General features: G+C 43.3%; 1 protein-coding gene across 12 annotated transcripts; it reads left to right on the top strand.

Moving 5' to 3' along the window:
• The first annotated feature begins 724 nt into the window (after positions 1 to 724).
• On the top strand, positions 725 to 29,299 carry NSUN3 (NOP2/Sun RNA methyltransferase 3). 12 transcript variants are annotated; one of them, XM_073305467.1, is made up of 9 exons: positions 848 to 869; positions 8,891 to 9,127; positions 9,216 to 9,361; positions 9,721 to 9,760; positions 10,587 to 10,930; positions 12,213 to 12,367; positions 13,011 to 13,132; positions 27,329 to 27,417; positions 27,954 to 29,299. In XM_073305467.1, the coding sequence occupies exons 4-9, from the start codon at positions 9,756 to 9,758 to the stop codon at positions 28,151 to 28,153; spliced, it is 915 nt and encodes a 304-aa protein (XP_073161568.1). In that variant the 5' UTR covers positions 848 to 869; positions 8,891 to 9,127; positions 9,216 to 9,361; positions 9,721 to 9,755; the 3' UTR covers positions 28,154 to 29,299. The 12 variants fall into 12 exon arrangements, with proteins under 12 accessions (XP_073161508.1, XP_073161518.1, XP_073161498.1 ...); XM_073305476.1 differs by lacking the exon at positions 848 to 869 and adding an exon at positions 8,025 to 8,114 and having other exon boundaries at positions 9,007 to 9,127; XM_073305448.1 differs by lacking the exon at positions 848 to 869 and adding an exon at positions 8,026 to 8,114.
• The last annotated feature ends 31,649 nt before the right edge of the window (positions 29,300 to 60,948 follow it).

Below are 60,948 nucleotides of genomic sequence, written 5' to 3'. Positions count from 1 at the left end.
CAATCGCGACTGATGGATTGAGGTGGTGGAGAGGGAGCGTCTTTGCCTGTCGGGTGGGGAATTCCTCCTCATGTGACTTTGGAGGGAGAGGGGAAACTGCCCTGTGACAGGTTTCAGAGTAACAGCCGCGTTAGTCTGTAGTTGCAAAAAGAAAAGGAGTACTTGTGGCACCGTAGAGACTAACACATTTATTTGAGCATGAGCTTTCGAGAGCTACAGCTTCATCCGATGAAGTGAGCTGTAGCTCACGAAAGCTTATGCTCAAATAAATTGGTTAGTCTCTACGGTGCCCCCAGTCCTCCTTTTCTGTTTGCCCTGTGAAAATGAGCGTGGCAGATTTCGAGAGCAGGACTGAGCGTTGCTGTGAGGTGCCGCTTTCTGCGAGCAAGGGCAGCAGCTTGGCTCGGGCTGATGACACGCGACCGGGCAGCTGCGTGTGCAAGGGCGCCAGGAGGGGAGGCGGTCAGTGAGAGGGCCTGTCAATCCGCCTGGGCAGCTCGGTGCTCCCGCCTCAGCAGCGCACCGCAGCGGCCTTTCTCGTGGCCGGCCCAGCTCCAGCAGCAGCGAGGTGGCGCCGCAGCCCTTGAGCGAGCTCAGCTGAGCGCCCGGCCCGGCCCGGCCCGGCTGCGTCCTCTCTGTGGGGGCGGCGCTGTTTGGCGCTGAGCCCCGCCCGCTCTGCGACCCCCCCCCCCCCCCGCCAGGGCGCGCAGCAGCCGGCCACGCGGCCCCTCCCCCGAGCGCGGCCCACACGCCCGGCCCGGCGCCTCTTCCCCATGCGGCGGCGGCTGCTGCGCGCCCCAGCGCGGCTGCGCCGCCAGCTCGCTGCCTCCTGTGGGCCGCGGGGGGCCCCTTCCCTGGCCCAGGAGCGGGTGAGAGGCGGGGGCCGGGCCTCGGGAAGGCTGCTGCGCGGGGTGGGCCAGTGTGCGGTGGCAACAGCCAGCTCCGGAGATTGGGGAGGGACTCGGGCCCCCTTGCCCTTGGGAAAGAGCCCTTCCTCCTGCCCCACTGCGCCCCCAAGCTTGCGCTGGGGCCGGGCCGGCGGGGCCGCTGAGCGCCGGAGGGGGGTCGGCCTCCGCTCTGCAAAGAGTCCGGAGTGGAGCGCGGTGAGCGGGGGAGAAATGGCTCGACCCGAGCAACCCCCCCCCCCCCCCCCCGAGCTGTTAGTGGGCAGGCGGGGGGCGAGGGAGGAGAGCGGCAGCAGGGTTCAGCACCGCTTCTTCCTCTCCCCTTGGCTCGCCCCACCTCTCCCCTCTTCTCCAGGGCTGCTGCAGTGAGCGCTCCCTCCCAGGGTTGCCATCTCCACGGCTAGACTCGCGCGGAGTATGTTATTTTTTTTATTTTTAAAGCGCCAGTTCCTGAGGTTGTGACAACCTTGGTGTTCATTTCCATTTTTTTCCCCCTGGGCCTTCAAGATTAGGGCCCTACCAAATTCACGGCCATGAAAAATGCGTCGGGGACCATGAAGACTGGTCTTCCCTCTGTGAAATCTGGTCTTTTGTGTGCTTTTTACTCTATACTGTATAGATTTCATGGGAGACCAGCGTTTCTCAAATGGGGGTCCTCACCCAAAAGGGAGTTGGCGGGGCGGGGGGGGGGGATCACAAATTTATTTTACAGGGATCATGATATTGCCACCCTGACTTCTGCACTGACTTCAGAGCTGGGTGGCCGGAGAGTGGTGGCTGTTGGCGGGGCGCCCAGCTCTTGTCAATACCGTACCATGCCACATAGGTGCCAACTTCCCCTCTGCCCCGTGGGTGCTTGGCCCCACCCCTGCCCCCAGTTCCCTGCCCCGCCTCTTCTCCACCTCCTCCCAAAAGCGTGCCGCGTCCCTCCGGAAAGTCCTAAGCGCTGCCAAACAGCTGTTAGGTGGCAGCAGCAGGGGGGCGGGGGAGCGCTGGGGAGGAGTGGGGACGCAGCACGCTCTGGGGGGAAGAGGCGAGGAAGGGGGAGCTTGGCTGCCAGTGAGTGTGTAGCATCCACTAATTTTTCCCCATGGGTGATCCAGCCCTAGAGCACCCACGGAATCGGCGCCTATGCTATGCCACCCTTACTTCTGCACTGCTGCCTTCAGAACTTGGCAGCTGCCACTGTCAGGCCGCCAACTCAGGGCCCAGCTCTGAGGGCAGCAGTGTAGAAGTCAGGGTGGCAATAACATGCCATCCTTACTTCTGCGCTCTGGCTGACGCTGGGCTCAGAGCAGGCAGCCGCCGGTCTCCAGCTGGCCAGTTCTGAAGGCAGCAGCGCCGAAGTAAGGAAGTACTTTGAGCCCCCCTACAATAATACACCCTTGTCCCCCACCCCAACTCCTTTTTGGGTCAGGACCTCTGCAATTATGACACTGAAATTTCAGTTTTAAATATCTGAAATCATGAAATTTACTATTTTAAAAATTCGATGACTGTGTAATTGACCAAAACGGACCGTGATTTTGGTAGGGCCCTATTCTTGATTGTTTTCAGAGTAGCAGCCGTGTTAGTCTGTATTAGCAAAAAGAAAAGGAGTACTTGTGGCACCTTAGAGACGAACAAATTTATTTGGGCATAAGCTTTTGTGAGCTACAGCTCACTTTGTAGCTCACAAAAGCTTATGCTCAAATAAATTTGTTTGTCTCTAAGGTGCCACAAGTACTCCTTTTATTCTTGATTGTGGGATTAAGCTTTTATATTGTGATCTAAATGTGCGTAGGGGCCTTGGAAAGCAAAGAAAAAAAAGCCCCAACTTTGTTGTTTGAAATGGTGGTGGGTTTGGTAAGCCACTCTGATGAATTTTTAGAGTTTGACTCACGATTTTTGAATGCTGCATGTCGGCAGAGCTGGGTAACAGGGAGCTTTCTTTAACATCACATGATTTTTCTGAGTTTTCCTGTGTGCAGTAGAGAGAGGGCAAGGGCTCATCTACGTGGGAAAGTTATTGGCTTACCTGTACTGGTATGATTATATTTCTATAGTTCAGGAGTTCGCAAACTTAATTTCGCTGCCGACCCCCTTTTGACAACATGATTACTGCATGACCCAGGAGGTTGGGGGGTAGATCCCGGCCCTGCTGCGCCGGGTGAAGCTTGGGCTTCAGATTCAGCCCTGGGTCCCAGCAAGTCTAATGCTGGCCCTGGCAACCCCATTAAAATGGGGTCCCAACCCACAGTTTGAGAACCTCTACTATAGTTACAGACTCATAGACATTAAGGTCAAAAGGGACCATCATGATCATCTGGTCTGACCTCCTGCACAATGCAGGACACAGAACTTTACCCATCCACTCCTGTAATAGACCCCTGACCTCTGGCTAAGTTATCGGCGTCCTCAAATCATGGCTTAAAGACTACAGTTACACCGAATTCACAGTTAAGCAGTTCAAGTTATACAGCATCCACCATTTACCAGTGTAGCTCCCTGAGTGGATAGTCTTCTTGCAGAATAAGAATGTCCACACACAAAGTCATACTGGTATAATTATTATAGGTATGCTGGCAAATTTCCCTGTGTTGACAAAAGCCCTGACAAAGGAGGTGGAGGAAAAAGCTACTTGAAACTAGTGGTTCATGATTTTTTTAAGCCAGTCTTATGGTTTTGGAGGGCCCTGACTTTTGATTTTTTTATTACTGAAGGAGTTCTGTGCCAAAAAATAAAAATTATGCGCACAATATTTTTAAATTCTGCAAAGTTCTGAATATTTTATTTGTCAATACATAAATGTGGAGGCTCCAGCATGACAGTAGGGAGCACTGGCCAACTGGCTGCATTGAGATGGGAGATCACCCTGGAGCCCCCACCTCCCCCGGTACAGGGACTCAACAGTGAGGCTGCACCCAACCCGGACACAATGCAAGGGCTGGGCCTGCCCCTCTGTGCCAGGTGCACCAGGTGTGGGTGGGCAGGCTCAGCCCAGCAGGATCCAAGTGTGGAGGGACTTAGTGTGGGGGGATCCAAGTGTGGGGTGAGAGGTTTCTGTGTGGGGGGCAGTCTGGGTGTGGGTGGCTCAGTGGGGGATCTGGCTGCACAGGGGCTTGTTTGGGGGGTCCGGGTGCAGAGGCAATGGGACTCTGCAGGGGATCCAGGTGAAGGAGGTTGGGGCTCAGCAGGGGGGTCTGAGTGTGGGGAGATGGGGCTCAGTGGGGGCGTGTCTGGATGCTGGGGGAGTGGGGCTTGATTGGGTGGGGGTCCAGGTGAAGCTGGTTGGGGCTCAGTGGGCCAGAAAATAGAAAAAGTGGTCTTGACATTTTTTGGTGGTCTTCACTTCTGTGTGCTGTCAAAAATATTCCAACCAGCTCAGATATTGTGGGTCCCACTCCTGCATAGAGTACCCTTTGGACAGACCCACATTGACTTCAGGGGCTCTGCGTAGGCCCAGAGGTCCACCCACATGCAGGACTGGGGCCTTAACTTTTAACATCACAGAACTAGCAGATTAAGAAATGTAGGTGTATCCCAGCTCCTGTGTATCAGGCCACTTCTCTCTGCCTGCAATTTGGTCCTAAATTATTGCGTCTAAAATCTAAACCAACTGACTGCGTTACAGAGCTTTTGTAAACAGTAGCCAGTTTTTATAAATAACTGTGTTTTTATTTTCCTCCTTATATACTTCAGGGCTCCTATGCTTAGCTTTTTATTGGGTACTTACAAGTATATTTCTACCCTGAAAAGTGACATTCTAAAATGACGATGTGGAGGTCCATATGCAGTGTGCCACTCTGATTTTAAATAAGACTTACTTAATATGCAAGTAAATTTCCCCCCCCTACATACCAGCCCCACATATGTACTTTATGTTTTAAGGAAGAAAAATCTATAACAGTTTTCAGCAAAAATATAATTGCATCATTGCTGAAAACAAGTACAACCCTTTCTAGTGTAGATAAATAGCCTGACAGTCAAACTCTTTTCTTTTGTATTATCACCAGTGATAGAGATTCTGCTGGTGTAATTATGCTCTCAACTATACCTGTTAATTTCAGATTATATTTTCAGATACACATATGCAGCCCCGTTACACATCTCTGTAAAATAATAATAATCTGCACAAATTGGTTATGTTGGTTCCATAATTCTGTCAATTTTCCTGCTTAAAGGTGATCTACAAAGTGTGGGGGGGGGAGGGGAGGAAGGAGAAAGAATATGTTGGTGCTGGTTTTTATTTTTGTATCTTTATGAGATATGAAGAAGACCTGAAAAAAATGAATTTTTTTCTTCAGTTTATTTTCTTGGCTTTTTTATGCCTTAGAATTATCAAGTTTTGCTTTCTTGCTTTTTGCTGGAGGTCTCCTTGCTGAGCCACAGAACTGGAAAGAGAAGTTTTCATATCTGTTAATTGAAGGTGCAGGAGTATTGACTCTTTAGCCAAGAGATTTTTCCTCCTAATTATGTGTTAGATGTTTTTGTTAACGCACATGCTTAACGAATGCGCACAAACAAAAGCAACATTGTAAACAGGCTGTCTAAAAATCCCTTCTTCTCTCAATCGCTCAAGCTTCACTGCCATAGTAGGTTTGATTTACTAATCCAACTAGTTCTCCAGTCATCCGTAGTCTTCCAAGGGAAATGGAACACAAGACCTCAATTCTATTTAAAAAAAAAAAAAAAAACACCCCAATCCTTCCTCTTTTAAAAGCACTTTTCCTTCCAGCCTTTTAGTCCCCTCTTTATATAGTTTAAAGCAGGGATTGGCAACCTTTCAGAAGTGGTGTGCCGAGTCTTCATTTAGTAACTCTAATTTAAGGTTTCGCGTGCCAGTAATACATTTTAATGTTTATAGAAGGTCTCTTTCTATAAGTCTATAATATAGAACTAAACTATTGTTGTATGTAAAGTAAATAAGGATTTTAAAATGTTTAAGAAGCTTCATTTAAAATTAAATTAAAATGCAGAGATCCCCCGGACCTGTGGCCAGGACCCAGGCAGTGTGAGTGCCACTGAAAATCAGCTCGCATGCCACAGGTTGCCTACCCCTGGCCTAAAGAATACTTTGGGTGGAATTCTGCACCAGAATTCATGTCCCTGGCAGATTTCTTTGCTGCCCCGCATAAAAATGCTGGGGAAGCAAAGGGAAGCTGCAAGAGCGGTCACGCACCCCTCCACAGCAGTGTGGGCATGTAGTTTCACACACCCCCAGACCAGCCCGTGTGGAGGTAAATCACTACAGGGAAGCACTCATCTGCTAGTCCCGGCTGGGCTGGGTAGGACGGGACTTCCTCTTCCCCTGCAAGGAGTGGCTGAGGAAATGCAGGAAGCTCCGTATTTCCACCCCTCTCTCCCCCCCCGGCACTTCCTGCCCCAATCGCTCCTAAGCTGCAGGGGGAGGAGTCACTGTATGGGGATCTGCTCCCCCATGTGCCCAACCCCGATGCATCTGGACCCCCCCATACCCAGACCCCCCCACAACAAACCTCAACCCCTCACACCCAGAATCCCCCTACCAAGTCCCCCAGCCACATACCCCATTGAGCCTCACCCCTAGCTCCCAGACCCCCCCTGCACCTGAACTCCTCTCCCTCCCCCGGCTAAGCCCAAGCCCCTGCATCCAGCCCCTCAGCACTGCACCCAGACTATTCTCCGCTGAGCCCTCCGAACTTGAACCCCCACCCAGACAAGTCCCACCCTCCTGCACCTGGGTCATCCTGACAAGCACCCCACACCTGGACCCCCACCCCACTGAGCTCCAACCAGCTGCACCCAGACCTCCCCACTAAGCCCCCAGTATCCGGACCCCCCTACTGAGCCCATTCCCAACACCCAGACCTGCCCTGCTGAGCCCGAACTACCTTTACCTGGACCCCACAACTAGTCCCTGTGCATTAGGGTTGCCAGTTTTGGTTGGTTGTATTCCAGGAAGTTTCAACACATGACATAATCTTTAATTAAAGATTAATCTTTAATTCCTGCAGACACCGGGACAATCCTGGAGGGTTGGCACCTCTACTGTGAATCCAGATTCCCCCCACACCCAGATTGCCCCACACAGAATCCTCTTTCCCCACACCTGGATCCCCCCACACTAAGCCCCTCCACACTTGGCTCCTGCGTAGGCTGAGCCTGCCTGCCCCACACCTGGATGTGTGAGTGTCTGTCCCTCTCACTTGCTATCTTGGTGCATCTGGAGCAGGGGGACAGGGCCCGGGGTGCTTCTGGGGCAGGCCCGGCTCTTGCACTGTGTCAGGGTCAGGTGCAGCCTCACCACCAAGTCCGTGTCCTGGGGCGAGGGCTGCAGGGTGGCCTCCCACCTTCATGCAGCTGGTGGCCTGTCCTCCCCACTGCCATGCTGGAGTCTCCACATTTATTTTTTTATGAATAAAATACGCAGAATTTTTATATTTTTGGCACAGAATTCCTGAAAAAAGCAAAAAAAGAGCACAAACCCAGTGTTTTCCTTTGCAGAACTTCTTTAAATAGCTTAATCTGGTACAGAAGACCAAATAGCTACCTCAGTGGATTAATTCTGTAGAATGAGTCCCTAAATATTGCTAGGAATTTTCTTTGTGTATGTAAGTAAAACAAACAAAACGAACAGTTGAATTAATTCTACCATTCTTATTCACTCCTAGAAGAAAGCAGTTACTATAACTCTTCAAAGCAGGATTGGATTCCATATGACTTGCACAAGGATGCACTTTAACATCTGTCTTTTAGTTAGATACGTTGAGAGGGGTTCCTTGGCAGGGGTGCTAATTTTCTAGGGATATAATCTCCTTAATGATGGTTTGTTTATTTTGCTCCTGGTATGTTGGCGCCCCAGGATCCTTGTAATTTATTTGGCAATCACAGGGACAGAGCATCTTAAGCATACAGTTTGGATGATTTGTTCACAGGTCAGGAGAGATGGTATTCATACATCATATTTTACAGAGGGCTCCAAAATTCCTGTTGCCAGCCCTGAAAATATGTATACCATGCCCATCAATGGGGTACCTGAGCACCTTAATGTCATTATTAATCCAAACAGATGTATTTAAAATCTGATGTACTGCAATCTTAGGCTTATAGTTTTTCATGGTGACTTTTTCCCCCTCCCTCTAAGCTGAAATCAGAAGGGAAGCCTCAAAAGCAGATCTGCCAAGTTGTTCTGGATCACTTTGAGAAGCAATACATGAAGGAGCTGGGAGAGGCATGGAGCACAGTCAGGTTATTTTTTCTCTTTTTATGACCCCATAAAATAACTGCAAAGAACTATATAGAATTCATACAAACTGGAAATTGTGCTTCTGATTATTTTATGGAGAAACTAGGATACCAGCATGGAATGATAGATGAGCACTTGTCTTTAGTAATTCTAGTCAAGCATCTGGGAAATGAGGGAAAGTGCAGGAAAGATCACATCGCCTGATGTAGAGATACAGTTTAGGTGACATGACCCTTTTATTAACATATGGAATCTTATCTTTTCATTCTTGATGGGACATTATTCCACTTGCACAAATCCCCTCAAGGAATTGAAAATATAAAGGCTGGATGCCTTATCCATAACCATAACTCACTTAGTTTCCGCTTAGTTGTGGAAAGAAAAAGAGACGATAGTATGAGCTGAAAGCTAAGTATTAGTCATAGCCTTGAATTGCTTCATCAGTGAGTGTCATGATGACCTTCAAGACAGACTTACAAACTGGAAAACAGTTAAAATGAGGGACTATTTCATAACAAAATAGCTTTTATTATTTTTATCTTGAACATGTCTGAATAATGTCAAAAAAGCAAAACAATTGTGAATACAGCCAGTTTTAAGAGAAATAAGATAAACAATTCCTTCGTCTCTCTGTAACGTTCCATAACAAGTAAAGAGAAATAAATATATATTTTTTCCTTTTCTCCTCCTCCCTCCTGATTTCCTTTTTTCTTTCTGTTCTTTCTTCCTTCTCTTTCCTCCTCACAATACTTTGGGCCAAATTATGGTCTGGCTGAAGTCAATGGGATTTTTGCTTTGACTCCAGTAGCACCAGGATTTGGCCTACGGAAAACCCTTTATGTGTTCAAAGGAGGGGAGATGCATCAGCGAGTTTCATATTTTATATTTCGGTAGCAATTTACTGAAAAATGAGGAAACAATAATTATATCAGAGACGGTGACCAAAAAAAGATAAATGAACTTCAGAAATATTCACCGGTACAAAAGAGGAATCACTCCAATTACAGAACGAAAAGTAACTTGATTTATCATTAATTATATTTATTTCCCTGGGTACTTTTCTGAGCTCTGCTTTATTAAAATAACATTCTCTCACTATTCAGCTTCTTCTCCTGCTACATCCTGTGGTGAGATCATTATTCCTATGTTACAAACGGCAAAACGGAGTCACATAGAAATTACGTGACATCCCCAAGATATTTCAACAGAGCTTTCACAGATTACACAACTGAAGATCTGCCCCTTAGAGGTAGAGTTGGAGAACATTATTTTCTAAATTGGCAGGATGGCAAAACATAATTAGAATATAGTTCTCATTAGATAGTTTTCTAGTACCATGTGGACAGGGCCAAGCCACGATGGGATAGTGCTGCCCAATATTTTAGAGTAAGTCAGAGCTGCTTATCAGATGCTTTTTGTCTCTGTCCTCATTGGCTAGTCACATTGTTAAACCACATCCTTCCGAATTGTTTTCTAACAGTTTTCAAAGAAGATTGGGGAGCCTAATATATAAACAGATTTGCATTTGATTTATTTGCTAACTTTCCCTAGTATTAAAAGACCATCTGTAATGTTTATTTTTTGTTTTGTTTGCTTGTTTATTTTCAGAAAACTTCTTCAGAGAAGATTGTAATGGATGTTGGATGAAGTGTGTTGATTTTAGTGCCCATTTGATCTGCTCTTGGAGTCACTTTTTAGTTTTATGGATTCAGCTAGTCAGTATCAGTCAGATCAGTCCATTGTTTGACTTATGTCTCCCAAAATGTAAATGCTAACAAAGCCCTGTTGGTTTTATTTTTTTCAAAGAATGCAAAAAGGATTCCAAATCAGCAAACACTGTTATCCTTTTCAGTGAAAACCAAATGCATTAAACTCCCCTCCCTCCCCCAGCCCCCGATTTCAGACATGAAAATTTCGTTATTTGCAGAGACCATTTACTATGTGACAAGTTTTAGTATGGAGCAAAATACCTTTTATTTCTGAGAGCCACAGTATTATACATTGGTTATTAAAGAACACATGAAGGGTTGATTTAAAAAAGCAAGGTGAAAGATTAATTGGGAGCAGCATTAGGGTTTTTTGTTTCTGTCTTTTTTACAAATGAGTTCACAGCTTCTCTATGTTTGTACACTCCTGAGTTCCTGTATATAACAATAATGGAGGTAAACCAAGTATCCCTATTTATCCTTTCTCTTGACATGAGAACAAAGGGATATTTCATGAAATTGAAAAGTAACACATTTAAAACTATAGAAGGAAATTCTTCATTACATAATTCATAATTAACCTATGGAAATAGGCTCAAACCACCGGAACACACTTAAAATACCATAACTGTGGGCGAGCACAAAACCTAGCTGTGGTGTTTGCTCTAATTCCCTGAGATGAAGGGCTTGCTATGTTATGGAAACTTAACTGTAACCTGCCACTTATTAAATATAACTCTGCTTTGTTTTTCCTTTTTAAACCTCCAGGGAGGTGCTCACATCACCATTGTGCTGGCAATATGCTGTTCTGCTTAATAAATTCAGCTTTTCCTCTGAACTGAAGAACAACTTGCGTTTGAAGGGGTATCGTAGTCTCTTTCAGGAAACCTTACCCTATCTCCCAGGATCATTAAAATGTTACATCAGTAGAACTCCTGGAAGATTCCCTGCACAAAAACACCAGATTGGTAAACTCAAGGAATATTATCTGCTGAATGCTGCTTCACTTCTGCCGGTGCTGGCATTGGAAATAAAGGATGGGGAAAGGATTTTGGATATGTGTGCTGCTCCAGGCGGTAAATCAATAGCTATGCTGCAGTGTGCCTGGCCAGGTAATGTATTTTATTGTTGTGCCAATTAAAATACAGAAATCAGGTTCCAGGAGCAGTTATCAAAGTTATTAGAAGGCATGTTTGTGTATGTTGTGAGATTAAAATTTAGTTTAAAAGGGACGCTGTACTCAGTAGATTCAGATTGTTGAAATCAGAATATTGTGAAGTCAGTTTGTCCTAGTATTAGTAAGGACAAAAACTTGGACATGTGACTATGTAAATGGGCTTCATATTAATGCAGATTGAAAAACCAAATGGTGCTGCTTTTTCTTCCTGTCTAGAATGTACTCTGTGAATCGTGTACTGCTGCCAAGCATGTTCCTGTAACTGTAAATTAATCAGAGTTCTTAGTGCAGGAAAACAAGCTTTTTCCAAGTGTCAAATATTTTTACATCTTTGTGATAATACGGTATGTTAATTGCACAGGGTTGGCTGGACAAGAACATAAAGCAATCTCAGGGTGTGTAGATGGTGCATAAAAGGGATGGGCCCAAGTTCATTTAGCAGAGTGAGAATCTTTGGAGGAGGGAGTACTTGTGCCGGGGGTTGTTCTACACCTTAGCTGTAAGGTGATCAGATTGTTGGCAAAGGTAATTAATAAGCTTTAGGAGGACGATTTCAACCGAAAGAGAGTGCGTGTTATGGTATACATAGGTCATATCCACAGCCTGCTATGGTTCTTGTGGTGTCATGAGGGACTAAAGGCAAGGAAAATGAATGGGAGTATTGAGTATCTAAGGGCAAGAGCAGGAGGAAAATGAGATTCTGTTGCTTGGAGCAATGCCTGTATACAGCAAGGTTTAATCTAAATGGGTAATTGTCATGGCTATAGGACTAGAAATAAAAAAAGCAACTGTGTTTATGTCAGTATAAGTAGGTTACCAGCCTCTGGTAGGTGAGGAATTGAAATGCTTTGGGAACATAAGATGAGGACCAAGCTTGTGATGAATTAAAAAAATGACATGTATCCTCCTCATAGCAGTAGAAAGATCTCAGAAAAATACTCATACCACTGCTCTTTGAATATGGGTTACCGTTTTAAGTTTGTTTTACTGTGAAAGTTTTCCACTCTGTAGGTATTTATTACTAAATATTTATGGATCACCTTTTAGGAGCATGTTGAAAGTTTATAAAAATCCGTCAGTGTGGTAGAATGTGCAGTAATATAAGCACACACATTATAATCTCTGACAATCCCAGGGAAATACTGAAACATCCGTAATTGTAACTTCTAATATGGATAAAAATTTAAGAGCACTGATTCTAGTTAATTTGTGTTTAGGTCATCTTCGCTGTAATGAGTATGATAGTCTGAGATCAAGGTGGCTGAAGCAGACACTAGAATCCTTCATCCCAGAGCCCCTGATGAATTTAATTACTCTCTCTGAACTGGATGGGAGACAGATGGGAGATCTCTATCCTGAATTGTACGACAAGGTAGAACCATTATGTATTGACAGGCTGATGGAATTAAAATGATACTTTTATTGTTCTGTTCCTTCCTTTCCTACTGTAACCTGTAATCTGTAGCTGTTTGACCATGTCCCGTGAAATGCTCATGAAGGGAAGATGAAACTTTTTATTTTAATGTTAAAACTTATTCTCCATTTGATGGTCCTTCTGATTTGTCTGGGAGGAGTCTACTGAGTTGACCAGATGTTTTCTGCATACCTTAAACTTTGAACTGTTGAGACTTCGTGCATGTGTGTTTGAGCATATGTTACATGATGTTGCTTATTGACTCATCACATTGAATTATGAATAATGCACAGCAGTTAGTACTCTGTAACATTTAAATAGGTGAATAAGCAAGGGAGATCAAGGGTGGGAGCTATTCAGGTGATAATTATAATAATATTCATGGTGCAGTAAATAGGGTGTGGTTGGTCTCAGAAATGCACAAAAACAGTAAAATGTTTTAAACTGGTTGTTTTTTCACGCTTCTAAAATGCAAAAAATGATGCTGTAAATTTTCTACAGAAATTATATTCCAATACTTTCGAACAGGATGCATTGCACAGATAGTTAACTTCTTTACAGGTAATACTTTTGTTCATTCTTTTACTCATTGGCTGTACAGGTACTGCTGGATGCTCCGTGTTCAAATGACAGAAGTTGGTTATTCTCTTCTGATATTCAGCAGGCTACACTTAGACTCATCCAAAGGAAGGAGTTGTCTGCTCTACAGGTTCAGCTATTAAGGTGAGAAGTGGAAAGAAAAGCTGTTAAAGAAGCTTTCTTGTGATTAAATTAAATAATATTGTGGCAAGATTCGGTATGTGGAGCAACCAAATCCAAGTTTCATGTACAGTACTCCTCCTACTCTGTAAGTGCAGAATGTGCTACAGTCTGTAATATTGTTAAATTTTAAAGTTCAATAAGAGTTAATGTAGAATCATTTAAATGTAGAACTGCAATACAAACACCAGGGTCCAAATTATCAACTGACGTACAGTCCGTGCCATTCTATTGACTTCATTAAGAGTGCATCTTCATTTAATACTTGCCTCATTTGCAGAATGATTCAAAACACCCTGCTATGATACAGAAACAAAGACAGAGGGAGCACCTAAAAAGTTCATTGTGGCTTTAGAGGTATTTTTGATTCTGGCCGTATTCCCCGTTTTAAGCAGAGGTTTAAGTATGGTTTATAATTGTTTTTAAAAAACATTTTATAATGCCTGCTTACCCGGCAAGAATCCATGTCCACTTTCAGTGAAGTGGTCTGAATCCATGTCCAATCGTGGAAATTCTGATCAGGCATTTTTCTCTGTTACTTTTCAGCAGAATTATCACTTGAAGTTCACTTTTAGGCTAATTTGATGACAAACACGCCAGTCAGTGATGGTTACCACTAGAGTTGTCACACTAGATCTCTGATTGTTCTGCCTCTCTGTTTGTGTTGTTTGGACGGTTTCCAGGAGGAGCATAAGGGCACAGTGTTGTCCACGCTTACATACACGAACTCAGTAGGTTTACCCCGTGTGAGCGCATGTGTTTGTAGGCTTGAACCATAAGTTTTTAGCTTGTCTGCTGCTGCTGTGGAATTGTTATAGCTTTGCAGGGTTTGAGGCACATGCCTATAAATAAGAGGTTAAACAGCAATACAAATTGTAGTGTTTATGTAAAAATTTGCAATTTAATCGAAATCAGGCTTGCTATACATTTTACTTGAAAAGGAATTTCATTCCTCTACAAGGTTATATAGGCCAGCAGTATAGAAAACTGAAGCCCTTTCTTTATCCAGAGCATGAGAAACAGCAATGCAAGCTTCCCCACAATACCTGTGATACATGGGGTGGAGAGTAGCTCCCTTTGATGGACACCCAGCCAGCCAGTTAGCTGTAAAATCCCTCTTGGTCTGTTCTCTGCTTGCTTTACTTGTAAAGGGTTAACAAGCCCACAGGTAAAAGAAAAGTAGTGGGCACCTGACCAAAAGAGCCAATGGGAAGGTAGAACTTTTTAAAATTGGGAAAGAAACTTTCCCTTTGCTGTTCTCTGGGCTTCAGGGACATGGAGCAGTAATGCTGTAAGCAGCTTTAAGCCAGTTATGATTATAGATCAGAGGTGGGCAAACTACGGCCCGCGGGTCACATGTGGCCTGCGGGACCATCTTGCCCGGCCCCTGAACTCCTGGCCTGGGAGGCTTGCCCCCAGCCTCTCCCCCACTGTCCCCCCTCCCCTGCAGCCATGCCGCCCTGCGGTGCAATGCTCTGGGCAGGGGGGCTGCCGAGCCCAGCCTGACCGATGCGCTGTGCTGCATGGCGCGGCTGCCTGTCCTGGTGCTCCAGGCAGCGTGGCAAGGGGGCAGGGAGCAGCACGGGGGGGGGGTTGGATAGAGGGCAGGGGGTGGTCAGGGGCGTGGATAGGGGTTGGGGCACTCAGAGGGTGTGGAACGGGAGTTGAATGGGGGCAGGAGTCCCGGGGAGGCAGTCAAGAAGGAGAGGAGGGGTTGGATGGGGCGGCGGGGGGCCGTCAGGGGACAGGGAGTGGAGGGTGTGTATGGGGCAGGGGTCCAGGAGGGGGCAGTCAGGAAGGAGGGGGGGGTTGAATGGGGTGGTGGGGGGCAGTTAAGGCGGGGAGTCCGGGGGCTGTCAGGGGGCGAGAAGCGTGGGGGTCGGGTAGGGGGCAGGGGCTGGGCCATGCCTGTCTGTTTGGGGAGGCACAGCCTCCCCTAACCAGCCCTCCATACAATTTCAGAAACCTGATGTGGCCCACAGGCCAAAAATTTGCCCGCCCCTGTTATAGGTTATCAATTTATACCTGGAACCTACTTAGCTGGAGCCGCCGATATGTAAGGAAAATTAGGAAATGTCTAAAAAGATGCGATTAGGGTTATTTCTTATTGGCTTGTGGATTCCTCTGTGCTAACCCCAGATGCTTTTGTTTGGTTGTAACCTTTAAACTGAACCCCCAAGAAAGCTATTTTGGGTGCTTGACTTTTGGAATTGCTCTTTTAAAATCTAGCAAAAGCCAAAGTTCCAGATGTATTTTCTTTCTTTCTGTTTTTAATAAAATTCACCCTTTTTAGGAACAGGATTGGATTTTTGGTGTCCTAAGAGATTTGTGCATATGCTGTTTGATTAGCTGGTGGTAACAGCTAATTTCCTTTGTTGTCTTTCTCAGCTCTTCCCCGGAGGTGTGTGTGTGAAAGGGCTTGAAGGTACCCCACAGGGAGGAATTCCCAAATGCTCCTTCCTGAGTCCAAGGGATTTTTTTGCATTTGGGTGGTGACAGCGTTTACCAAGCCCAGGCCAGAGAAAAGCTGTAACCTTGGGAGTTTAATACAAACCCGGAGTGGCAAGTGTTAATTTTTAGAATCCTTGCGGGCCCCCACTTTCTGCACTCGGAGTGACAGAGTGGGGATTCAGCCTTGACAATACCTTTCAGATTTGGTTTGACTATATTTTGTTGAAAAAGGAATAGTCCTGAAAGTTTATTATTTTAGCAGCAATTTAGTTTTTGCCTCTAACCACATGAAAATTAATATTTTTTCCTATTGGTTTACTATTAATACAACTGTTGTCCTTGTATATGTGTGTTAGAAAATAATTTTTAAAAGATTAAACGAACAATTAAATAATGCAAGACAGTATAATAAAATGAACATGTTTTGGAGCTGGGTTAAAGAAGAATTATTTTTCTTTCCAAAAAATAGTTTCTGCAGCTGTGTATTGTTTTATAGCTATTGATCAAACACTAAACTTTTAAATGCGCACAATGATTCACTTCAGAAGTATCCAGCTGTCAAGGCAAATTGAGAGAGGAATAAAGTAACGGTTTTTTTTTAAAGAGTGTTTTTTTATGGAAGGCTCCATAGGAACAGTGTAAGATACTTTTGCATGACTTCCAGAGAAAAAAGGCCTTCCAGAAACCTATGATTGATAACAGAAATATGAGTGTCTTATTGCAGTAATGCATCATGTCACCCATTTCCTTTGAAGAAATCAATCACATTTGAAACACTGACCTCCTTCGGTTTTCTCTTTTCAATATTTGACATGTAAAATCTAATTTGTGAACTTCTAGCAAAAGGAAGCATACATCATTCACTGAAATTTTCCAAATTTGTATAAATCATTCTGGATTATAATCCTGATGTAGAAAACTCTTGACAGCAGGAACCTGGTTTTTAAAAGCAAGCCAAAAAAGTGCCTGTCACCCCCAATTATATTGAATACAGTTATCCCTAAATCCACAAGAGAAAAACATCACATCTGCTGAATGTGCAGTGAACTAGCTTCAAACAGTAGCAGCAACAAACATTTGGATTTGTGAGGACAATATATTTTTGATCTGTAACTTCCAGTAGAAAAATATTAATATATCTTTCCTTCCAATGGGCTCAATCAGACTGTAAATTCAACAACATATGCACTGTAATTTTTCACTTGTCTGGATTTTGGAATTTAGAGAGTAAATCATTTTTATTAGGCTCCTGTTGTCAGGGGCATGTCAAGGATTAAGAGCCTAATTCAGCAAGGTAGTTAAGCGTGTGCATAGTCTCAGTGAGTTCAGTAAATGGTTTAATAATGTTTTGGATTTCTATAGTATCTTTTATCTCAGGATGCTTTACAAACACTAATGAATTCTCACAACACCCCATCAAGAAAAAGGATGAAACAGTGTCAGGGAGAAGCTAAGTGACTTGTGCAAGGTGGGTCAGCAATTCAGTGGCAGCAATAATAAGAGAATACTGGTCTACTCATTGTCAATTACTTGTTCTGACAGCTTGTGTGTGACTAAGATTGTGGAACTGAGTTCAAATCCTGTCTCCATGGAGACTTTTCCATTGATCTTGAGCAAGTTGTTTAAAGTGTCTGCCTCAGTTTCCCAAATTGTAAAACAGGGATAAATACCTACCTGCTTCAGAGATTTTATTAGGATTAATTAGTTCTATGTAAAGGCTGAGCATTTACATTGTTTAGCGGTAATTATGAACTATAGAAGGAAAGAGAATAATAATAAAATGGATGAAATGCAAATGAAATAAATTAATACTGTGAGATCAAATTTGGCCCAAAATTTGTGATTTTTTTTTAAATCAACTTTCAAATTAAGGTATAGAAATGCAGAGCCAAACAATTGTAACTCCTCCTTGTAGTAACGACTTGTAATGACCATACAATTATGATTACTGTATAGTAGTGTTTGCAGGCCCAGATGAGAGAACTGATTTTTAAAGGCAAATATGATTTTCTCCCCCCCCCACCCCTTTTTGCTTTATGATGTCATTGCACAGCAGAGCTAAGGTTGTTTGGGCCAAAATTGATTGGTAATCCTTTTAAAAATGTAGCCAATGATCAGGATTTCAGTGCATTTTAACTATATTGGAAGTTTGAAGAGTCTGTCTTATTCAGATTGTTCGAAAAATGTTTTGACAGAGAATGCTAAATTTCTTAAAGGTCTTATTTTAATTTTAAGTCACTCATTGATTTATTTGTAAACTTCTGGAAAATTCATCTTGTATTCAGGATAAGAGCTGAAATTTTGGAGAGGACACGCTGTATTCTTTGTATGTAATGAAGTGTTTGAATTGCAGTGCACTATTCAACCTTAACTCTGGAACTGTGACAGGTACTCCATAATATGTATTTTTAGTATTACTGTTGTGCAACGGAAGTGCTGTAGTGCAGTATTGTGTATGTGCCTGTGTGTGTGTATAACTTCAATGTTAGTAGGAATGTTGGTAATCATATGGTATTTTAAATGGTTTCGGTTAGCCTCTCTTTTTGGAAGCCAGGAGGTTACCAAAACCACTTGTACTTCTTGTTTCTGTAAGTTTGCATACACATGCTTTCACTTAAAAGAGTGAATTCAGAAAAATAGGGAATTAATAGCATTAGGTAAATGCAGGTACAAATAGGTAAATGCTGCACAAGCTTCCTCACAAAGCTTCTGGTCTGTGTTACTCTTGCTGCTTCAGTCTTAGGCTTCTCCTGAGCAGAGATTGCTAAATAATGGCTTAGAGATCTAAACAAATGGGTGGACTAGGATGAGTTCATCATTTGCCCATGTGCCATAAGATAGGATTTTCAGCACCGTTCTCCAGGTGAATCTCTAGTACAGTAACCTAATATACCACCTAACCTGCACTGTCCCCTTGAGTCCAGCCTTTTGAAAATGTTCTTTCCTCTGAAAGAGAATGAGCAGACTACTGCTTTTCAAAACACAGCTATTATATGTTTATCTGCTTTCTCCAGCAGTTGAAAAATAGTGATGTGGTCTCACTGAAGAATTTATTCATTTTTAATGAAAAAGGGCATTTAATATGTAGTAAATGTTGTACATTACCAGATATATTTCCCCCCTCAAAATTTCTAGGTTATTTCCACGTTTCCATTGAGGTGGTGAATTTTCTTAACAAGATTGGAAATAAACTACAGTGCTGCTTTCCACTCATTGTCATTTTTTATCATGCTTTCTGTTCAGACAGAGGGGAGATGGATTTTCTGTCTCTATGTGAATAGGTAAAATACTTTATTTTACTAGAGCAGCATCCAGTAATGCAGAAAAGGTTGACTGTTTTAATTTCTGATCTTTTTTTCTGGGAGTTATAACTCACTCATTTAATTGCATTGGGCAGTACAAGGTACACAGATCACTAAACCCGGTCCTAACTAAGGTGAGTATTTCACCTGATGCTTTATTTAAACTTAAGAGAAAAACTGTTTTTTTTTTCACTTTCACATTTTTTGTAAGCCTCTTGTTTTTTAAAAAAAGTCTTGCTATTTGTTGCTGCCTTCTAGTGTTTTGTACAGAGATTGAACTCTTCTTTCATATGTTGCTAAAGAGGGTCACACGATTTCTCTGATTACATGTACAGTAGAACTTCAGAATTACGAACACCTTGGGAATGGAGGCTCTTCGTAACTCTGAAATATTGATAACTCTGAACAAAACATGGTTCTTTCCAAAGTTTACAACTGAACATTCACTTAATACAGGTTTGAAACTTTACCACGCAAAAGAAAAATGCTGCTTTTAACCATCTTAATTTAAATGAAACAAGCACAGAAATATGCTTGTCAAATATTTTTTTAAACTTTCCCTTTATTTTTTTAGTAGTTTGTTTTACACAGTACTGTACTGTATTTGCTCTTTTTTTTTTTGTCTCTGCTGCTGCCTGATTATGTACTTCTGGTTCCATTTTAGGTGTGTGATTGACCAGTCAGTTTGTAGCTCTGGTGTTCATTAACTCTGCGGTTCTACTGTATCCGTTTCACACCAGCCTTTCCTTACAGTTAGTTGTCCCTCTTTGATCAGATGATGGCTATGGTCCTCATGCAGTAAACCACTTAAGCATGTCCTTAATTTTAAGCAAATGAGTAGTCCTCTTGAAGTCATCTTTCACTCAGTTAACCAGATAAGGTCTTATCTCCAGTGGGGATTTGCTCTTATTTTAGCCATCAGCGAACTGTCATCAGTGTATCTGCACCAGCACAAACCCCAGTGTAGCCAGGGTAAAACTACTATAAGTGACAATTAACAGCAGTGAATTTACTCCAGAAAATAAATATATTTCACAAGGTCTGTATCTCAGTCGTTTGAGTAGCTCAAGAGAGTAGCAGTTGGATACAGGGCTCTTCACCTTTAGCCCTTCCATTCAAGTCCAGCTGAAGTCAGGAGTGACATCAAAGCTACTGTATTACTGTCTAAAGGCCGTTCAGTGATGTGTTTAAATAGGAATTGGTTAATTTCCTAATGAACAAGTGTGTGTTTGTCACAAAAATATCATAATTGGCATTAATTTGGCACTACTGTTAGTCTCAGCAGAGAGGCCAAGAACTGAACGCATCTGGAGGGTGAACAAAATGTATGGGGTACATCTACACAGCAATTAAAAGCTTGGGAACCCTCCCACCTTGCGGGGTTCTAGAGCCTGGGCTCCAGCTCAAGTCTGAATATCTACACCACAGTTAAACAGCCCCTGAGCTTGAGCCCCAGGAGCCTGAGTCAGCCGGCACGTGCCAGCCGCGGGGTTTTAATTGCTGTGTTGATATACCCATGGGTGTCAGCGGTGGTGTTTCAGTGCATGGATAGAGCACGTGGGCAGGATTGTACCGTGGAGTTTTCAGTCTCCTGGGGTGTCAGTTTGCTGCTTTTCACTTGTCCTAAGTTTAGTAGAAAAAGAGAAAAGAATGGAAGGTTAGCATCTTTGTTTTTCAGTATGAAAAGACTGAAAAATCTAGTTTATCCTTATAAACTGTAAGTTTCACTGTACTTGAAAACTGACTGCATAGCTAAGTGGATACATATGAATTTTTCTTATAGAAAATCCTGACATTGATCATTATAGAGAGGGATTTTCAAAAGCCGCTATGTGACTTAGAAGCATAAATATGAGTGTCTTATTGCAGTAATGCATCATGTCACCCATTTCCTTTAGAGCTGTGGACCCTGGAAGCCCAGGGTCCCCGAGCAAGCTGGCAGGAAATCAGACAAGTTTGTGACAGAGCCCTGCATGTGTTTCATTGGAATTTTGTTGAAACTGAACATTTTGTGTTTGACACATTGGCATTTTCTGAGGAAAATCTGTTTGTCAGAAAATTCCTGACCAGCTCTAACTCCCTTTGGGGCTTTTTAATATCCCACCTGTAGTGCTGCCTGGAATAATTAGGGCTGCAGGATGAAGTCCCTAGGAGATTTTGTGAGTCTTTTGTTCTCCCTTCCCTTGTTGAGGAAGTGCTGCTTGGGCTGTAAACGAACATGGTGTTTTTTAATTAGGGAACTAAGTTGTTGGCATAAAAAAGAACATTCATTCAGCTCAGGCATTTGAAAGTTTGCAAGAGAAGAAGCCATTTCCATTACGATTACATGACTAGAGTATTAAAGTTTTGTGACTGTGGCATATGTGGAATGCCTCCTGCTGGTAGGGGCTGTCTTGCTAAAAATAGCACTGCCACTTGTAATGATGGCAGCATGGAAACCCAGAGTGGGAACTTGCAAACCAGGTGTGACATTTAATATGGAAATAAAATATCTGAATGTTACACAGCTGATTGTTACAATTCTGATGGTTAAACCGGCATGCGAGCAAGAAGGAAACAGGTAGTCGGCCTCTATTACAGGGCTTCTGTATTTCTGGTGTTATAAATGACATACAGTAGCTCTCTGTTAGCAAGAGGATCATCTCCAGGCTTGCCTCAGAATAATAGGGGCCTGTTGTCTTTCAAAGTGTTCAGGCTGCTGGGGAAAACAAAACAGGTGAGATTTTCCTTTTTAAAAAAAATTACTTGATATAACTTCTTTTTTTATCTTAATTATTGTTTGGAACAGCATTGTCTCTATATGGCAGCAAAGCTCACTGTAATGAGGAGAGAGGAAAGCATCATGCTTGGGACACAGAGAGAATACTTGTACTGATGTCATGCCATCCCCATGCCTTGCTGTCATCACAATATATTGTGAATTAGGTATTGTAGACACACGGAATTTCCCTGGCCTTGACAGCTTGATTTTGGAAAAACTATGGGATATAACTGACATGACTCTGGGGAGGACTGGGCTCAGTTTGATTTTTAAAGAAATGGGGGAAGGGAATGCATGGTCTGATTCATCTCAAATGAGAAGGGGTGTGGATGAATTAAATGTGACTTCAGATTCTTTGCTGCATGAATGGTTTAGAAGCGATTCCTTGCTTTTTTTTTTCCTGATCAAAACCAGAAAAATCAATTTTCTGCTTAGTGACCAAAAGATGGCACTGTTGAAATGTTACATTTTTTGTAACTTGCCCTGAAACCCATATAATCTTTCTTTTAACACTGAAAATGGTTAAATTAGTGATATTAATACTGACCCTTCCAAAAAGATGTAGAACATATAATCATGCACAGAAAGAGCCATCTGGGGACGTGGGATTGGTAATACGAAATATTATATTGTTTTGATATCCACTTATATGTCTGTTTTATAAAAGGCTGGGTTTGTAATGCCATTTTTTAAAAAAAGGGATAAAATGGCAGCCTATCACATTGTTTAATTTACTTTTAGTGTGAAATGCCCACCTTTTGGCATTAGATAACGCCAAAGTTTTTGTGACATTTAAGTATTAGAGTCATTGAACGCATGTCTCTACAACAGATCTTTTTATTTTTTGAGATACTGAAGTAATCTTATTGCTCTGTTTTTCTTTATTTCTAATTTAATTTTTAAGTGTCAGTTTCCTCTCCTGTTACATTTAATGTGAATCTTGAGACTTCGACCAAAGAAAACATTAAGTATGTGTTAGAATACGATGTAGTTTTTCAAAATCACATCCATCAACCCTGCACTGGCAGGGGGTCAGATTAGATGACCTTAATAGGTCTTTTCCACCTCTGGCTGCTGTAATTCAATATGCATGTTAGTAAATCTGTCTCGAAAGAGATATTCAGTAAAAAATGAGTGACAATGAATTCTTTGTAAATGCATAATTTCTACCATAGAGGAATTTACACTCCTCTTAATTGCATGAGAGTTGTACCTGGGTTTGCTAAACATCCATCTGAAAAATGGTATACAGCTATGCCCTGACTATTACATATGTCTGTCTTGGAAATATTGTAATTTATTTATCCAGCAAGGTTGATATCACTATTTAAGCCATGCATAGTGTGGGCAAGCATCACACAAACTTCCACAGACATATCTGCCAGTCTCCCTCAAATCTAATTTGCCATGTCCCAGTCCTTTAGTGATTGAAAACATGATTAAATGGTTGTGAGTATTTGATATCACAGTGGGTCCCATAAATTGTACTATTACGATATCTTGTAAAGTAACATATGACACCCAGGGAAGGATTTATTTTTGCCTCTAAACATTTTATTTTCTTCCTCAGTGCCTCTCTTCCTTCCTTCTCGGCTTGTTCTCCTCCTGTTATAAAACCTAATGGCATCTTTTGCAGCTTCTCTTCCTATACACCTACAGATGTGCATTATTTACCTGAAAGTGGTAGCTACCTGGAAGAGGATATCTCTGAGTAGGCCTGGAAATTGTGAATGAAGCATGTTAAAGGATAAAATTGAGCCTCAGCAACTTACCATGCTACTTTCTTTAGCATCCTAAATATAGGTACATTTCCATGCTCAACGGCTTGTTAGCCTCTGAAGCCCCAAAAAGCTGGCTCTTCCGAAGTAGTGTAATTATTTTAGGCACCTACTTGGCAAACTAGGAAGCTGCCTTTGCAGGCTGCTGTGCAGGTCATCTTTTGATAGCAGTGATTTGTTAGTAGGCATTTAAATGTTAGTGCTATTAACAGTTTCTCTTGTCTATAGAACAAAAATGGGGATATTACGTGCAACAAAAGTACTACAGAGTCTCCTGTTAACAATTGCCCGTCCTTGTTAATAAGCAGTCACAGGTGTCTTTCTTACGACTTTTTAAACAAATAGTCTTACAGGAATGTATATTGGATTACTTTAAAGTTTAGGTCAAAATAAGGCTTAAAGTAGCAGTTGCTCCTGTACTGAACTAGGGCTTCAATATAAAGAAGTAAAGCTTCAATTCCAAGCCATTTCAATTATGTGCAAATTTATACTACTTTTAATCTGGTATGGTGAATACATGAACTTGGATTTAAATTTTTGAAAACACAATTAGTGTAACTAGTTTTATATTTTAATAGTTAAGTTTTTACTAAAGGTTGACTTATGATGTTTTAAGAAATATAATTAAAGGAAACTGCATTGCTGGGAGCAAATATGATCGCAGTCTGATTGTTTTAAAGCAATGTACTTTAATTTCATTTTCACCAAAGTATTTTTAGGGCCCTCCAGACATTGCTTCCATTTTAATCATACATTTTTAGAAATAAGTAGTAGATGTATAAGTGAACTATGCTATTATGTCTGTAGATTTGGAGCCCGTTTCTTAAAGGTGCAGAGCACCTCATGACAGGTGACAAGTGCCTTCGCTGCCTTATCTTTTTTTATTTTTATTTTTGATCAGCCATTGATTGTATCAGTAGATGAGGGCACTGAGCATCTGACAGGACTTGATTTTTAGTGACTGAGTTCTCTGTGAGCAGTGCTACCTCCTCTCAAAATACTGTGCTGTAGTGTCAGACATTAGCCTGAATTCTGAGGAGAGACTTTATCACAAAGTCTTTTGGATTAGAAGACAGTCCTACCAACTGAGCCTTAACTAACTCCTTTCAGAAAGATAAATTGCAAATGCTAGAATGAAAACAAAGCAGAACAGGCAGCCAACAGAGGCACTAAAGCACCTGGTCTAACTTGTCCTTAAGCAGGAAAGAATATTACTTAATTTACAGCACTCCCCTCAACGTGCTTATTTGTGGAGTCAAATGTGTGTTGCTGGCTACCTGCCCTGCTTTCCAGTGAGCTGTGCTCCACTCGTCCAGGTGCACTCTGGTGGCTTGGCTGGCCTAAACATTGCCCCATTTCTTTTACAGACAATAGGATGGTGAGAGAATGGAGACAGATGCAGAGAGAAGAGGAGGGTGAAGAGGCAAATGGGTGGGGTGAGAGAGAAAGGACAGAGAAGTCGCAATGTGTTTGGCGCCAGCACGGGCGCTTCACGTCCCTATTTTCCTGCTAAGAATGATGTGCAGAAATGGCAGGTTTGCTAGCACTGCATTAGATTAAACTACAGGAAGCCATGTGTTCGTTCTGGCAACAAATCTAAATAGGATTTGTGGGAGGAAGGGAGTGAATATTGCACTCTGAACAGAAAGGAGGGTTGGCAGGAATACTCAGCAACACCCACTCACTTGGGAAGCTGAACAGAACTTTACTGTAATAACAATCACTGAAAGAGTTGCTCTCTCTGGTGCCTCCTTCGCTTCCTTGAGCAGGGCTTTCCTTTCCTTGCAGAGCTCCTCTAACCCTTGACTTATCCTGAACCTGGTTTGGATTGGGCTTCTCTTTACTGAGGTTTCACCAATAAAGGGGGAAACTCCCCCAATCAAGTTGAAAGCCCGTTCTTTTCTTCAAGGTCCGGTTTCCTTTCTCCACCTGTTCTCATTCCGAAGTGGCATTACTTTTCTGCCAAGTGGGAGCTGCCCTGAACAGCTCCCCCCATTGGTCTAGAGTGAAATTATACCTCTCATTTTAACTTCCTCTTCAAACAAAGCATCTAGCTGAATAGTGTTTTAAGTATGCTCCTAGGATATAAATATCATTATGTTTTGTATGAAAAGCCAGGAAACCAAAAATATGACTTTATTCTTCCATGACACTACAAGAGCAGTATTTTAAAAGAGAAATGGTTGAAACCCTTTTTCCCCACGTTGTTATAACTGTTTCTTAGAGACATCATACATCGCTTACTCCCACTTTTTCAAAATATCTTCTGCGGATTAAATATATATTCTAATATGACCTATCCCATCAGATCTCAAAAGTGAAGCACGGTCTGGTTAAGCCTGTTTTGCAGGAGATCTCTGGAAGGAACTCCATGGTGTTACACAGGATTAGGTGGTGGCGGCGGCAGCGTTCTTCCTACTGGATCACGACTGAGTCAGTAGGCCAGCGTGGTCCTAGAAAGTGCTGTCTCTGCAGGTGCAGTCTTCCAGAGGAGCTATAAAACTGCGTCCTGACCACTCAAATGCATTAATATTTGCATAGCCCTCTGGAAATGTTGAGGACTTTGTTCCACGTTGACTAATTGCATTCAGCTGCCTTTTCAAATGAGAAGGGTATGCTTCAGTAAACTTGCGTTTAGTATTGCCAACTACTGAAGTGGGCACTTTTCACCCAGAGGTGGCCATATTCCAGTAGTGACTGAAGTGATCTGTTTACATATCCGTTTCTAAATCATTCTTAGGATCCTTTCGGGTGAAAATTGCTAGAAGAGAGATGGTTTTAGGACAACAGCTTTACCAACAAAAGTCACTCTCTTAAACATTTAAGGATGCTAGGTATGAAGAATGCTACAGGATTGGAAAAAATAGGTTGTATTGTAGCATGGCTTTTTTCCCCTTGCTCCCATAACATTTACTCTGTGGTAGTTGAATGTGCCTCACAGATCTCCTTTCAGCGTTTTAAGAAATTATTGTGTTGTATTTTCCTCCCCCTTAATAAGATGTCTGCTTTAATTGAAAGCAAACAGGGTCCCTATTTCTTTTTCTTGTGTTTGGAGGTTGAAGAAAAATAACAGATGCCATTTGTAACATTGAGATTGTATGTAATTGCTATGGTTTTATTTTTGTCAACAGAGCGATTGTGCATTTTAACGTTTAGCTTTCATGCAATTAGAGACATTTGATTAGACAAAGCATTTGCTGATTAAGGACCCAATCTTGCAGCTGTTAAATACATGGAAAAGCTTCTGGATCAGCCCCAAAATATGTTACTAAACAGAGTTATTGACCCATCATAGGGAGATTGTAAGATGATACAGTAGTAGGGTACCTTTCAAGTAAAGCAGGAAGTCTGATTTGCAGAAATGCATGCCAAACTGCAAGCCTAATAATTCTGTGCTGTTACTCCAGTTACATGTTCATTTTGGTGTCTGCATGTGCAAATGGCCAGCTAGGTATTTAGCTGGCCATTTGTATGTTCTGTCACCCAGTTTGTATGCACAATCACAACACTTGCAGTTGTGCATGCCCATTAGAAAATCAGGTCCAAAGAGTACTGGTTAAGCGTTGGTAAGATGATCATTCTGAAGTACGCTTGGAATCATATATTAAAATGCTACTTGTAAATTATTATATGCCTTTAAGAATATCATAGGGTACTTTGAAAATACACACTTAAATGAGAGAGCAGAACATAACACAGGTAATTATCTGATTATCAATGAAATGCTCAGTTATGACAATTTGATGAAGGTTTATTTCCTGTAGGTGTGGTGTTTTTGGGGTTTTTTTTGGTGGTCCCCTCCTCCCCCATTTGGTTATGTTTAATAACTCTGAGAGATCTAAATTTGGGTTTTTTTGGTTACTTACAGGTCTGCCATTAAAGCCTTGTGTCCTGGAGGATCTGTGGTCTATTCTACGTGCACTCTCTCGAAGGCAGAAAACAGTGATGTAATCAGTCATATCCTAAACTCCTGCAGTAATGTTCTGCCTGTAGATATAAGTGAACTGGCCAATGTCATTTCCGATGAGTTCACTCTGGTTGCTGGTGTCCAGCCACATGAACTTTTAGTACTTCCAGCAAGGGGGAAAGCATGGGGGCCTATGTATGTAGCTAAATTAAAAAAAACGTAGTCTAGGTGGCATTTGTAAGCCATATTGACAAATTCTTATTTATTTTTAATACACTGTACTCATGCATCTGTGCCAAATATTTGTCCAAGTAGCCTGGATTTAGAGTTGTGAACTGGTATACCAGATGCTGTCAAACGATCATTAAATTTGAGGTTTAATTTGTGACTAGGACAATATCCAGTATGGCCCAAGCCTGCAGTTATATCTGCTTGCACAAACCTCTGGCATCTGGACCCATGTGGAGCCCATTAATGTATAAGTCTACAGAGGCAAATGTATTCCAGATCATGAAGCTTCCATAATATCTTATTTATATATTGTTTCATCTTGAATATTCCAAAAGGACTTAACCTTCTATATAACGACATGGCAGAAATGCATCTGCTTTTGGGGTGAAGGGCAGCAGCCAACTCGCACAGACCTTGCTGTACGGTGAAGAAGAGAGGAAATTTTGGCTAGAGGCCATCAGACACAACATTCCCTATCCTCACAAAGTAATGCCTGAGGATTTTCGGTGCCTGCCTGAGGTGGACAGGACCTTCGCCATGGTCTTATGTGACTGACCTGCACAAAATAAACCTGCACAGAACTTAACTACTCTTTCACAAGAGGATGCAGAGTTCTTTCACCTCTGCTGGCTTTGAAGTGGTCCCAGGGAGTCAGTATGTCAAACCTGATGCTCTTGCATTCCTGCTAATGAAAAAAGAAACACAAGTTGTTTTGTTAAAAAAAAAAAAAAAAGTCCTAGAATACTTTCATAATGAAAATTTGTTGACAGGAAGACAGATATACAATGTAAGGATTTAGTCTACAGAGACATTTTGTACATCAGGGAAGCAGTCGAAGTACAATGCACACATTTTATATTGTTTTCTATAAAGGAAACTTTAACCTTTTGCTTATGAATAACTGTTTCAGGGGTCAGAGAACCCTGAAGAAAGGAAAAATTATCCCCAGTGTTTTCTTGCACTAGAATATGATGGAGAGTAAACAAGGGTAAACTGGATCTCTTGGGGCATGAAGGAAGCAGATGAGGGTGTCACATGTTACACTCCATAGGACAGGATGAGAGACCCTGGTCCAGTAGATGCTTATTCCTAGATTCCAAGGCCAGAAGGGGCCATTGTGCTCATCTAGTCTGACCTCCTGTATAACACAGGCCATAGAACTTCCCCAAGATAATTCCTAGAGCATAACTTTTTGAACAGCATCCAATCCTGATTTAAAATTGGTCAGTGATTGTCATAAATATAAAGGGAAGGGTAAACACCTTTAAAATCCCTCCTGGCCAGAGGAAAAATCCTCTCACCTGTAAAGGGTTAAGAAGCTAAAGGTAACCTTGCTGGCACCTGACCAAAATGACCAATGAGGAGACGAGATACTTTCAAAAGCTGGGAGGAGGGAGAAAAACAAAGTGTTTGGGTCTGTCTGTGTGATGCTTTTGCCGGAGACAGAACAGGAATTGGAGTCTTAGAACTTAGTAAGTAATCTAGCTAGGTATGTGTTAGATTATGATTTCTTTAAATGGCTGAGAAAATAGCTGTGCTGAATAGAATGAATATTCCTATCTGTGTGTCTTTTTTGTAACTTAAGGTTTTGCCTAGAGGGATTCTCTGTGTTTTGAATCTAATTACCCTGTAAGGTATCTACCATCCTGATTTTACAGAGGTGATTCCTTTACTTCTATTAAAAGTCGTCTTGTAAGAAAACTGAATGCTTTTTCATTGTTCTTAAGATCCAAGGGTTTGGGTCCATGGACCCTATGCAAATTGATGAGGATTTTTACCAAACCTTCCCCAGGAAGTGGGGTGCAAGGGTTGGGAGGATTTTGGGGGGAAAGACGTGTCCAAACTCCGTTTTTTTTTTCAGGAACCCAGATAAAGTTTGGTGGTGGCAGTGGAAATCCAAGGGCAAAGGGTAAAATTAATTTGTACCTTGGGGAAGTTTTAACCTAAGCTGGTAAAAGTAAGCTTAGGAGGTTTTCATGCAAGTCCCCGCATCTGTACCCTAGCGTTCAGAGTGGGGAAGGAACCTTGACAGTGATGGAGACTCCACAATGACCCTTGGTAAATTTTTCCAATGACTAATTACTCTCTGTTAAAAATGTGCAGCTTATTTCCAGTCTGAATTTGGCTACCTTCAACTTCCAGCCATTGGATCATTTGATACCTTTCTCTGCTAGATTGGAGAGCCCATTATTAAATATTTGTTTCCCAGGTAGATACTTCCAGACTGTAATCAAATCACCCTTTAACCTTTAGGTTGAGCTGCTTGAGTCTGTTACTATAAGGCATGTTTTCTAATCCTTTAATTATTCTCATGGATCTTCCTGAACTCTATCCAATTTTATCAATAACCTTCTGGGCACCAGAACTGGACACAGTATTCCAGCAGCTGTCACACCAAATATAAGAGGTAAAATAACCTCTCTGCCCTTGCTCGAGAATTTATGCATCCAAGGATCACATTAGCTGTTTTGGCCACAATGTCACATTGGGAGTTCATGATCATTTGATTATCTACCACACTTCCCAAATCTTTTTCAGAGTCCCAGCTTGCCAGGATAGAGTCCCCCATGCAGTAAGTATGGCCTGCAGTCTTTGTTCCTAGATGTATACAATTACATTTAGCCATAGTCAAATGCATATGGTTTGCTTGCGCCCAGTTTACAAAGCGATCCAGATCACTCTGAATCAGTCAGCTGTGCTCTTCATTATTTACCATCCCCCCAGGTTTTGTGTCATCTGCAAACTTTATCAGTGATAATTTTATGTTTACTTCCAGGTCATGAATAAATATGTTAAATAGTTTGGGGGAAAAGATCAATAAATATGTGAAATAGTGTAGGGAAAAGAACAGATCCCACTGGAAATACATCTGCTCAATGACAATTCCCATTTTGAGATCTATCCATTAGCCAATTTTAAATCCATTTAATGTGTGCCATGTTAATTTTACATCTCTCTCTCGTTTTTTAATCAGAATGTCATGAGGTACCAAGTCAAACACCTTACCGAAGTCTAAGTATATTGCATCAACCCTATTACCTTTATCAACCAAACTGGATAACCTTTTTTATGATATTACAAGTTAGTTTGTCAGGATCTATTTTCCATAAATCCATGTTGATTTGCATTAATTATATTACCGTTATCAAGTCTTGTATCAGCACATTCTTGGCACATTGTGGAATCAAGAGCAGGTAATGTGAGCGTGAAAATGTTTTCGCACTAGGCAGGCATGCATAGGATGCATTGAGCACAGATCTCCAGCACGCTAGTGCCAATTACTAGTCAGCACAGTCTACAAGAATGACCTCCAGCAAGACAGCAAACAAGCACGGAACAAGAAGAGTCAGTGATCAAACACATCATTGCCTCCACCCCCAACAAAATCCCAAGTCCCTATGTTCTTCAGTAACATACCGCCTGTCTTCCCTGCACGCTACATGTCATTTCACCCCCACAGACAAGTGCTGTAAGTACCTCTATGGTAGTGGATTATGCAAGCATTACAAACATTCAGTAAGAACTGATAACACTTTAAGAAAGACTGATTAGAGGACACCTGTTAAACTAAGGTGATAACAAAACACGGAATTTTGGAGAGTTTTCAGATGACAGTGGGATTGAGACAAGGCAGGGTGCTGAGTCCGTCTCTCTTCATAGTAGTTATGAATTTAGTAGTAGAAGAATCATGCCTGTGGGGAGACAGAGAAAGTGAATGTATGCAGGTGATCTGGCACTTTTGGCTGACAGCAAAGAAGAATTTGGTAAATATGGTATCAGTGGGCATCTGTGTTTGAAGACCATGGATTGAAGTTAGAAACAAAAAAAAGTTATAGAAGTCGGGAATATGGAAGAAGAGTTGTTTGACCTGAGTTGTTCCAACAGAGAAGCTGACGCAGAAGAATGAATTTGTGATATACACTTAGTGCCACTGGAGGGAGATCTGAAACATTGAAAAGTAGAACCCAGCGTGCATGGGCAGACATGAAAAAGGCGGCGGGAGTACTGTGAGACTGGCCATTAAGTAACAGACTGAAAGGAATAGTGTACACTGCTTGTGTTTGTGTCTGCAGGCTCTGTGGTTTAAAAACATTGTGTCTGACAGAGATGGAAGAAAAGAAGATACAGGTAGTAGAAAATAGACTAAGCAGAATGGCAGGCAAGTGGGGGTACACAATGTATATGGAAGAAATTAAGGGGCAGATGAACTTGGGACTCTCCATGATAGGTTGGAGTCCACATTTGAGGTGGGCTGGAGATGTGTTAAGAATGAGAGAAGAACCACCAGCAAAGAAAGCATAGGAGGAAGAGGACTGCAAGAAGGTCTGGAAAAGACCAAGGATACAATGGGGAAAGGCTTGCAAGAGAAGTTTGAAGAGAAAAGGACTGGAACTCCAAGACCTAGAAACCTGTGCAATTCTTATAATGCAACCTACTGGAACATCTGAGAATAGGAAAAGGCAAGTTTCACCCTGATTTGGGAGAGGAATAAAATAAATAGAGGAAGCCACAATAAAGGAAAACATTCCAGTGCCAGCATGGTCCCCAAGAAGGTAAGCTGGGATGCCATGATGCGAATGGGAGTATTGCAGTATGATGCGAGGCATACTGTTCAGTTCCCGCCCAGTGGCACTGTAGATGCCTTGAAAGTGTTAAATCACAGGGCTCTCAGTTATCGTTTTAGAGGGAAATCACATTCCTGCACATCAACTCACCCCATTGGAGACTAAGAGAAAAAAACTTCTCCTGCATTGCCAAGCCAACACCCTCTAAGCTTAGCCTTGAGGGCACCCATCTAGAAACTGCTGTTCAGTCTCCTTGACCATTGGACCTCTTTGTAGAGACTCTCTAGAGTTAGTGGGAGGGAAATGTGAAGGTGTTTTCTGTGATGTGGGCACCAGTCTACAAGGAAATGGAACCACCACACCCACATACATCCAAACCAGCTATCAACTGGTTTCGGATTTGGATCACTAGTGATTTACTGGGATTTGAATCCATAATGTATAAATGAATTTCACGTCCCCATAACCATCTCATTGACAGGCAAGGAATTTCGCCCACCCTCCTCAATGGGAAGAGTGAAGACAACTGTCTGCAAAAGCTGCATCTACTCATTTCTCTCAGTTGGATCTCTCTCAATATTAAAGCTCAGACCTGCTCTTGGATTAAGAGGCTCTGAGCACAACACTAAGAGCAAGATCAGAGGCAGCTACGGCCCCTGTGTACGTGAGCCCATGGGTGTGCGGGGTCTTGTCTTGCTCATGGTGTGAAGTGTTTGCTGCCTTCGTGGACTTCCATTTTGGAGCTGTTAAATTCAGTTCAGTTCCTCTCAGATGGCAGTCTGCATGGAGGGGAGGAGAAATCCTTTCAACTCACTCTCACTGTGTATTTCCCGTCTGCAAACCATTTATACAGGCCCAGCACGTGCCAGGTATATAGCAATTCTGCTTATGGCTACTCCACCCCATCTCATTTTTCTATCTTAGTTTCTTTGAGTGAATAAAATAAAGAGCAGCTATGGTTTTGAAACAGACAGGGCTGAGCACAGCCTCCATTTTCTCATAATGGAAGAAGGAGCTGGCAGACGGCTAGAACCTAAGTGGGATACTAGAGATCAGCCTCAGTATTCAAGACTTGGGTTAATCCTTTAAATACTTGCTAATCCCCAGGTGCTTGGCACCGTGAGGACTGGCCAATTTTTCACTCGCTCTCTGGCCTAAATGACTCTCTGAGAGTGAGCAAGTGTGGGAGATCCAGGATCCAGTTCCCCTGCTCCAATGGGTATTTATCCAGAGTGCAACAGCTTCAATAGGAGAGGCTGACCCCTCCCCCCCCTCCCCCAATGTCACAATATTCTGTATCCCAGTGGTAAGAACACTGACCGGAGAGGTGACAGATCCCAGTTCAGATCCCTTCTCCCCCTCAAGCAGAGGGAGACTTTAACTGGGGATCTCCCACATCCTGGATGCGTACCGTAACCACTGGGCTGTAAAATTTGTGAGGGAAGAGGTCCTCTGGCCATTTTGTGTAAACTTGCCTTAAAGGGGATCCGATTTGGTAGGCAGCCTCTAAGTTCGCTCACTGGATTAGGCCCCGCACGCTACTTAAGCAGCCAAACACCTATTGTCTCCTGGTTGGTGAATCATTCTGGTGCTTAGGTGGGAGATGGACACCTAGAGGGAGGCAGCAATGCCGAGGCCCAGAGGCAGAAACCTAGGGAACTTTTACTGCAAAAACTTAGGTGCCAAGTATGTTTAGGCACTTACAGGGTTGAGGGGGTAGGAGGGTTGTACATCACGGTGCCAAAACCAGGACTTAGGCACCTAAACTAGGCACTTAGGCATCTAACTTCTTTTGTGCATTTAACTCATCAAGCCCAAAGGAACCTTGTGTAAGAAGCAGGATGCTGTTGGTGCACTGGGAACAAGTGGATGCTCAGCAGCATGGGACTATGGAGATGGGATGAGTCTTATTCAGGAGAGGGGTGGGGGAAACAGGTCCCAATGCATGGGAGAGGCGAAGCAAAAGAAACTGGAGTGAATTTACTTTGCTCACATTCCTAATGTGGAGTAGCCTATTGTGGGGCTTGAAGCATTGGGAAAAGTCTTCTCCCTATTACCCTAGCAGGGGCTGGTTTTGTCCATGGCTTATCTGCTAGTCAGTCAATGTCCTGAGTATCTGTTACATACACTACTGAGTGCTCTAAAAGAAGAGGTATTGCAGACGTGTGAGTGTGAATGAGGGAGCCAGTGCCCCAGGCAAACCCAGCGCTGTCCGGTTGAAGGTGGAGGTGACAGGGAACACCCCCGACCCCAACCCACTGAGATAGGCAGTGAGGAGTCCTGTAGCATAGAAGAAGGTGATAGTCTGCCAGGGGGGAGCACTAAAATAGGAGAGCAGGCCTTCCCAGAGGGGAAGGGGAGTGGAAGCGATCTGCAGGGAGCAGTGTGGGGGGAAGAGTCTTTGAACTATCATGTCAATACAGCTGGCTGTGGGTGACACTGCACAACTGGTTGAGCGTTACATGGAGGCTGCATGGTCTAGTGGTTTGAACACTGGGCTGAGAGGACAGCTGTGTTCCATCCTCAGCTCTGGGGAAAGAATGGGGTCTTGTGGGTTAGAGCAGGAGGCAGGGCTGGGAGTCAGGACTTCTGGGTTTGAACCCTTGCTCTGAGAGAAGCTGCAGGAAGTGGAAGGCTGGCATGAGGGTAAATATGCAAATGATTCATGCATATTCACTCCTATGTAAATTAGGACATTGCCTTATTTGCATGCCTCTCCCGGTGGCTAGTGGGCGGGCGGGAGGGAGGGACTGGGCACACCCATCCTCCTTGTGCCTGTATCCATGCTCCCAGATGTACTCCATGGTCCAGCCCATTATGGTGCACACCAGCTCTGGGACCTTGGCACAGATAGCCTGGGAGTAGAGCCCTGCACGGATACAAAATTTACATCCATGGATACCCGCGAATATCTGCAAATTAGTGGGGCTCTCGATACAAAATATGGATCCTCATGCAATCTGTGATCCGCAAAAATGATCCGCGGGTATCTCTGGATGTGGATATAAAGCAGATATCCATGGATTTGCAGGGATTTACCTGGTGGGAACAAGGGGTGGGGTAGGGTGACTGGGTACAGACTGTGGGAGGGGGGCTGGGAGGAAGTGTTTCCAGTTGTGTAGTTGATTAGTTCTTTCTTTCTTTCTTTAAAATCATACATCTTTTTTAGTAAACTGCTTTGAAAAATATTCTGCTCAGTAATGGTTAGTTTGAAAGGTCCTTTTCCAAGGTCTCTTCACTCCTGACTTTTTTATTTCCAAATAGGTCCAGAAATCACTGGTTTTCTGTAAGATCTGATTTGTATGCAGAGTCCATCATCTTAAGCAGGGACTATTCCAAGCTCTGGCGAAATAGGTTTCTTTTTTGCCAAGTTGTTTACTGGTAAGAACGGTCTTCTGTTTACTGCAAAGGTCAGCGACTGTATTGACACGAGCTTTTAATCTCCCCCCGCACCCCCGATTATCAGAATATGAATTGAAAGGGTAAATTATGATGAAAGGCCCTTAAAATAGTAGGTTCACAGACATGTCATTTAGCTTTGACATTCAGTTTGTGGCATAATGCAGTCTATCCAGCAGGCTATAATGCAAGTAATTGAAACAAAACCAGAATGATTAATAACTGCAATAACTGCACGCTGTTCAGCGTTTTGTTACATAATTGCAGTCATAATGAGCACTACAGACAATCTGGAGAAGTGGTTTATTCACTGTGTTATGAAATGTTATGTGAATTAGTGATGTCATATCTGGTGTGTAGGGAGAGAGGATCCCAGTGTTATGCCATGCTGTATATACCAATTTCACAAAGCTCTCAAATTCATGAGCAGTGTCTTTAATACATAATATATAACTACTCTGAATGTAAAGGGACAAAGTCAACTTGCTATTATTGAAAAATAACTCAAGAGCAGTTTTTAGTCCTGCACCCCCATGAATTCCTCTGCCAGTTTTTGTGGTTTTACAATTTCATATTCCTGTTTTTTAAAATGTGTTTTCTCTCCCCCCGTTGCCTTGTGAAAGACCAGGCAAACAGGGGAACCGAGGTGACTCTACAGGGACAAGAGTAAAACTGACTGTACGCAGAGTGCACTCAGCTGCACCAAGTAAACAAACTGGAAAACAGGGGAATCTTTTTCCCTCAAAAATGGTTATTTCAAGCATAACTACAGTTACCATTGCAATGTTAAAACATCATAGTTTTGGCTGAAAAATGAAGTTGTATCTTTTCTTTGTTAGGTTCTTAGCGAGGTATTCTGTAATTAGTGACAGCTCTGAATTCTCTTTCCCTTCTATTCTCCTGTTAGTTTTAGAGTCATAGAGTTTAAGGCCAGAAGGAACCACCAGGTCTTCTAGTCTGACCTCCTGTGTCTCACAGGCCACCACTCAGCACTTGAAAACTAAATCCAACAACTGAAATTAGACCAAAATATTAAAGCCTATGGGAGACTGGACTATTGTGTGCCACAGACAGAGAATAGGACAGAATGAGGTGCACCAGTGCCTGAAGAGCCTGCCATAGCAGGGAAATAATTGAGATATACCCAGGTAATCCTGAAAGTGACCTGCACGCACACGCTGCAGAGGAAGGTGGAAAAATCCTGAGTCACTGCCAATCTGACCTGGGGAAAATTCCTTCCGAACTCCATGTATGGTAATCAGTTAGACCTTGAGCATGTGAGCAAGAACCAGCCAGCCAAGCACCTGAGAGAGAGAATGCTCGATGGCACCTCACAGTCCTGGTCCATCCCACCAAGTGTTCCATCTCCAGCTGATGCTTCAGAGGGAGGAGATAAAAAAAAACAATCTCACTAAATACTTACTTTGGGAGGGTCCCTTCCTGACCCCGGCAGGTGTCGGCTGAAACCTGGAAGCATGAGCTTTTCTGAATGTAAACCGGCAGTGAGTCCTAGGGCTGTTGAGCCCTGCCTCCTACCATTACAAGCAACTCCATCTTACAATCACACTCATACATTTGTCCTGCTCTCTCTTAAAACTAATTGAGTTGTGTGCCCCATCACTCCTATTGGGAAGCTGTTCCAGAACCTCACCTCTCTGATGGTTAGAAACCTTCTTCTAATTTCCAGCCTGAATTTGTTCTTGGCCTGTTCACATCCGTTTGTTCTTGTGCCAACATTGTGCTTTAGCTTACCTAACTCTTCAGGATCCCTAGTATTTACTCTCCTAATATATTTGTAGAGAGCAATCATATTCCTCTCAGCCTTCTTTTTGCTAGGCTAAACAAGGCAAGTACTCTTCTAGTCTTCTCTTATAAAATAGTCCCTCCATTCCCAGGATCATCCTAGTAGCTCCTCTCTGCCCCTGTTCCAGTTTAAATTCATCTTTCTTGAACACAGGTGATCAGAATTGTACACAGTATTCCTAGTGAGGTCTTACCATTGCCTTGTACAATGGCATTAATACTTTTCTACTAGACATGTCTCACTTAATACATCCTAGGATTGCATTTATAAATACGGCAACAAATCTGTGGCCATCTAGCACATCACCGCTATTACTGTGCTGCACACTCTGGCTGCTTTCAACTTCTGAAAACAGCAGGGATAGAATTCAGATCTCTGTGCTTAGAAGAACAGCACTTAAAGTATAAGATACCTTGGTCAGCAGTATGAAGCTTTTGACATGTGATTGGACAGTTCTGATTCTATCTAGTAGAGGGTAATAGTTCACACTTACATAAGAACTGCCATACTGGGTCAGACCAAAGGTCCATGTAGCCCAGTATGATGTCTTCTGACAGTGGACAATGCCAGGTACCCTAGAGAGAATGAACAGAACAGATAATCAAGTGATCCATCCCATCGCCCATTCCCAGCTTCTGGCAAACAGAGGCTAGGGACACCATTCCTGCCCATCCTGGCTAATAGCCGTTGATGGACCTATCATCCATGAATTTATCTAGTTCTTTTTTGAACCCAGTTATAGTCTTGGGCTTCATAACATCCTCTGGCAAAGAGTTCCACAGATTGATTGTGTGTTAACACCGTGCCCTAACAGCCATGTAAAAGAAGCAGTGAGAGATAAAAAGGCATTTTTTTAAAAACTGGAAGTCAAATCCTAGTGAGGTAAATAGAAAGGAGCATAAGCACTGCCAAATTAAATGTAAAAGTGTAATAAGAAAAGCCAAAAAGGAGTTTGAAGAACAGCTAACCGAAAACTCAAAAGGTAATAACAAAATGTTTTTTAAGTGCATCAAAAGCAGGAAGCCTGCTAAACAATGAGTGGGGCCCCTGGACGATCGAGATACAAAAAAAGGAGCACTTAAAGAGGATAAAGTCATTGCAGAGAAACTAAATGAATTCTTTGCTTCAGCCTTCAAGGCTGAGGATGTTAGGGAGATTCCCAAACCTGAGCTGTCTTTTGTAGGTGACAAATCTGAGGAATTGTCACAGATTGAAGTGTCACTAGAGGAGGTTTTGGAATTAATGGAGAAACTTAACAGTAACAAGTCACCGGGACCAGATGGCATCCACCCAAGAGTTCTAAAAGAACTCAAATGTAAAATTGCAGAACTATTAACTATGGTTTGTAACCTGTCCTTTAAATCAGCTACTGTACCCAATGACTGGAAGATAGCTAATGTAATACCAATATTTAAGAAGGGCTCTAGAGGTGATCCTGGCAGTTACAGACCGGTAAGTCTAACGTCAGTACCGGGCAGATTAGTTGAAACAATAGTAAAGAATAAAATTGTCAGACACATAGAAGAACATAAATTGTTGGGAAAAAGTCAACATGGTTTCTGTAAAGGGAGATCATGTCTTACTAATCTATTAGAGTTCTTTGAGGGGGTCAACAAACATGTGGACAAGGGGGATCCAGTGGACATAGTGTACTTAGATTTCCAGAAAGCCTTTGACAAGGTCCCTCACCGAAGGCTCTTACGTAAATTAAGTTGTCATGGGAGAAGAGGGAAGATCCTTTCATGGATTGAGAACTGGTTAAAAGACGGGATAATGGGCTGGATGGACCTTTGGTCTGACCCAGTATGGTCATTCTTATGTTGTGTGAAGAAATACTTCCTTTTATTTGTTTTAAATGACCCCTAGTTCTTGTGTTATGAGAAGGAGTAAATAACACTTCCTTTTTTACTTTCTCCTCACCAGCCATGATTTTATAGACCTCTATCATATTCCCCCTTATTGTCTCTTTTCCAAGCTGAAAAGTCCCAGTCTTACTAATCGCTTGTCATATGGAAGCTGTTCCATACCCCTAATAATTTTTGTTGCCCTTTTTGGAACCTTTTCCAGTTCCAATATATCTCTTTTTGAAATGGAGTGACCACATCTGTGTGCAGTATTACAAAAGCTAGTTCATTATTATTAGGCCCTGCCAAATTCACAGCCATGAAAAACACACCACAGACTGTGAAATCAGACTTCCCCCATAAAATCTAGCTGTTGTGGGGGCAGGACTGGGGGCTCCTACTGTTCACCAGGCTCCAGCTGCTGGATGGAACATCCTCTCCCCCTGCATGGCTAGTCTCGGGGGAAGATCAGACCCACCTCCGGGAATCTCCCCCGGCTGCAGGAAGCTCCGCGGCTCTGCTGCTTTCAGAGTCCAGCTCTGAAGGCAGCAGCCATGGAGCTTCCTCCAGCCAGAGGAGGGCCCCAAACATGGGTCTGATCTCCCCCCGAGAGCGGCTGTGCAGGGGAAGAGGACATTCCAGGCTAGCACGTTGGGGCCTCTGTCAGGGGCGCTCCCAGCAGCACAAGGGAGATTAGACCCACCTCCAGGGATCTCCCCCGGCTGCAGGAAGCTCCGCAGCTGCTGCCTTCAGAGCCCAGCAGTGAGGGTGGCAATCCTGCCACTCCCCTCCCCCGCCATCAGCTTTGTTGGGACCCCCATGGTTAAAACACCATGAAATTTCAGATGTAAACATCCAGAAATTGTGAAATTGACCAATTTTAAAACCCTCTGGCCATGAAATTGATCAAAATGGACCCTGACTTTGTTAGGGCTCTAATTATTATATATTACCCTGCTGGGGTTCCCAAGCTTTTTCATAGCATGGTCCATGTAGCAATGCAAAGGTTGTCCCCTCCTTTTTACAATATCTCTGTGGCAACAATAGTACTTTCTTACGTAGAAAGAGTAATTGGTGTCTTTAACTTCGTTTAATGCAGTTTAGCAGCTGGAAAGTAGGAGGCGAGTCAGGCATCATATGACCAGCCAGCTCTCCACAGACCCTGTCAAGGTTCCTTCCCCACTCTGAACTCTAGGGTACAGATGTGGGGACCTGCATGAAAACCTCCTAAGCTTACTTTTACCAGCTTAGGTTAAAACGTCCCCAAGGTACAAACTATTTTACCTTTTGCCCTTGGACTTCCACTGCCGCCACCAAACGTCTAACCGAGTTTATTTTTGAAAAAGCGTTGTTTGGAAACATCTTTCCCCCCAAAATCCTCCGAACCCTTGCACCCCACTTCCTGGGGAAGGTTTGGTAAAAATCCTCACCAATTTGCATAGGTGTCCACAAACCCAAACCCTTGGATCTTAAGAACAATGAAAAAAGCATTCAGTTCTTACAAGAAGAATTTTAATAGAAGAAACAGTAAAAAAAAAAGAATCCCCTCTGTAAAATCAGGATGGTAAATACCTTACAGGGTAATTAAATTCAAAACACAGAGAATCCCTCTAGGCGAAACCTTAAGTTACAAAAAGACACAAAGACAGGAATATCCATTCTATTCAGCACAGGTTATTTTCTCAGCCATTTAAAGAAATCAGAATCTAATGCATATCTAGCTAGATTACTTACTACGTTCTAAGACTCCATTCCTGTTCTGTCCCCGGCAAAAGCATCACACAGACAGATTCTTTGTTCCTCCCTCCAGCTTTTGAAAGTATCTTGTCTCCTCATTGGTCATTGTGGTCAGGTGCCAGCTAGGTTATTCTAGTTTCTTAACCCTTTACAGGTGAAAGGGTTTTTCCTCTGGCCAGAAGGGATTTTAAAGGTGTTTACTCTTCCCTTTACATTTATGACAGACCCTAATTTAGGAATCTCATTACAATTAGAAAATGTTTTATAGAGACACTGCATGTTTATGTAAGCAGTAAAGTTTTTGGAAACTCACATTTTGTAATCCCAGTAAGATTCTCCGGTGTGAAAGTGCTGTGCATGCACACCTAGCTCTGATGGTGGAGTCCAGCCTTCAGTCCCATGTAGGCAGACTGGAATTAATATAGCACAGTTCACACCCTGTCATTCCCCGTTGCCTGTGGCTATGGATGAGGGGGCAGCAGTTTGCCGTTGGAATGGACAAGGTATCCCCAGTGGAGTCTGTCAGCTGCCTTTGCCCTGTCAATCCTAGCCTGTGTAGCCTGAACTTGAAGCTGTCCCCCAGTCACACTTTAGAAAGAAATCATTGCTATTGCCTACTGCACGAGGGCGTTGTGTCAGAATTGCTCTAAAGTAATTTGGCTTATATGCCGAAATATGAACTTCTTTATAACAGCAGCAGCTATGGCAAAATGAATTCAAAGAAGTAATGCTCCTTTTAAAAAAAACGCTCCTTGTTTAAAAAAAGAAAAAGAAAAAAGTATGACTATCAACCTTGTTTTTGGATCCTTTACTGTCTCCCCGTTCCCAGATCTGCTTCTGTTTGAAAATCCTTTTGTAGATGCCCCCCTCCCCTTACACTTCATGGCAACCCTTACATTCATAGATTGTAAAACCAGCAGGGCCCTTTATGGTCATCTAGTCTGAGCTCCTATATAACACAGGCCAGAGAACCTCACCAGGTAAAATAGGCACTTTCACACTTTTCTCTCTTGTACAAGTATTGGTGCTAGAGAGCCCGATACATTACGATAAAATCATCCTGAATCTCAGTATGTCTGAGAAGGCTTCGTGTACAGTAGGTAAGAAGAGTCAAATGATCTCCAGAGGCTTATTGCACTTCAAGTGGGAGACAAGAACTAGAATTAATGGCAGCAACTTTGGTAGATGCCAGAACATTTTTAGACAGCATTTAATAGAAATTCCCTGTACTACTTATCAGGGAAAGTTGGCTTTGGGGAAATATAAACTAGCGGTTTGTTCTCATCTCATCACTACAGTTCAAACCAATGGTTTACAGTCTCCTGTTCCTCCCTCTGTACTACATAGGGGAACAAAATGAAGATGTCACAATACTGCTATCACTGTACACATTATATTGGGCACAGAGGGGTTCTGGCCAGGCCAATGGGAGAGGAGAGACAATCCCACACCATTATGGCTATGGAGTAGCAATGGAACCACCCCAGAGCTGTAACTGTAGGCCTGAGGCCACAGTAGCCTCCAGAACTCAGGGGCCTCCACTCTGGGAGAGATGCAGTGATTTAATGATTCCATGTAGTGGTGGACCTCAGCAGAGCCCTGCAAATTCGTGGACATCCGCTTTATATCTGCAGACCGTTTTTGCAAATCACAGATCGGATGCAGATACAAATTTTGTAACCATGCAGGGCTCTGAACCTTAGCCCTGGGTGTGGGAGGATGCATAAAAGGTACTGCTGGGAGATTCTGCTCCATGCCACTTGTGGTGAGGCACTCTGCTATGTGGGCTTCCACAATCCTGCTCGCCCCTTGTGTGGGGGTATCAGACCATGAGCTTGGTTTGCCCCACTGACATTGTATTGTCAGCAGCAGTACCTTTGAGAACCAAGGAGCATATGAATGGTATTCTGTGGAGGCACACAAGTTGCTAATGTATGCAGATGATATTCTACTCTTTTGAAAAGACCCAACAACATCTGTCCTGAAAACATTAAGTATAATATCTGAATTTGGAGTCATATCAGGCTACAAAGTCAATTGGATGAAATCGCAGTACCCTTGTCAAAATGTTTTCCATCAGTTTTATTTGCCCAGTGGGAATTGAAATGGAAAACCAAGACTATCACTTACTCGGGAATCAAATTAAACATGGTTAAGCTGAATAGTTGAAGATAACTCAGGAGACGCACAACAGAAGAGTTCTTGAAAGTTAGGCTTCTCTAAATCACGGCATATGGGCAAGTCCCTGTGTACCATATGTCACATTAGACTTAAGTTATTCAGTAAGGCCTTCTGATTTATTTGGGATCTGCACTGAGTCATGCAGCAATGTTAAGTGATTATGAAATCCTTCACTAATCTCCCAAAACCATGTTTTTAACTAAGGCTAACGCACCACAAAATGACAAACTGTAGCTAATGCATGTTGTTTACTTGCATTGTAGAAGGGGAGTACTGCTCCTGGGGAACCCAGGAGGTCCGAGAGAGACTTTTTTTGGAGTGTAGGCTGGTTGTAAGTTCTGGGCTCATGCACTAGCACAAGGACCAGAAGGAGCTGAGACACACTGTCTTGAGGAGAACAGCATGAAAATTGCAAGAGGAGGTAGCTGCCAAACAGAGAGTCACTTCTGAAAGGCTGGGCATAGCAGTTGCCTCTTACTGTAAGCCTCTTCCTCACCCCCTCCAGACAGTGCTTCAGCACTTTCTGTCCTCTTCCTCTGAGGTCCTGTCTACACTTGCAGGGCTGCAGTGTGGGGACAGAACTGGTGCAGCTGCATCACTGTAGTGCTTAGTGAAGACGCTACCTACGTCAACAAAGAGCTGCTCCTGTCAGCACTGGTACTCCACCTCCCTGAGAGGGTTAGCTATGTCGATGGGAGAAACCCTCCCATTGACATTGCACTGTCTATACTGGGGGTTAGGTCGGCATAACTACACCACCCAGGGGGGTGGATGTTCCAACCCCCTGAGTGACATAGTTATACCAACATGAGTTCATAGTGTAGACCAAGTCTGAGAGAAGGTTGATTCCTGGTGTGATGAATTGCAAAGAATCTCCCTCATAGCTTCCTACTTCACCTTTAAGGGCTGCAGTATAGAAGTAGGTGCCGCAAATGTACAAACCTTTTTTGTGGAGATAATGAACAGACAGGGAGAAGGAATGCTAAAAGGCAGATGGAGAAGCTGAGGGGCTAAATGATGACTGGAAAATGGCCATTTTGGTGGATTTATTTAACACCCACTGAGATTTATGTGGCCTTTTGGTAAAGCAATAAATGATGGGATCATTTGTACAGCCACGTACAATCACATTCTATGCAGTATATATTGGGCCCTACATATGAGAAAGGCAGAGAAGACGAGTGAGTGGGGGTAATATCTGTATTACAGTGTAATTATGGAGTTTAAATGTTAGCCTTGTACCTTTCTGCCATAATTTTTATTTGCAAATGTAAACAAGCAATTTCCCTATTTTATATGGAATGATAAGTAATCATGTAGGAAGCTAGTAAAAATTATATGCAAGCCTGAGTAAAGGCACTTTTGATGTTTGCCAAATTTGAAACTTTATCTAGTGGCATATGACATAGCTCAATTAAATTCACTGTGGCTTGTCAAAAGGAATCCTCCTCTGTGGATTAGAGGGGAAAAACATGACACTCACAAATGAGTATGGGCTGTTGCGCTCTGCTAGGGGACTAAAAAACTCTCAGGTCAGTGATATGCCATTCTGGGTAAGATGTGGAATAGGAAAGGGAAGTGGCCAGACATCCTAGAAGATGCGTAAAATAGCAAATACAGTCAAGAGAGAAGCACTGCAATAAAACTTGACAGTATTACCAATATGTCTCAGAATGCAGGGGGCAGCAATTGGTCCCAAATGGAGAAAGTAACTTTATCACCCCCTTCATTTCAACCATACAGCATAAACACTTCTATCCCCAGTGTCTTTCCCCTCCTCACAGAAGCTTGCTCCACTCAGCTCTCTGTTAAACCCTACTAGCCCTTTTGGAAACTCCACCAGAACTCACAGTGGTAGAAGGACTGGAGTCAATCTATTTGGAGCAAGGTTTGACAACAGTGGTAGAATCCCCTGCTGCCCTGCTTTATGCTAGTGCTTTCACCATTGCTAGATCTGATGGAGCAGCGGTAGACCAACTTTAGAGGAATTTCTGAAAATCATCATTGTCAATGTGGCCTAGCAGTGGCTGCTTTGGAGAGGGGGCAGAGGGAGAAGAATGCCCTAGGAAGGGTTGGGTTCTGCACCTGTGTTGAATTGCAGGCTGGGGAGTTGAATTGCAGGCTGTTTTGGCTTTTTTAGTACAACTGTTATCTCTTGAGGAAAAGTCTTTGTTCATGGAAGCTGAGCGGGTTGTCTCTAGCTGATTAATCCCTTCAATTTGCAAGGTATTTGATTCAAGCACAGGTGTCATTGAAGAAACCAACACCAGCTACTTTCTAGCAAAGTGACTGTGATGTTTTGAGATGGGACTGTGGTCAGTAACATTGCACGGGTGTTATAAAGCCTCCAAGTGCCATGTCTGATTTAAGTAGACTGCTCTGTCTTGGAATAGAATATTGCCCAGTGGGATGTTTACTTAACTCTTTGAAATATTACACACCACAGACAATGCTGTAGACTGCACTGTTCACTTCCTTGCAGCAGGAATTTGAGAGGCAGATTCTGACAGTTTCTTACCTTTACCTGGGTTTTTTAATTTACTGGTGAAACTTACTTTGACTTTCACTTTCAGTAATCACTTTCTCAGTTTGGGGCTGTGAGCATGGGGAATACACACTCACTAGCCTCATCTTTTAAATTGTGTCAACATGTCCCTGATACAGGATTTCTAACTGGAGATAATTTTGTATCAGAGATATCTTAACCGTGATGCGACATCTGTCAAAATGTGCTTTCCCGTGCTGATCTTCCTGCCTGCTTGTGAAGCCCTGAGGGGATATAGTGGGTTTGGTGGATTTTTTGTTTCTAGTGGCTTGTAGAGTTTCATGCAGAGCTCCCTGGCCTTATTTAAAATGCATAGTAGGTAGTAACTAAACTAAAATGACTTCCTTCTTCAAGAAAAATGTCATAACTCTCTTTCATGGATGAGTAGCTGTAAAACCACTCTCAAGGGGAGGGGCTGGTGTCAAATTATAAAGCTGAGAGTGGTATGGTTATGCTTTTTATATATGTGTCTCTGGTAGTTTTAGTAGGCTTTTAACATCTACAGGAAAACCAATATGATTACCCATACGTAAGGCTAAGAATATGTCACGAAGGTCGCAGAAGTCATGGATTCCAGGACTTTCGCAACCTCCATGACAGTGGGGGCCCCACAGCTGACCAGCTGCTGTTGGCAGTGGGGGACCCCGTAGCCACCCAGCTTCTGCGGGTGGCAGAGGACCCTCCCGCAGCTGCCCAGCAGCTGTTGGTGGTGGGACCCCCCACGACTGACTGGTTGCCACCGTTGGCAGTGATCCCTGAGCTGCCCAGCCACCGCTGATGGCAGGGGTCCCATCCGCAGCTCCCAACGGCAGAGGGACCCCAGAGCTGCTCAGTGGCTGCGGGTGGGGGAGGGCGGCCCACAGCTCCCCAGCTGCTGCTGCCGGCAGGGTTCCCCTGCAGCAGCTCAGCACTGGCAAGGGGCCCCCCAGTAGCTGCCACCAAGCCCCTCCCCCCGTCCGTCCCCCCTGCAACTCCCAGCCCCACACAGTGGCAGGCGGACCCCTCCCCACCATTAGGCAATTTGGTCCCTGCAGCTCCCAGTTGCTGCAGGGAGGGGGGGGGGCAGGGTGCTGGACCATCCTCCCTCCCCATTTTGTCAGGGATGTTTTTAGTAAAAGTCAGGGACAGGTCATGGGTTCCGTGATTTTTTGTTTATTGCCCATGACCTGTCCCTGACTTTTACTAAAAATATCCATGACAAAATCGTAGCTTTACCCATATGTGAGTAAAAGTTTCACTTTCACAAATTTTTAGGAAATTTTTTAAAAAACAAATTATGCATATGGTGGACAACATAGAAAGATGATTCATTCAGTTTTGACGGGGATATCATTTGTCGGTATGGCCTTGTTCCTTAAAAGTAGCCAAACCAATGAGAGTCGGCAAAGACAAGCAATGAGAGGCTTATTCTCATGCAGTCTCTTAGTAGCTCTTGTAGGGATTCAAGAGATTTTTTGGATGGGCTCTTCCTGTGTCTCAGCCACTATTTATATCACACTAGTGTGATATTTGTACACTAGCATCTGTCAACAATGGGCCCTCAATAGCTGTAGCACAAGCTTATTCTTACCCTTTTCCGTCTCAGACAACCTATTTGGCCACTTGAGAAAGTCTCCTGAGATCTGCATCTTGGTTCCGTGAGAGTGGATGGCATTCAAGTAATCTTATTCCAGCACTTCAGGACAAGTCAAACAGAATAACAAGGCAAAGCTCCTGTCTCTAATAGGCTTAACGCAAAGAATAACCATTCTTAGAGTGTTGTTTCCTTGATGCTTGAAGGTGTACCTGTTAGATGTATGTTGTGTCTGCTCTGAATAATAATGTCTTATTTAATATTAATAATTAAAATATTTGTTTCTAATAAAAGGGTCTCAGCGGTGTGCCAGGCACTTCCCCAAACAGAAGGAAGACATACTCCCTGTCCTGAGACACTTGCAACATGTTTAATGTAGCCTGAAACCCAGAGGTACCAAGACAGTAGGAAGGGGATAGAGGAAGAATAATGGGGAGGTAACAGTAAGTGATTACTCAACAAAGGCTCTTACACAGGCTGGTGTTCTAGAACAGGAATGTGTGTATTTGTTGTTCGGAGTAAATAGGCAGTGTTGCTATGGATTCCTTCATTAATTGTTGCCTAGGAGTTTAAAGGGAGGGGCAGGGCAGCCTCTTCTCTGTCTCCTAAAAGCAGAGGGAGGGAATGACAGGATAATGGATGAGGATGTTTTGTTCACACTGGAAGGTACATGGCACAGAATAATAACAAAAAGCATATGAACTGTAATAGGTAACTTGTTTGTATCTGGGTATAAAGGGAGAATGGAAGGAAGGGCATTCTCCTTTTGTGCTGGCCAATCAACAACACAGCGTCACGTTCTGTTGATGGAGGTGGTACATTGTCGCGGGCACACGTGTTAGTGTACCTGTAGCTCCCAAGGGGCGCTAGTGCCATGCTTTGGCCGCAATAAACCTGGCCAAGCGCCGTCTCCACCAAACCAAGCCTGTGGTCTCTATTTATGAATAACATTGAGACCTGGTGAATCAGCATGCTGCACTCTCTGCTAGTGCATCGCACACTGCAGCTCCAAGCACATAAAGACCCCTGCCACCTCCAAAAAAACTATTTTTAAAAAACAAATGAAATGTCAAATGAAAGAGCCATCTTCTAACAGCAGTAACCCAGGGCAGGGTGTGTGTTGATGAGAATGTAATGCGTTTCTTACGTGGATGACACTTGAACTTTGGTATTCTTCCTTAAATCTGAAGTGTACGCTACTGGCCTATGAATGCACCTCTCATAGGTTATTCATTATGTTTCTGCAGCTAGAAGAATAATCATTGCCAGAGCTGATGGGGTGTGAATTTAATTTTTTTTTGTTTTGTTTTGGAGACAAATGTACAAAGAGCTAGACTTAAACCACCAACCATCATTGAGTTTTGGTCTCCACTGAACTAGGCTGGTGCCATGCTAGCAATCTGAATGTGACATGCCCCGTATTCCATTACCCTGAACATCCAGATCCTCATAGAACTCAGCTTTGAGATAACTGAATCTTGTTTATGTACTTTGATAAATAAATTGAAATTATACTACTTTGTTTGCCCGTCGGCTTGGGAACCAATTATGTGTAAATACATGGTAAGGCCCCAGTTTGGAGCCAAGATATTTTGTGCTGTGTGCTACCAAAGGAGATAATCTGGGTTTTTATCCCATGCAGTAACATTGGAGGGCTACAATAGTGGCAATATTAGTCTGTGGTGGGGAGATGGAAAGAGAGAGACTCTTCTGCCACCTATTTTGAACCCTGCAGTTGAGGCCTGCTCTGCATTTAAAAGTTTTGCTGGCATAGCTATGTGGAAAAAATCCAACCCCTAACTGACATAGCTATGCCAACAAAAGCCCTAGTATAGACGCAGTTATATCAACAAAAAAGTGCTCTTGCCAGTAGAGTTCGTTCCATTAGCGGAACTGATATGAGCTAGCCTGGCAAAAACGTATTATAAGTTAGTCTCCAGTGGGAGGGATTGCCAGTACAGCTGTGTAGCTAGTGTAGACCCTAGTGAGTGGCATGGGAGGGATTGCCTATTCCCTTCTCCACGTGTTTGGGACTTGGTTGCACCAATGTCCCTGAAAGCAGGATTTGACCCAATGCAATATTTTCACAGTGAGATAAATGAAATATTTTAGGAGCACTTCCTACAAATAGGTTGTTTCACTTATGTAATGCCCTTAGCTGAGGCCATTTAGAAATAGAAGGCCATGTCTACACTAGGAGTGTTTTATCTGTATAGGAATACTAGTATACTATACCAGCAAAGTGCTCTTAGTGCGGACACAGCTATACCAGCAAAGCTGCACTTTGCCCCAGTGTAGTAAAATCCCTCCCCATGAGAGGAAAAAGCTAGGCCAGTAAAGGTGCAGCTTTGTCAGTATAGCTGTATCCATGCTAGGGTTGCTGCCACACAGCTACATCCTCCAGGGATCTCACCTGTTCACGGTCCTGACCAACACTGCTGTGCTGGCAGAAGTCTGTAGTGTAGACATAAGTTAGCCTCACAGCATCCCTCCGAGGTAGAGTTTGTATCACCATCCCTACTTCCCTAGTGTCAGACAGGATGTCTGTGTCAGAGCTGGAAACCAAGCCCAGATATCCTAATCCCATGTTTTATCTAGAAAACCATTCTTTTCTCCTCTATACTGATGATCTCTGTAATGTCTATCCAATGGCATTAACATTCACAGCTTAGTGAGAGAGCAGGGTTTGCAAATAAGGTAATATGGGTGGTGAGCGTTCAGCTGTTGTTACCTGCACGGGATGTGCCATGTTTGCCTTCCTTCCACAGAACAGAAGCGACTTCGTCTGTACAAAGTGCAAGCTGGTCTCCGTATTGGAAGAGAAGGTTAAAGGTCTGGAGAAACAAGTATTGACCCTGCATTGCATAAGAGAAACTGAAGATTTCCTGGACAGACGTCGGGATATGCTTCTACGGGCACAACGTCCTGAAGATTCAGATCAGGCTGCGTAGCGGGAACAGAAGGACGGTGAAGAAATTTGGCAGCATGTGACCTCCGATGTAAGCAGTGTCAGGATGAGCTCCACCCTGACATCTGGTGGTGAGGTGTGGCAAGTTGTGGAAAAGAACTTCAGGGGCCGATCTCATTTGCATAGGCACACCCACCACGCCTAGAATGAGACCATAGCTGCCCAAATGGTCACTTTGGCTGCTGTGGGATCCCCAGTGTCTCTGTTATTGGGGCAGGAAGAATAAATTGTTATTACCCTGATTATGGGAACTGTGCTTGGAACTGTACGTGGCCTTTTGTTATGATGGAGGGATTCACCATCAACTAAGTAGCACTCGCTAGGCAAGGGTCATGGGTTCCAAAACTGTGTGAAGGGAGAGAGGCTGGGGACAAGTATTAATACTTGGTGGCATGGGCCCCTTGGTGAGGGCCTTACATGCTAATTGCACTTCCTCCTCTCTCCCCTGTGGAATATCAGAGCTAATTTTGATTTCATTAGAAGTCTAGTTATAGGCTGCTGAGCTCACTTTGGGCTGACAGTGCACCAGCACTGGGGCTCCCCTACTACAAGCTGAATTTACCTAAGAGCTGAAATCACTGAGGGTTGTGTTAAGTAGTGGGGGAGCCTGAAGATATATTGTGGAGCAGTTTGCGGGACGGCTGGAGTGCCTTGCAGACTGGCTGGTGAAGCAGTTCGACGCAGAGCAGTTTGTGGATGGCAGGAGCTGCTTGTGGGCCGTGGAGCTGAGCGAAGGAGTTCGTGGGGCGGCTGGCGGAGCGAAGCGCCGCTATGGAGCTATGGGGCGGTCAACTTCAGATCATGTAAGGTGCCTCTTACCCCCGTCCCATTTCCACCCAGGTTGGGAGGTAAAGCTCCGCAGATAAACTTTCGAACTCTGGGGCTGCCCTGACCAGGGACAGAGACTTTTGGGGCATTGGACTTTTGGGACTTTAGGTGATTTGGGGTTGCTGGACTCAAGAACCAAAGGGAAAAGGGCATGCCCCAATTTGCTTGGGGTGGGTTTTTTTGCTCATGGGTTGTGTTATGAATCCTGTTGGGGGTGTTTCCCAAACATAATGCCACATTGTTTCTCTCTGTTATTAAAAGGCTTTTGCTACACTCAGACTATGTGCTTGCGAGAGGGGAAGTATTGCCTCTTGGAGGCGCCCAGCGGGGGTGGTATATATTTGTCCCAGGTCACTGGGTGGGGGCTCGAGCCGGTTTGCATTGTGTTATTGGAATGGATCCCCTAGATATTGAATCCGGCCCTTGTTGCTGCCAACTCTGACGGGCAGAAGGGTTACACTAGCAATGCAGATACAGGTAAGCAACCATTTTCTTGTTCTCTCCACAGGTACTAATGCAGAGAGTGGACTAGATGATACATCTGAGGGAAGGAGGCAGAAGGAGACTCCGCTTATTGGAAGGCATGAGATGCACTGTCTAAAGGGAAGGGAGTTCCACAACCACCGCTCCCAAGAGAAGGAGGCGGGTGATGGTGGTCAGGGACTCTCTTCTCAGGGAGACTGAGTCATCGATCTGCCGCCCCGACCGGGAAAACCGAGAAGTCTGCTGCTTGCCAGGAGCTAAGATTCACGATGTGACAGAGAGACTGCTGAGACTCATCAAGCCCTCGGACGCTACCCATCCTACTTCTGGCACCAATGATACTGCCAAGAATGACCTTGAGCGGATCACTGCAGACTACGTGGCTCTGGGAAGAAGGATAAAGGAGTTTGAGGTGCAAGTGGTGTTCTCGTCCATCCTCCCCGTGGAAGGAAAAGGCCTGGGTAGAGACGGTTGAATCGTGGACGTCAATGAATGGCTACGCAGGTGGTGTCGGAGAGAAGGCTTTGGATTCTTTGACTATGGGATGGTGTTCCAAGAAGGAGGAGTGCTAGGGAGAGACGGGCTCCACCTAACGAAGAGAGGGAAGAGCATCTTCGCAAGCAGGCTGGCTAACCTAGTGAGGAGGGCTTTAAACTAGGTTCACCAGGGGAAGGAGACCAAAGCCCTGAGGTAAGTGAGGAAGTGGGAAGTCAGGAGGAAGCACAAGTAGGAGAGCGTAAGAGGGGAGGGGTCCTGCCTCATACTGAGAAAGTGGGATGATCAGCGAGTTATCTTAAGTGCCTTTACACAAATGCAAGAAGCCTGGGAAACAAGCAGGGAGAACTGGAACTCCTTGCACAGTCAAGGAATTATGATGTCATTGGAATAACAGAGACTTGGTGGGATAACTCACATGACAGGAGTACTGTCATGGATGGATATAAACCGATCATGAAGGTTAAGCAGGACAGAAAAGGTGGGGGAGTTGCATTGTATGTAAGAGAGCAGTATGACTGCTCAGAGCTCCAGTATGAAACTGCAGAAAAACCTGAGAGTCTCTGGATTAAGTTTAGAAGCATGAGCAACAAGGGTGATGTCATGGTGGGAGTAGACAAGGGGAATGAGGTGGACGAGGCTTTCTTCCGGCAACTAACGGAAGTTACTAGATCGTAGGCCCTGGTTCTCATGGGAGACTTCAATCACCCTGATATCTGCTGGGAGAGCAATACAGCGGTGCACAGACAATCCAAGAAGTTTTTGGAAAGTGTAGGGGACAATTTCCTGGTGCAAGTGCTGGAGGAACCAACTAGGGGCAGAGCTCTTCTTGACCTGCTGCTTGCAAACTGGGAAGAATTAGTAGGGGAAGCAAAAGTGGATGGGAACCTGGGAGGCAGTGACCATGAGATGGTCGAGTTCAGGATCCTGACACAAGGAAGAAAGGAGAACAGCAGAATACGGACCCTGGACTTCAGAAAAGCAGACTTTGACTCCCTCAGGGAACTGATGGGCAGGATCCCCTGGGAGAATAATATGAGGGGGAAAGGAGTACAGGAGAGCTGGCTGTGTTTTAAAGAATCCTTATTGAGGTTACAGGAACAAACCATCCCGATGTGTAGAAAGAATAGTAAATATGGCAGGCGACCAGCTTGGCTTAACAGTGAAATCCTTGCTGATATTAAACACAAAAAAGAAGCTTACAAGAAGTGGAAGATTGGACAAATGACCAGGGATGGGTATAAAAATATTGCTCAGGCATGCAGGAGTGAAATCAGGAAGGCCAAATCACACCTGGAGTTGCAGCTAGCAAGAGATGTTAAGAGTAACAAGAAGGGTTTCTTCAGGTATGTTAGCAACAAGAAGAAAGTCAAGGAAAGTGTGGGCCCCTAACTGAATGAGGGAGGCAACCTAGTGATATAGGATGTAGACAAAGCTAATGTACTCAATGCTTTTTTTGCCTCTACCTTCACGAACAAGGTCAGCTCCCAGACTACTGCACTGGGCAACACAGCGTGGGGAGCAGGTGACCAGCCTTCTGTGGAGAAAGAAGTGGTTCGGGACTATTTAGAAAAGCTGGACAAGCACAAGTCCATGGGGCCGGATGCACTGCATCCGAGATGCTAAAGGAATTGGCAGATGTGATTGCAGAGCCATTGGCCGTTACCTTTGAAAACTCATGGCGAGCAGGGGAGGTCCTGGACAACTGGAAAAAAGCTAATGTAGTACCCATCTTTAAAAAAGGGAAGGAGGAGGATCCAGGGAACTACAGGCCAGTCAGCCTCACCTCAGTCCCTGGAAAAATCATGGAGCAGGTCCTCAAGGAGTCAATCTTGAAGCACTAGAGGAGAGGAAAGTGATCAGGAACAGTCAGCATGGATTCACCAAGGGCAAGTCCTGTCTGACTAATCTAATTGCCTTTGGACGAGATAACTGTCTCTGTGGCTTTTGAATATCCAGAGTTGTCAAATGACGAGATAACTGTCTCTGTGGATGAGGGGAAAGCAGTGGACGTGTTATTCCTTGACTTTAGCAAAGCTTTTGATATGGTCTCTCTCAGTATTCTTGCCAGCAAGTTAAAGAAGTATGGGCTGGATGAATGGACTATAAGGTGGATAGAAAGCTGGCTAGATCGTCAAGCTCAACGGGTAGTGATCAATGGTTCCATGTCTATTTCGCAGCCGGGATCAAGCGGAGTGCCCCAAGGGTCGGTCCTGGGGCTGGTTTTGTTCAATATCTTCATTAATGATCTGGAGGATGGCATGGACTGTGCCTTCAGCAAGTTTGCAGATGACACTAAACTGGGAGGAGTGGTAGATATGCTAGAAGGTAGGGATAGGATACAGAGGGACCTAGACAAATTAGAGGATTGGGCCAAAAGAAATCTGATGAGGTTCAACAAAGACAAGTGCAGAGTCCTGCACTTAGGATGGAAGAATCTCATGCACTGCTACAGACTAGAGACCGAATATCTAGGCAGCAGTTCTGCAGAAAAGGACCTAGGGGTTACAGTGGGCGAGAAGCTGGATATGAGTCAACAGTGTGCCCTTGTTGCCAAGAAGGCAAACGGCATTTTGGGCTGTATAAGTAGGGGCATTGCCAGCAGATCGAGGGACATGATCATTCCCTTCTATTCGACATTGGTGAGGCCTCATCTGGAGTACTGTGTCCAGTTTTGGACCCCACACCACAAGAAGTATGTGGAAAAATTGGAAAACGTCCAGCGGAAGGCAACAAAAATGATTAGGGGGCTGGAGCACATGACTTATGAGGAGAAGCTGAGGGAACTGGGATTGTTTAGTCTGCGGAAGAGAAGAATAAGGGGGGATTTGATAGCTGCTTTCAACTACCTGAAAGGGGATTCCAAAGAGGATGGATCTAGACTGTTCTCAGTGGTAGTAGATGACAGAACAAGGAGTAATGGTCTCAAGTTGCAGAGGGGGAGGTTTATGTTGGATAGTAGGAAAAACTTTTTCACTAGGAGGGTGGTGAAGCACTGGAATGCGTTACCTACGGAGGTGGTGGAATCTCCTTCCTTTGAGGTTTTTAAGGTCAAGCTTGACAAAGCCCTGGCTGGGATGATTTAGTTGGGGATTGGCCCTGCTTTGAGCAGGGGGTTGGACTAGATGACCTCTTGAGTTCCCTTCCAACCCTGATATTCTATGATTCTATGATCCCAAATGGGAAGTGTGAGATTTTGAAGTTAAACTCCTAAAGTGTAGTTGTCCGTTATGTACCAGGGAAGACTAAATAATTCATCAGACTGCACTGCAGGTGACTGATCACTTAGTCTTATGGTGCAGTGCATTCTCTCTCATTCACCGCTCAGGCTGCAGTTGCACATCCTGAAATTGGTTTGTGCAAAACTTACAAAATATCTCATTGACAGGACAGCCACTGAGGGATATACACTGCATTGAGCTGCAGTTGCATCTGTTCAGGGAGAGAAGATCAATGAGGAATGGACCTTTACATTTTGATTCAGTTAGTTGTGCTGTGCTGAGCAGACTGGAATTGAATGGTCAGATATTGCCCATCTGGAGCACATTTGCATTATTTACAACAGAATAGACTTAAGTTTTCTGTGCGTATGAGCAATCAGCTTGCATGCAGAGTTTGTACACATTTCTAAATAACAGAACTACTCTGAATGTGTGTTAAATGTGTGGGGTTTTTTCTTATTGGTACTCATGGAGATATTGAAAACAAAGCTGTTGTCCCTTTTCTTTTCAAAGTCCAAATACAAGGTAGACCTGATCTGCTAGACTGAGATCTTTTAGAGGTTCCTACCTTTCCTCGAGAGCTCATAGACCCTGACTGAGCATCAAAACCCCAGAATTGCACATAGTCTTAGCTCTGATATTTCCTGACTTTACTGCTTAAATATGCAATCATAATGGAGCTTGTTCTTAATGGGAAAAAGCTACTACAGCTGCTAGGAGAGGATGGCTTTGTGGCTAAGGCATTGGCCTGGGGATCATGGTTCAGTTCCTAGCTCTGTAGACTTTCTGTGTAATCTTGGGAAAGCCACAGGTGATGGAATTTTCAGAAGTACTTAGGATTAGCCTGGCTTTGCTACCATTGACGTCAATATTTCTGTTGCCTTCACTGGGAGCAGAGTTTGGATAATGCTGAGTGCTTTTGAAATCTCATTCTTAATCTCGTTGAGCCTTTTCCCATCTCTAAAATGGGAATGATGATTCCCTGCCTCACAGGAGCGTTTCTTCAATAAATTCACCAATATTTGTGAGGCACACAAGTGCTCCAGTGACGAAAACTTATGTACATAGGTTCACTTTTAAAAAATCTGAAATTATGGAACTAGGACTGTAATTCTGTCAATAATCACACAAACTATCACTTGGGCTTTCACAGTTTACTTTTAAAAATACAGGGCTGCTTTTGAATGAGAGAACTCATTATTTTTTTCTGGAGTATTTCAAGCTACACGTTTATAGTGTAGGGTAGGGTTGAGAGAAGCTTTAGTCATTAACTTTCTTCCTGCATCCTATCTTACAAGAAGGAACCTGGCAACTCACAGCAGTTGTTGGTAGCCTGTCAATTTTACTGTTCCACCTTCACTAGCAGATTCCACAGTAGTGGCTGACATATACTGTGAGCTCCAGCGATGTTGAATGTTAAAATGAGTGAGGGTGTAATCTGTAAACAAACAAAAGGTGAAAATGTTATTTCTTATACAAAAGATGGGATTGGACTTTTAACAGAACGGTCCCATACCTTCCCCCTAGCCTCTTCCAAAATACAAAACCCACCAACCACCCAGCTCAATCTGACCTTGGTGTGAAACGTGCTGCTCCTTTTTAAAATTACTGGTTCCAAACCCAAGAAGCACAAAGAACATTTATTATTCTGTTTCTTCATGTTGCATTGCCAACAAAGTGTGCATGCTGACAGAGAAGAAGGCATGGGTTGGTCCAAAAAGTTGTCGGTCTAATTTCATGTGCAACAAAATGGAGAGCTGTGAGCTGGAAAGGGGAGTGTAACAATACTGATCAGGGAGGGATTGACAGGGGCAACTTCACTGAGAGGATGGGGTTACTTCAGGGAGGCTCCTGCACAACATGGTGGAATAAAACATTTGCATTGGTTTTTTTGTGGGGTCAAAGTGGAGCAGAGGAGCTCTTTTGTTAAGATTAAGAGAAAAAATATCTTATGCCAGATGCTACTGCTACAGTGACAGAACCCCAAAGGAGCCATGGCTGGAATGAAAACTGCAAATAGTTGTGAGGGGCACTGTCATAAATGTAAAGGGAAGGGTAAACACCTTTAAAATCCCTCCTGGCCAGAGGAAAAAACCTTTCACCTGTAAAGGGTTAAGAAGCTAGGATAACCTCACTGGCACCTGACCAAAATGACCAATGAGGAGACAAGATACTTTCAAAAGCTGGGGGGAGGGAGAAACAAAGCCTCTCTCTCTCTCTGTGTGATGCTTTTGCCGGGGACAGAACAGGAATGGAGTCTTAGAACTTAGTTAATAGTCTATCTAGATATGCGTTAGATTCTGTTTTCTTTAAATGGCTGAGAAAATAAGCTGTGCTGAATGGAATGGATATTCCTGTTTTTGTGTCTTTTTGTAACTTAAGGTTTTGCATAGAGGGATTCTCTATGTTTTGAATCTAATTACCTTGTAAGGTATTTACCATCCTGATTTTACAGAGGTGATTCTTTTTACTTTTTCTTCGACTAAAATTCTTCTTTTAAGAAACTGATTGTTTTTTCATTGTTCTTAAGATCCAAGGGTTTGGGTCTGTGGTCACCTATGCAAATTGGTGAGGATTTTTATCAAACCTTCCCCAGAAAAAAGGGGGTAAGATATGGGAGGATTTTGGGGGAAAGACGTTTCCAAACGGACTCGTTTCCAGTAACCGGTGTTAGACATTTGGTGGTGGCAGCGAAAGTCCAAGGGCAAAAGGTTAAATAGTTTGTACCTTGGGGAAGTTTTAACCTAAGCTGGTAAAAGTAAACTTAGGAGGTTTTCATGCAGGTCCCCACATCTGCACCCTAGAGTTCAGAGTGGGGAAGGAACCTTGACAGGCTCAAATATTTATAAACTATTTTTTAAGCTCTGAGTTTCCTACACTGTAACTGAAATACTGCAGGTGAGCATAAAGTAAACAACTGGAAAAATAGGTGACTGGAGAAGTTCTGACAGGTTTCAGAGTAACAGCCGTGTTAGTCTGTATTCGCAAAAAGAAAAGGAGTACTTGTGGCACCTTAGAGACTAACCAATTTATTTGAGCATGAGTGAGCTGTAGCTCACGAAAGCTCATGCTCAAATAAATTGGTTAGTCTCTAAGGTGCCACAAGTACTCCTTTTCTTTTTGGAGAAGTTCTGATGACTATAGCTTGAATGCATTCATCCAAGTGTTGGCCATTTCAATGGAGCTTTTTAAGGAACAATGGAAAGGCTTTATCAATGATCTGTAAGAAAGGGGAGACAAGGCTGGATTTGAGCCTTTTTTAATGATTTATGATATGTAAATGATGTAGATCTGGAACTTTTAGTTCTTCCTGTCTCATAACACAGTAACAAGGGGACATTCAATAATATGAAAATGTGTGAAATTCAAAACCACTAACAGGAAATACTTTTTCATACAATGTGTAATTAAACTGTGGAATTCCATGCCACGTGAAGTCAGAGGCCAAAACTTTAGCAAGATGTAAAAAAGGGTTGAATATTTATATGGATATCAAGAATATCCAGAGTTGTCATAATTAATAACAGCATATTTTGCAGAAAAGCTATTAAAATTTTTGCAACAGTGTTTTAAATAATCTCTAACTATTAGAGATTAGGATGAGACCTAATGTGGAGAGCTGATTGTCCAACATCTGCTACTGCAGGGTTCTTACACTTTCCTCAGAAGTATATGGTGCTGGCCAATGTCACAGGCAAGATACTGGACTAGATGGACCCTGCATCTGATACAGTCTGGCAATTTCTGTTTTCCTATAAATAAGGCATGAAAGGTTGGTATTTTTATAAAGGGCTTTTCTGCCCTACTTTTTGAGGTTAGAAATGTAGGATTCCTTTCCCCTGGAAGACACCATGAAGTGTTACTAGGTGTATGATTTCAGAGATAATAAGCAGGTAAACCATGATTAACTAAAATAGGGAGCTGTTTCTATTGAGAGTGTATGATTCATCATTGTTTTTTATTAACAGCCACTTATTAGAATGCTTGGGAGAAAAGCCCTAATTGTTAGGAATTCAACCCCTTCCATTGAAGATTGAGAAGTCTCTCGCAGCATGAGCATTCCATAATGTCCACCAACGAAGGAAGGAAGGAAGGGTGAAATATTGGCATTTCTGTTTATATTAAAGAAGTAAAACAAGCAGAATAAAAAGGCTTTATTTAAAAAAAACCTACAGATTTTGGTACTTCTTCATGAAGAAGCAAAATAAGGAAGTCCCCCTTTTGTTTCATCTTTGCATAATATCTTTAAATAAATAATGCTATTGCCACTTAGTCTTAATGAAATAATTAAAGGTAAGATTTCCAGTCGTGCATTTAGGACCATAGTTTTAAAAAGCCCAGTTCAGGCTTATCTAAGACCAGAATGTGTTCCGTCAATGTTGGGCCTTACTGTGTGCTGGAACCATTTGCAGCAAGAGAGCACCTTTTTATTTGTTGTGCATATAAGACCTTACAGACACTATTATAGCCATGTAAAGAAACAGTGCAAATATGCTGTCATAACAGCTGCTGCCTAGTCTGAGGGCTCAGGAACAGAGTTGGTTGGAGAAGTGGGTTCGCATTGTTTATATTATGAAATAATTTTGAATGTTGTCTGGGTATCCATTTATTTGTTAATAGGTATATAAATTATGCAGTGAGAGAAATGGGAGCCGCCCCTTTCAATTAGGATGGAGGTGCTTCAAGTGGGCTCTTGCTGCCACCGAGGAATGGTGTGTTGGGGAGAGCGCTGCATAGGGGATTGGGAGAACTTGCCTGCAGAATGCTCCCAAGCATGGTCAGAATTCAAAGGGTAATAAAGCTATTCTTCAAAAACTAAAGCCTTGTCACTGAAGGTGTAACACTAGTGTGCGGTGAGGTCCATTATCTATAAAGACTTACTACATTTTTGCCCTTTCTACTGCTTCCACTCATAAGGAAGAAATCAAAGGATTCTCTCCTAAATTGAAAATAGTGCTTCCTGCCACATGGAACGATACTCCGCAGCTGACCTTCCCTATCTTTCTTTTGTGAATTTCTTATTAAAATAGTTCCAAGTGTGTGTTTATTTTAATGTGCTGACAGTGTGAAGGAGGCAGGGCCTGAAACCCAAGTGTCTCCTGTCTTATGGCTGTCTCATCATATACTTCTGGGGCAGCTTTTTTATTAATTACCATGGAGCCAGTGTAAATGTTCTACAGATATTATTAAAATCTCCTTATATTACAACTTTCACAGCACACTCATGCAATGAAAACTAATGAAGTGAAATTGATCAACAAGACTTTCCCCCTTCTCTTTGACCTTTATGCTCTGCTGGGAGAAGTTTGGGCTTGGCCCTTGGCCTTTTTGAACAATTTCATGAGCTCTGTTACTTCTGACCAGAAGAGGCAGACTTCATTTTAACGCTTTGTCTGCAAGAGATCAGGAGGTAAGGAGTCTCCTGTTCAGAAGAAAATTAAATATGAATTCACCTGGATGGTAGGGTTTGGGATCCCAGCCATTTTCACCCACCCCTTCCCAATATTATGATAGTCTATAATGGTAAAACTCATTAGTTCATTATCTAAAATACAGTACCACCATTTATGCTAAGTATCAATCAAATATCTTTCTTGAAGGGCGGAGGGAAATTTACAAAGCCCTACGCAAACAAAGAGCAAAATCCAGGCTTGGTGTAGAGTGGTGTAACTCCATCAGCTTCATTGGATTGTATCCATTTATACCA

This window comes from Lepidochelys kempii, chromosome 1, assembly GCF_965140265.1.
Source record: "Lepidochelys kempii isolate rLepKem1 chromosome 1, rLepKem1.hap2, whole genome shotgun sequence".
In the NCBI taxonomy this organism is placed as follows: domain Eukaryota; kingdom Metazoa; phylum Chordata; order Testudines; family Cheloniidae; genus Lepidochelys; species Lepidochelys kempii.
The sequence above is the reverse complement of the archived record's forward strand: the minus strand, read 5'-3'. Positions and strand labels throughout refer to the sequence as shown.

Excerpts from the sequence above, each read along its gene's own strand:
- NSUN3 (XM_073305397.1), top strand. The coding sequence starts at position 774 with ATGCGGCGGCGGCTGCTGCGCGCCCCAGCGCGGCTGCGCCGCCAGCTC. Across the intron at positions 8,115-10,586 it reads GAGGCATGGAGCACAGTCAG|GGAGGTGCTCACATCACCAT; the intron begins GTTATTTTTTCT and ends TTAAACCTCCAG. Across the intron at positions 10,931-12,212 it reads GCTGCAGTGTGCCTGGCCAG|GTCATCTTCGCTGTAATGAG; the intron begins GTAATGTATTTT and ends ATTTGTGTTTAG.